Source organism: Mytilus trossulus, chromosome 8 (genome assembly GCF_036588685.1).
Source record: "Mytilus trossulus isolate FHL-02 chromosome 8, PNRI_Mtr1.1.1.hap1, whole genome shotgun sequence".
Taxonomy (NCBI): Eukaryota; Metazoa; Mollusca; class Bivalvia; order Mytilida; family Mytilidae; genus Mytilus; species Mytilus trossulus.
In genome coordinates, this window is record NC_086380.1 from 25,647,647 (window position 1) to 25,705,566 (window position 57,920).

General features: G+C 32.1%; 2 protein-coding genes across 5 annotated transcripts; both read right to left on the reverse strand.

The window, feature by feature from the left end:
* Nucleotides 1-21,359: 21,359 nt before the first annotated feature.
* Nucleotides 21,360-29,471, reverse strand: LOC134681776 (glycosyltransferase-like protein gnt13). 2 transcript variants are annotated; one of them, XM_063541423.1, is made up of 4 exons: nt 29,374-29,471; nt 26,758-26,809; nt 24,920-25,031; nt 21,360-22,507 (listed from the first exon to the last, which is right to left on the reverse strand). In XM_063541423.1, exons 3-4 carry the CDS (start codon nt 25,027-25,029, stop codon nt 22,024-22,026), a joined length of 594 nt encoding a protein of 197 aa, XP_063397493.1. In that variant the 5' UTR covers nt 25,030-25,031; nt 26,758-26,809; nt 29,374-29,471; the 3' UTR covers nt 21,360-22,023. The 2 variants fall into 2 exon arrangements, with proteins under 2 accessions (XP_063397493.1, XP_063397492.1); XM_063541422.1 differs by having other exon boundaries at nt 26,751-26,809; nt 29,374-29,469.
* A 5,317-nt stretch (nt 29,472-34,788) lies between these two features.
* LOC134681777 (glycosyltransferase-like protein gnt13) lies at nt 34,789-52,036 on the reverse strand. 3 transcript variants are annotated; one of them, XM_063541425.1, is made up of 4 exons: nt 51,966-52,036; nt 38,369-38,427; nt 36,357-36,468; nt 34,789-35,367 (listed from the first exon to the last, which is right to left on the reverse strand). In XM_063541425.1, exons 2-4 carry the CDS (start codon nt 38,412-38,414, stop codon nt 34,848-34,850), a joined length of 678 nt encoding a protein of 225 aa, XP_063397495.1. In that variant the 5' UTR covers nt 38,415-38,427; nt 51,966-52,036; the 3' UTR covers nt 34,789-34,847. The 3 variants fall into 3 exon arrangements, with proteins under 3 accessions (XP_063397495.1, XP_063397496.1, XP_063397494.1); XM_063541426.1 differs by lacking the exon at nt 51,966-52,036 and adding an exon at nt 39,944-40,082 and having other exon boundaries at nt 38,376-38,427; XM_063541424.1 differs by lacking the exon at nt 51,966-52,036 and adding an exon at nt 39,944-40,077.
* Nucleotides 52,037-57,920: the final 5,884 nt, after the last annotated feature.

Below are 57,920 nucleotides of genomic sequence, written 5' to 3' on the forward strand. Positions count from 1 at the left end.
TTTAAAATATTATTTGTATCAAAATTTGAAAATTGTTTAAGACCATCTCTGGCAAATTTATTTTGTTGCTTGGTTTTGTAATTTTGACTTTCTATTCTTTCAATATCGGATAATCTTTTCTTGATTAAATCCATGTCTCCGTTAGTAATGGACATTGGTGGTGTAGAAAGCATTTCATTTATTCCAGAGTTGATTTGTTTATATGAATAGATAGAAAAGGAGAGTAAAAGTTGGAGAAGCCGAAAAGAACAATTGAATAAAGTTTCGTCCCAACGTTTCAGAAATCTGAAGGACTTTACACCCGGTGTTTGTGGTGTCAATTTAATATTTAACCCGTTTGGTATTTTGTTGTTATAAATATGTGATTTAATGTTTGAAACATGATGTTCAACTTGTATTTTCTGTTTTGTTAAACTTCGTAGTTTGTTAAAATAAGTTCTTTGTTCCATGATCTTAACAGGAAATAGATATGAAAGGATTACACACAAAAATATGTGTAATGCGTGTTGCCTGTGAGAATAATATATAATGTCTAAAAATAGCAACAATCAACATTCAATCTAATTAAGCGTGGATCAGTTTGTGAAAATAAACTGATACAGTTACTGAATTAAAATTATATAAATGTCTAAGAATATAACTAAAACACACTAATTGATACATTAAAAAATTCTATTAGATGTTAAATAGAAATACGCAATATTTCGCTAAACAAATTAGCTTCATCAGGCGTGTGCATCTCTCAAGGTGAAATCGGATGCATGACAGAAAAATATTTTTGTAGCTTAATCTATACAAGATTTGAGGGATGGGTGTAACATATTAATTCGGTCATAAAATATGTTTGTAGCTACAACTACATGAAGTTGGAATAAAAGTTTAACACATTTATAGATGTTCGATTAATTGTATGAATTTTTATAAATTAATTTGTATGATTTCAAGATAACTATGCTTTTGATTTGCTTTGAAATCTTTTTTCGTCTCTCTCATTGAGTCCATCAGGTTCAAGAGTTCGTAACTGGTGCATCCAAAATCTCTCTCTTTTTTGTCTTCCTTGTGTATCCCAATTTTGATTTTTCTCAATGATTTGAAATGTGATGTTTTCAAAATCATGTCCTGCTCTTAAAAGGTGTCTTGTAATTGGGCAGTTCCTTTCTTTTGTATAAAATGACCGATGGTTATTTAGTCGGATGTTAAATGGGGTTTCTGTTTCACCAACATATTGTAATTTGCAAGTTCCACACGTTAGAACATAAATGCAATTTTGCGTTTTGCAATTTGATGTTATAAATATGTTGTAATTTTTCTTTGTGACTGTGCTGATGAACTGGGTTTCTATATTGGCGACTTTGCAGCACTTACAATTGCCCCTTCCGCATTGTTTATAACCTCCGATTGTTGATATCTCCCGTTTAGATACTTTGGATGATACTAGAATATCTTTGAGGTTTTTTGGTCTGCGGTAAGCCATAACGGGAGGTGATGGAAAAATCTCGCTTAAGGAAGGATCATTTTCAATAAGACGCCAGTGTTTGTGGACAATTGATGAAATATTTGTCAGATGAGGATGAAAGCTAACAACAAACGGGATTTTATTTGTTTGGGCCGTCTTTTCTTTGTATTCAAGTAGGTTTGTTCGTTCTTTTTCGTTTGCTTTTCCGAAAGCTTCTGAAATACTTTTGTTCTTATAACCTCTTGATTTGAGTTGCTGTCTGAGTTGCCCTAAACGATGGTTTAACTTTGATTCCGATGAACAAATCCGTTTTAACCTGATGGCTTGGCTGTACGGAATGCTCCGGGAGCAGTGTTTCGGGTGACAACTCTTCGGAGAGAGAAATTGGTGTTTATCAGTTTTTTTGGTGTGAAGGTCTGTTGTCATGACTCCGTTTTCTAAAGTTATGGTGGTGTCGAGAAACGCAATTTTCTCATTTGAAACTTCAGATGTGAACTTGATCGATTGATGAAAGTTGTTACAGAAATCGAGAAATTCTTGCAGGCGTTCTGCAGTTTCGTTCCATTTGATGTCGATGTCATCAATATAACGGAGCCAAGACAAGGGTTTGTATGGTACATTCGAAAGGATGCGTTCTTCGAGACTCCCCATGAAAATGTTGGCAAAAGAAGGTGCCATTTTGGTTCCCATACTGGTACCGTCAACCTGCAAGTAGTGCTGGTCGTTGAATACAAAATTGTTGTTTTCAAGCACTAGTCTCAGCAACTGAACCAGACAGTCTGTTGGGGGATGTTTATCCTTACGATTGTTCCATACCTGTTCACAAGCGACTATTCCTTCATTTTTGGGAATATTTGTGTACAAAGAAGACACATCCATCGATACCAAAATTGTGTTGTTTGGTAAGGGGTTTAATGAATCCATTTTCTTCAAATAATCTGTAGTATCTTGAATGTAAGATGGCATTGTTCTAACATGTGGTCTGAGATGGTAATCCACGAATGCAGATATTTTTTCGGTTGGATGGCCATTTGCAGATACTATCGGTCTTCCCGGAATCCCTTCTTTATGGAGTTTTGGGAGCAAGTAAAATCGACCGGCTGTGCAGGTTTCATCAGGTCGTAGATAGTCGTACGTGTCGTCATCAATATGTTTTTTGCTGTTCATGTCTGAAAGGACCTCATTAATTTGTTTACTTATTTCTTTTGTAGGATCACTTTCTAAATGTTTGTAAAATTTTGTATTTGAAAGCTGACGATTCCCTTCTTCAATGTAGTCGGTTTTGTTGATCACTACAACTGCACTTCCTTTGTCTGCTTGTTTAATAACAATATCATCACGGCTTTTTAAATTATTTATGGCCTGGCTTTCTTGTTCAGAGAGATTCCTTAAACGTTTGCCACTGACTGATGATTTTACTTCAGTTTTAATTGATGATATAAAGGATTCTAAATTGTCGTTCTTACTCCTTGGTGGATTCCATTCGCTTTTCTTTTTAAATCTTGGGATGCACTTGTCCTCTTTATCACTCTCATATTCCGAATCATTCATTCCGGCTTCTTGTAAGGTTTTTTTATGTTGCCTATTAAAATGTTCTTTTAGGCGAAGGCGTCTAGCAAATTGATCCACATCTGTCTCCAGTTGTAGGTTGTTAATGTTTGCTGGTATAGGACAGAAGTTAAGACCTCTACTTAATAATTTTTCTTCGGAGTTGGTTAATTCTGTTGACGATAGATTAACAACTAAATTATTCTCCGCAGGTCGTGTCCGTTTTTTAAAACGTCTTTTTCTTGGTTGTTTTAACTTACTCTCTTTTAAAATATTATTTGTATCAAAATTTGAAAATTGTTTAAGACCATCTCTGGCAAATTTATTTTGTTGCTTGGTTTTGTAATTTTGACTTTCTATTCTTTCAATATCGGATAATCTTTTCTTGATTAAATCCATGTCTCCGTTAGTAATGGACATTGGTGGTGTAGAAAGCATTTCATTTATTCCAGAGTTGATTTGTTTATATGAATAGATAGAAAAGGAGAGTAAAAGTTGGAGAAGCCGAAAAGAACAATTGAATAAAGTTTCGTCCCAACGTTCAAATACAAAATTTTACAAACATTTAGAAAGTGATCCTACAAAAGAAATAAGTAAACAAATTAATGAGGTCCTTTCAGACATGAACAGCAAAAAACATATTGATGACGACACGTACGACTATCTACGACCTGATGAAACCTGCACAGCCGGTCGATTTTACTTGCTCCCAAAACTCCATAAAGAAGGGATTCCGGGAAGACCGATAGTATCTGCAAATGGCCATCCAACCGAAAAAATATCTGCATTCGTGGATTACCATCTCAGACCACATGTTAGAACAATGCCATCTTACATTCAAGATACTACAGATTATTTGAAGAAAATGGATTCATTAAACCCCTTACCAAACAACACAATTTTGGTATCGATGGATGTGTCTTCTTTGTACACAAATATTCCCAAAAATGAAGGAATAGTCGCTTGTGAACAGGTATGGAACAATCGTAAGGATAAACATCCCCCAACAGACTGTCTGGTTCAGTTGCTGAGACTAGTGCTTGAAAACAACAATTTTGTATTCAACGACCAGCACTACTTGCAGGTTGACGGTACCAGTATGGGAACCAAAATGGCACCTTCTTTTGCCAACATTTTCATGGGGAGTCTCGAAGAACGCATCCTTTCGAATGTACCATACAAACCCTTGTCTTGGCTCCGTTATATTGATGACATCGACATCAAATGGAACGAAACTGCAGAACGCCTGCAAGAATTTCTCGATTTCTGTAACAACTTTCATCAATCGATCAAGTTCACATCTGAAGTTTCAAATGAGAAAATTGCGTTTCTCGACACCACCATAACTTTAGAAAACGGAGTCATGACAACAGACCTTCACACCAAAAAAACTGATAAACACCAATTTCTCTCTCCGAAGAGTTGTCACCCGAAACACTGCTCCCGGAGCATTCCGTACAGCCAAGCCATCAGGTTAAAACGGATTTGTTCATCGGAATCAAAGTTAAACCATCGTTTAGGGCAACTCAGACAGCAACTCAAATCAAGAGGTTATAAGAACAAAAGTATTTCAGAAGCTTTCGGAAAAGCAAACGAAAAAGAACGAACAAACCTACTTGAATACAAAGAAAAGACGGCCCAAACAAATAAAATCCCGTTTGTTGTTAGCTTTCATCCTCATCTGACAAATATTTCATCAATTGTCCACAAACACTGGCGTCTTATTGAAAATGATCCTTCCTTAAGCGAGATTTTTCCATCACCTCCCGTTATGGCTTACCGCAGACCAAAAAACCTCAAAGATATTCTAGTATCATCCAAAGTATCTAAACGGGAGATATCAACAATCGGAGGTTATAAACAATGCGGAAGGGGCAATTGTAAGTGCTGCAAAGTCGCCAATATAGAAACCCAGTTCATCAGCACAGTCACAAAGAAAAATTACAACATATTTATAACATCAAATTGCAAAACGCAAAATTGCATTTATGTTCTAACGTGTGGAACTTGCAAATTACAATATGTTGGTGAAACAGAAACCCCATTTAACATCCGACTAAATAACCATCGGTCATTTTATACAAAAGAAAGGAACTGCCCAATTACAAGACACCTTTTAAGAGCAGGACATGATTTTGAAAACATCACATTTCAAATCATTGAGAAAAATCAAAATTGGGATACACAAGGAAGACAAAAAAGAGAGAGATTTTGGATGCACCAGTTACGAACTCTTGAACCTGATGGACTCAATGAGAGAGACGAAAAAAGATTTCAAAGCAAATCAAAAGCATAGTTATCTTGAAATCATACAAATTAATTTATAAAAATTCATACAATTAATCGAACATCTATAAATGTGTTAAACTTTTATTCCAACTTCATGTAGTTGTAGCTACAAACATATTTTATGACCGAATTAATATGTTACACCCATCCCTCAAATCTTGTATAGATTAAGCTACAAAAATATTTTTCTGTCATGCATCCGATTTCACCTTGAGAGATGCACACGCCTGATGAAGCTAATTTGTTTAGCGAAATATTGCGTATTTCTATTTAACATCTAATAGAATTTTTTAATGTATCAATTAGTGTGTTTTAGTTATATTCTTAGACATTTATATAATTTTAATTCAGTAACTGTATCAGTTTATTTTCACAAACTGATCCACGCTTAATTAGATTGAATGTTGATTGTTGCTATTTTTAGACATTATATATATATATATATATATATATATACTGATCCTACAACAAAATGGCAATGTATGAAATTTTCGTATATTTTTTTTTCTCAGAAAAAAAACGAAATCAAGTCATAACTATATTTACTCTGTGATGTTTGATCTCATTAACATGTCAGAGAATTTAGGGGCCAAAATACAAACATTATAAAGTAACAAGTAAGTTTCATATAAATGAAGTATCCAATTGATTTATCTATAGTAATTGTAGTTATAATGGTAATGACAAATAAGTTGTAGACAATAGATAGTGAAACAGATTATAAACAGTAAATGTATTATAGTTCTCTAATAATAATTGTTTTTTAAATAATTAAGGTCATCCAATAACTAAAAAAAGAAGTATGATTATACAAGCAGTTAAGTTTTACTGATGATATTTCATGTTATGTTTAGATTTGCTTAATCGGTAACGAAATCCTTTATTACATATTTCACATCGATATGGTCTACCCGCTTTTCATGCTTTCCTTTCATATGGTCAGAGAGAACATCTTTTCTTTCAAATATACAAGGACATATTGAACACTTGGAAGTTTTTTCAGTAACAGTTTTACAAACTTCCAAGTGCCTCTTGTATGAAGCTTTATATGCGTACTGCAATTAACATTTCTCACACTTGAAAGGCTTATTTACCATATGAGTGTTCATGTGAACAAAGAGAGTGGAACTTATCAACAAACTTTTTTGTTGTAGACATGGCGTTCCCGTCTTTTCTTGTCATTTCAGAGTGAATTAATTCATGTCGTCTGTGACCACTTTTAGTTTTAATATTTTTTCCACAAAAACTGTAAATATATCCCTGCTGAATATTGATGTTGTTTAAAGCTGTAACCATGGTACAGACCACATATAAGTTGTCAAAAATGACCTCAATGAAATGATTCCTCTACTGTCTCAATTTTCACATTTTCTGTCAAATGAAGTAATTATGAAAAGATTATTTTGTTTGTTGCTATAAACATGATAAAGATTAAACATTATGGTAAATATGTTCTTTGGGAATCATTATACTCTAAACAAGTTAAGTTTAGTCCATCGATGTAAATCTCCCTCTCCCCCCCAAAAAATGAAAAAAATAAAATACCCACAAAAGTCCACATTTTCTAACCTAAGAGGATGACCATTTGACGTTCTGTGCGATGGTCAAGGTATTTGATTTGGATTGATCTGGTGTTTTTTTTTACTTCATCTGTTTATTGCTATTCATGCTTTTTTGGTTGCTTTGTGCAAAAAAAAATGATCACTATTATACAGCTTTACCCTAAATTTGTCATGATTGTAGTGTGGCAGGGTTGAAAATGTTAGCAGATGCACATGCATAACCTGTTTTAACATAAGAAATCAAACTGCTTATGAAAACTGAAATGTAAACATAGTAAATATTGCTTTTACCTTTGCTTATCATGCTTGTATCACTCTTTGAAATAGTCTCTCTTTTGATAATAAAATATATCAATAGTTAAAACTTCGACATTGATACATATTATAATTTAAATATTCTAGGTACAGTATATCCCTTTGATTTGCGTTTTCTTAATTTGTTCAGGAGGTACACCTAGGCCTAACTGGAACTGTCAATTAATTCACAAAAGGCTAACCAGTCCAGAACATTTCATGATTTACCCTTTAAAATGTAACAGGATTTTTTTTTCTAGAAGCCCATCCTCAGATTTTGTTTTTGTAATGACAGTAAATATTTTAAAGTTTCACCAATTATAGCAATTCAATCTTTTAGTTGTCAAAACACGCAACTCTTTTTGAGTTACATGTAAACCACGTACAAGTTGGTACTCAATGATCTGAAACTTTTGAAAGGGGAATTCTCTTCATTGTTACTGCTGTTATCATATATATATATAATAGTACTTTACCTCTTCATCACATTATAATATTGTTTTTCTCTTTCAAATGGTTGAAAAGAAATATCTTTAAAAGACAAAAATCTTCTCCCCTGGAACTACTGGGCCAAATCAAACCAAACTTGGCCACAATCATCTGTGGGGTATTTAATTTGAAGATGGCCGCCATGGCTAAAAATAGAACATAGGGGTAAAATGCAGTTTATGGCTTATAAATCAAAAACAAAAACATTTAGAGCAAATCTGACATGATGTAAAATTGTTCATCAGGTCAAGATCTACCTCCCCTGAAATTTTCAGATGAATCGGGCAACCTGTTGTTGGGTTGCTGCCCCTGGATTAGTAATTTTAAGGAAATTTTGCTGTTTTTAGTTATTATCTTGACTATTATTATAGATAGAGATAAACTGGAAACAGCAATATTGTTCAGCAAAGTAAGATTTACAAATAAGTCAACATGACCAAAATGGTCTGTTGACCCATTTAGGACTTATGGCTCTTTAATGTAAATTTTTAACCATTTCTCGTAAATCTTAGTAATCTTTCACAAAAATCTTCTCCTCTGAATCTACTGGGCTAAATTAATCCAAACTTAGCCACAATCATCATTGGGGTATGTAGTTTAAAAAATGTGTCCGGTGACCTGGCCATCCAACCAAGATGGCCGTCATGGCTAAAAATAGAACAAAAGGGTAAAATGCAGTTTTTGGCTTAAAACATAAAAAACAAAGCATTTAGAGTATTTAGAGCAAATCTGAAGTAAGAATGTTTATCAGGTCAAGATTTATCTGATCTGAAATTTTTGGATGAATCCGACAACCCGTTGTTGGGTTGCTGACTCTGAATTGTTAGTTTTAAGGAAATTTTGCTGTGTTTGGTTATTATCTTGAATATTATTATAGATAGAGATAAACTGTTAACAGCAATAATGTTCAGCAAAGTAAGATTTACAAATACGTCAACATGACTGAAATGGTCAATTAACCCCCGAAGGAGTTATTGTCCTTTATAGCCAATTTTTAACAATTTTCATAAAATTTGTAAACTTTTACTAACATTTTCCACTGAAACTACGGGGCAAGTTCATTATAGATAGAGATAATTGTAAGCAGCAAGATAAAGGTTAAGTAAGATGTACAAACATATCACCATCACTAAAACACAATTGTGTCATGAATCCATCCTCTTCCTTTGTTTAATGTTCACAAAGACCAAGGTGAGCGACACAGGATCTTTAGAGCCTCTAGTTGTCTTCATTAGGATCATTATGATCAAGTAGTCTAGATTCTCCTTGACATTTCCTCTCTTACGGGTTAAATAAAAAACCTTACTGTTTCAGTAAAATGACCGATATAGACATTCAGTAATTTTTTTAATAATTCTTTCTTTCTTTAATCAGACAATGCTGAACATTGTTATGACTTTACTAAATGATACATTAGCGGCTGTCGAAATTTGGTTTCATTGTGTATACGGAGCTTCATTTAATTTCTTTATAAAATGTAAACTAATGCCTATTTACCGGTCCAGTAGGTAAAACAATATTTTTTTTTTTAAATTGGACCATTCGCTTAAATTCCTTTCTGGTTGTTTTTATCATGTGTCAATTGTCATTTTCAAATTTTATTTAACAATATATTATATCACCCCTTATGTAAATAACTCCAATTATTGCAGCTGCAACAATTTTGAAAAGTAATACCAAAATTGTTGAAGAAATTCTTTAAAATAACATGAATAATAAAAACTATTATTAGTGTAAGACAACATTTTTAATTTAGATTAGTAGCAATTGCAAACAAATACACACTATTTGCTCAGTGGTCTCTAGTGGAGAGTTGTCGTATTGGCAATTATACTACATCTTCTTTTTTATAATTTGTAGAGTCGTCACTTTTGTGTAATTTTACAGTAAAACTATAAATGTGTTTTCACAATGCAATCCGAAAAAAAACCCACATCATCATGGTCCAATGAGTCATTTGTAAGCGTTTACTTCATTTAAAGGCGTAAATGTCATTTCAATGGAAAGCAACACTAAATAGAAGTGAAAAAGAACAAAAATCAGTAAAAATGTATCAAATAAAAATCACAACAACGGTTCATTTTTTAATTTCTTTTAATAAGTCACCATCAGCACCTAGGTCAAAATTAATATCAACATAAGATAAATATCAACGCTAATGATAACGATAATACTCACTAAACAGCTCTTTGTATATTAATAGACGGTTTTTTAATGACACACACTTTGAACAAGAGTTATTTCTCTTTAATGGTATGGTGTACACATGAAATCAACCAAAATAATTGATCATACTTACCGCTTTATTTCATTAACGGTTACTTTATAAACCATTTGAACATTTTACATTCCACTTCTCAAGACTATAAACTAATTATTATCTCGTGTTTTACTCTTTTCTATGGTATTGAATTGGGCAACGCAAATAAAAATATTCAATAAAAAAAGGTGCGAAAGACACCTAATGCGGGGTTCACACATTGCCGATTATTGCTCCCGTTTGAGATCAGACAGCAATACGACACGAAAAGTAAAAAAGTCGGATTAGTATCCTCAATTATCTGATATGTCCTATCATTGTCTGAACGCAGTCGTCTTAGTTCGTAACAGCTTCCTACGGGTCGGCAAGGGTCCGAATAGTTCGGCAAAGCACCCCGACAGTTAGGTGCGTCCCGTAACATTCGGGGCAACTCAGCCGATTTTGTCTAGTCGGATTACAATCGTGGCTATGTCGTGACAGATTCTGCTGTATCGGATCGATTTCCGAACAATGTCTTGTGTATTCTGGACGGTGTCCTGTGGAACGGGAATGATCTGGAGTAATTTTTCATAGCTGTTTTTCTGCCGATTGATTCCAGATTGCATCCAGATGTTGTCGATTGCGAACCGTTTTTTGCCGCAACCGTTCCGAAACAGTCCCGTTATTAATAAGAAATTCGTCAATGATACCCACGTCAGAGTCCGGACAATTACGAAATACAATACGACTGAGACCAGACAAAGCCGTTTGCAATGCGATAGAACGGACCGTGATAGGATTACGTTCCGACAGTACCTGATCATCCCGAATATGCGACAGTTTTCGAACAGATAACTTCCGTCAGCGTAGGTTCACTGTCTGATCACTGTCTGATATCTGTCGGATTACATTCGGTAGAGTCGGGACGCAGTCGTGGCAGACTCGGTCGAATTTTACCTGGCGAAAAATACAAATCGGATTAGAAGCGGATTGAGAACGGGATTATCGGGACAAATTTGCTTGGAAACGGTTGAATATCGACGCTTCCTGACCACTATCTGACTGTTGTCGTGATCAAATTATTTTTTTACAAATTTTAATTTACGTTTGAATTTCCATCCACGATTCACAGGATCTTGATCAGACTTTTAATAAATTTTAATTGGGAATGGTCCTGTCAAGGACGGTAGTAAAAATCGTGAATGTGTGACCCCAGCTTAAGGTACATTCAAACTCATATATAAAAACTAAACTGACAAAACGCTCTGGCTAAAAAAAAAAGACAAACAGAAAACAATGGTACAAAAGATACAAAATAGAAAACTAAAGACTTAGCAACACAAACCTCACCAGAATCTAAGAATTATCTCAAGCGTTCCAAGATAAGCTGATTCTGCTCCGCATACGGCACCCGTTGTGTTGTTCATCTTATTACAAACCCTGTAAATAATCTAGTTCGGCAGGTCACATTCGTGCAAAGGGAACAGGATTGATGTAACGACACGAGGAACATATCAGCTATCATCTATAAAACGGATAACTAAAATAAGTAATACCTCGATAATATCAATATCAATTAAATAACGTCATATTGAAACCTATGAATATAATCGAGTTTACTATTTTATTCATAATCAAAGAGAACTTGCATTGTGAACTAGAATATTAAACTAAACCAACAGTCACCATATATTGTATTGTCATAGTTAAACATAGTAAAATCTAGTCGATACGAATCTCTTACGAAGTCCTTCTTTCGTTCCCTAGGTCCTAGTTTTATTTTCATGTTTCGTATTTTATACTTTCTTCTTCTTTTTATTCTTTTGGATATGTAATCATCTTCTTCATATGATAATTGAATACTGCGTGCGGTATCACGTTGTATACCTACATACTTATATTGTATTGCAAATGCTGAAGTGTCCCGCTGATCTTTGTCGAAGTTTCTTAGAGAAAAACAATAGTTATTGTTATTTTCTTTATATATTTCAATTAGTCTTTATAATGTGTGTTTTTGAAAACATCCATATATGCAACAATTAGTTGATCATTAAATTGTGAGGAGAATTCACAAAGAAGGCGAGAGCACATGTGCCCAGGTTCTGTGCATGGAATGTAATGTGAAAAAGTATAATAATATAGTCTTCGTCTTCATTAAACGTTTCAATCAATCTGTCTTTCATTTGCGGAAGATAATTGATTGATTCACTATCAATGTGCTCTAAAGATGAACGATCACTTAGCTGTCTTTGATTTTTTCAATCAGGATCAAGTAGTATAGCTTCACCATGAGGTCTTTATCTTGATCGATTCAATAGAAAATAACTTTCTTCAAAGAAATAGCGGAGATCGTCTCTAAATGTTTGGAATTTAGTGAGAACTTTGACCATTCTATGTTTGCCTATGTTACACATGTTTTGTCCATGTTAACGATTTCACTCACTGAAACAAAGCCGATATAAGAAACTGTTTCCAACGATAATTCCGCTCTTTATTTAGTTTTTTTCAAAATACGCAATTCGAGGCATCGAAGCTGGTATGGTAGGTAACACAACGTCTTTGACATGTTTGAATTGCATAAATCGGTAATGTCGACTTTCATTTGAGCATGTAACTGAACTATGAGAAAATATGATTCAAAGTTATGCAAATCAATCTTATATACAGTTTAACACCTATTTTAAATAGATATGACGAATATTTTAAAAAATGATCTGTGTGATTAAAAACTTTTGTTTTTAATAAAAGAATAAGCATTGTTAAAAATCTTTTTCAAATAGATATGATAAATATTTAAGAAAATTTTCTGTTTGGTGACAAACTATGACTATTAATAATAGAATAAGCATTGTTACAAATCTTTTAAAGTAGATAGTTATGTATTCATCATTTAATCCACAATAAATTTTCAAAAGTAATCAGACCACTACCTGTGCTTTAATAAGTTAGAATATGGATCTACACTGCCAATAATTTTCCCACGTTCTTTGGTATATTTGTACCCTTGTACATATCAGTACTGTAAGTAAGGAAAAACTAAACACTTATAAAGTTATACTTTCTATGAAATCAATACTGATTTTTCAATGTTATTTCAAATGTTTGGTTTTGAGCGTTCAAGATGAAGGTAATTCCAGAAAAGCACATCGGACGCAAGAAGACATTATTACACGTGTCGTTTTCATTTTTTCTACATCACTTAGTCGACACCTCTGCTGCTGGACTATCAGTCCCCGATTGTATCATCAGCTCAGTACATCGGTAATTACATGATTTAACAAACTTTATTAAAATTGTCCGTTTATAGATTTTAAAATAATTTAGAAACTAAGGTTCCAACTCCCTCAAGCAAAGTTGGCTCTAGATAATTTTGACATACACATGTAGCTCTTCCACGGTTTCAGTACTTATACATCTTCGGATTTCAAATCTTTTGCTTTGAGCGTTCCTGATTAGGATAAATCCAGAAAAGCGCTACGGAGGCAAGAAATTATAAAACGTGTTGTTTTCATTTTTTTTCAGTATTAATTTTGTCAGTACTGTCTAAGTGTACTGATTTTGTCAGTACTGTTTAGTATTGTTTTCATCAGTACTGTTTCAGTACTGATTTTGTCATCTGTCCTTAGACTGATTTTGTCGCTACTGTTTCAGTATGTTCAGTATGTTTAGAGTGTCGATTTTTTAAGTACTGTTTTTGTACTTATTTTCCATTTCCTGTTTTCAATAAATGATTACTTTTATTTTTTTTATATTTATTAAATTGCACAAATCGTTAACTGATATTTTCATTTTAGTTTATCAGAATTATGAGAAAATATGATTCAAAGATATGCAGTTCAAAACTTACATTTCTTGGAGGTCCACTCTTGCATCTTTTTACACTACATTTATATGGTAATTGACATCATAAGTAGATTGTTTATCCGACCAGTACCTCACTTTCGGTTCAACTTCAACATATACGTCTACAAAATAAATAAACAAAGTCATGAATTTAAGTTTTATTAAAATCTGACACTGATTTGACGATTCTTCAGTACATACATTTTTTAAGAATTAAAAAAAAATATATGGTATGATTGCCAAGGAGACAACTTTCCACAAGATACCAGATGTCTCAGAAATTAACAACTCCATACCGTCACCATGCGGCCTTCAACAATGTGTAAATTCCATACCTCATAGTTAGCTATAAAGGGGCCTAAAATGACAATGCAAAACAAATCTTCAACTTGCTATTGATATATTTGGCCTTGCAATTATTTTGATTCAAGCTTCACTGATGAGTTGTGCATAGAAAAATGGCATGTCTTGTGTAGAAAAATGTATATGCCAGGTACAAAATATATGAAAACAATAATATCCAACAAAATACACACATTATCAAGGGTCAGTGAGTCATTTATGGGAGTTTACTTCATTTAAAGGTGTAAATATAAATTTTAAATGAACACAAAATTGTAAAAAGTTAATCAGTTGAAATACATTAAGCAAAACATCATAACATGTTTTCTTTTCTAATTAACCATAAAAAGAATTATCACAAAGAGCACCTACATCAAAATCAATATCCATATAAGATATGTATTTCCGCTTATGGTAACGATGATTATCACAAAACAGCTCTGTGTATATTAAATAGTTAAATTTTGAACAGGAGTTATCTCTCTTTAATCGTATGGTGTACACACTCAATCAACCAAAATCATTTACCTTTTGACCGCTTTCATTCATTAAAGGTTATTTTTTGACAATCAAACATTTTAAATTTAGTTACTCAACACAATAAATTAATGATGGTCTCTTTTTGGACTATGGATTATGTCATTAAATTTAGCTAGGAAAATATTCCAGAGCGACATTCAAACTCATGAAAAATAAACTGACAATGTCGTGGCTAAAAACAAGTAGGTCACATTTTGGTTAAGGGAACGGGATTTTTTAAAAGACAATAGGACATTGCCGACATCCTCTGTGAAATGGATAAAAAAAACAGTTAAACCTTCATCCTAGCACCTATACCCAAATTACGTGATATTGAAAACCTTTAAATATGATCGATTTTGCTATCTCATTCGACTTTAAAGAGAATTAGCAGAAGATACAATTTCAAACTAAAAAACAGTCACGATATAGTTTATCTTCAAAGTTAAACATATTAAACGTCTTCTCTATTACATACAACAAATAAAGAACCGAACAAAATGAAACATATAATAATAACATAATAAACAATATTAATATGGAGACATGAAACACACAAGAAGTTAAACGACATGGCTCATCGGTTTCTAAAAGTCGAGTTGATCGTAAATGTATTCATGATAGACCTAGGGTTGTTTTAAATTTGGAATAAATATTCACTCTAAAGGTAAGTTATTACTTTAACCTCCATACAATGTGACTAACACTACTGTGAGCATACCCATTAATAAACCATGAAATATACCCATTAAATTAGGTCTATTAATTACGGTTACATTTAATTGGGTAAATTTCCATTAAATTAATCGTCTTGCCATTAAACATATGAATATTAACCCTTAAATAAAGCCACGAAACTTGGAATAATGGCCATCAATTATGAGCCCTTAATATCGTCATAAATACATTAATGGGCATGCACTTACCAGATAATGACCATTAACTTTTACCATGGGAACTAAATATAATGGCCATTAATTTTTGTTTTATAACCGTTAATGGGCATGAATTCTGTTTTCAAAATTTTAATGTGCATTAAATGTAACTGTTATTAATAGCACCATTATTTCTATGGGATTTTTAATGGCCATTCCTGCATTTTAATGGCAATTAAAACGACTTGATGGTCATGATAGTGGGCATTGAAAAATAACCATTAAATTTGGCATGAAAAAGTGATGGTACATCTATAAAAGAATGTAATGGCCATTATTATTTCAATCGATGGATCATTTCTTTATTGGCTGGCTTGTACTTTAATGGTGTGTTTGTATTTTTATGGTCAGTTAACTCTTTACAACTTCAAGCCACAAATTAAACACTTTAATGACTTGCTTGTTACTTCAATGGCTTGATGATTCACACGATTGGCATATGCATATTAAAGCAGATGAACATGAAACCTGCTGGTCCAAATAATTATGATGTCTTGGAAAGCTATTTTAAATTTTTGCTTAGACGCCTTTTTATCGATGTAAGGCGTCAAAGAAAAAAAATAATAGCCTTTCAAGACGTCATAATTATTTGGACTTGAAAAATATATACACCTTACAATCATGAAATTATTAAAAAGGATTTTCTTGAATTTTCATTTTATGTAATTATCATCAGTAAACTTCTCTTCCTGTCTGTAATTAAAATTGCTGTGTCAGAACTTGCAACTAGAAATGCTAAATACATTTTGATTTCATTGTATTTTGCAAACATGTGAACACAAATCATTTTGCATATTTGACAGCTATAAATAAATAGCTGCAGCCATGCTTGTTTATTTAAAATCTAGGTTTTTGAAACTCTTGACTCATTTATATTGGTCATTGCTATCAAACGTTTTGAAGATCAGTAGTTTTCTAAACAAAAAGTCGGATCCGGACAGACCCAAAATTCCGGATTTTTCCTTTTTTTTTAATTTTGTCAATAAAATGCTTAAGGTCGGCGTCAGACACGGAGGTAGGGTCGGGAAACCGGAAACACATAATTAATTTATTTTGGCCTGACTAAAACAAAAAAGTAATCAGAGTTGAATTTTGTAAGTCATAATTGAAAATAAAAATGTTCATGAAACTGTGTTATGAATTAATTTATGATCTTTATGAATTCATTTATTCATTAAAAGTTCAGAAAATGTTCATGAACATGTGTTATGAACAAAATATGAACATTATGAACTGACTAACAGTTCATTAAAGTTCAGAAAATATTCATGAATTGCATTTTATGAACTAATCATGAACTAAATTCATGAACAAACTTAATGAACTCCTTATGAACAGTCATATATTGTTCATGGACATTCATGAACAGTTCACGATGGTTCATCAGTTCAAGAATTTCATCTCGCAGGGGAAATTAGTAGACATTGATTTATAAATCAGGTTGTTTAATGGTCATTAAAAGAAAAACATTAAAATCATGTCAAGTAATGGGCATAACTATATAAGTTATGTATAGTGATGGGTCATTATATAGGTCTTGTACTAATTAATCGCCATTAAAAACAAAAAAAGGTCATAACATTGATTTGATTTAATTTAATGGCTATTAGTTTGATATTATTTATCTCTTTAATGGGCGTCACTTTTTTTTCTACAGAAAATAATGCCCATCATTATCTTAATGCCCATTAATCTCGTGAAGAGAGGACTATTTCAGTCAAATTCATGAAAAAGTAATTGTAATTTCATTGATGCTTGTCATTAATTTTTATTTCAATGGCATATTTTACAAAACTATTATTTTCTGAAAAAAAGTAATGGGTGATTTTAATAGATTCATGAGATTTAATGGTTTGTTAATGGCATTTTAATGATATTGTAATGAAATTATAATGGTTTGGTCTGCAGTAGTGTAATACTTGAGCAGGAAAAGAAAAAACAGTGAAATGGGAATTTTTCAGTTTATAATTAGCACTGTATATAAAAAACTACAGCAATTGCATATTTGTAATTAGAATACTGTCGGTATATAAGATTTTTGTTTTAAATAAAAAGATAGCGTTTGTCATATTGGTAACATGATAGCTTAAAACTTTTAAGCTCCTATAGTAGGTCTCGGCTTTCTGGTTTTTAGAATAACCGTAATTTATAAGTTATAATGTTACGTATTAAATTCGTCTTTATAAGTTTTTATTGATATTTATTTGAATAAAAAGAGTGCGATAACACTCGATATTAGAGAAAAACAGTAATGAAGCTGATAACCGAAGACAATATATAGCAATGTGATTCTGGATGTTGAAGTCTGAATGATGTCACATTGGTTCTAAAGGTTTTTGATTATGAGAGTTGGCAAAAACTTCATATTACCCCATTTGAACAGAGCATTGAGGTCTTGTGTCTCATCTTTAGCAGATATAAATTTGTTTGTCATAATATCGATACAGCCGTAATATTCATTTGAAATCCAGGTAACTAACTTTTATCATTATGCTGGCATATTTTTTTCTCTGCAGCTAATATATTTCGATTAATATTGCAGACAAAAGAAAATAAACAACTTCAATCATTTATTTAGTACAAGGTACATGAATTATGTTGATTTAGAAAAGGTTCTCTTCTCCTTTCTCTATCATCCACCCTGTATCGCACATCCCGTATCGCAAAGCTAAGCCGTATCACATACACCGTATCGTACCACTTTTTAGTTGACTTTAGTAGAATTTAGCTCTCAATTTTATGTATAATTCCGATGTTTGGCTTTAAGCTTTCCAGATTGAGGTAAATCCAGAAAAGCGCTTTGTACACATTGAAATAATTAAACGTGTTGTTTTTCAATTTGTTTAGACTGTTGTTGGAACTCTTCAGTTGTTATCCGCTTGAAATGATAGCAGACGTCAATGTCGGACATGTCAACCATCTTGCTGCTAGAGGGACAAATGTGTCCATATATGTAATTTATGCAAGCACTTGTTCATAACCGCATCGCTTTAAAAATGAAATACCAACGTTCTTAGATTATCGTTTACAACGTCATCAGGGCATGCCATGATATATCAAATGACGTCAAAGTTGGGTATATGAAGTCCAATTGCAGTATTTCCTCGCATGATACGAAATGGAAACGCATGTAATAAGCGACGAAAAGAGGTTTAAGCCACAGTGGAAATGGGAGAAAAACAGAATTTACTTCCACCATATTTGAAATTGTTTCATATCGGACTTCGATGGTTCTGATTGTATTTGTAAGATTTCAAACAAAACTCAAATACTAATCATCTCAGAGTGCGAAAAATGGGGTTTTCAATTCTCATTTACGCTGACATTTTGGCATTAAAAACAATCAGCGCGAGGACAATTTGTCATTCTTAAAAGACAGTAAGGCACTCAAAAAAGGAAGTTCGTTATCAAGACATTTCAGAATAGTCCAAATGCTGATTAATACGTCTTGTATACTGGTAAATTCTATCCACGGCTATATGTATGGATCTTTAATTGAATAACAAAATACATGTAACACATTTAATCTTCTCATTTCAACTATCAATTTAATCCCCCCAAAAAAAACAGTTAACAGATATCAACAGGACTAGATGAACAGTAATTGCTTACAAGAAGCACACATGAAAGTTTAAAAATGAAGTACTGAAAACTGTTAAATACATCAAGTTTTACTTGTTTACATTGTCATTTTGGTGGTCGACCATACACACTGGCACATACTTTTAGGAGCTTGAATGCAAATGTAGTGCTGCTGCATTACTGGGGCCGGTACATTTGTAACAAGAAATTTTATTAAGAGAGGTCGTAAGTATTGAATTAAGGGGAAGATAAGATCATTCTAAGATCACTCAAAGAGTGTAAATCAAAGCTCCCTCAGGTTGTTCGTAGATCGCTTTTATTTCTCCCTTAAGTTGCATCGTAAAAGTTTTCCAGTTACGAGTTCTTAATAATTTTCTGGAGTCTCCGTTTTTGGTTCATCACAAAGAAATAAAAATCACCTTAAATAAATCATAGAAACGTTTAATGAATGATTAAATGCGCATAAAAATCAACTACCCATTTAACCTAAGAACATTTTTCTTCCGGCCCTTTTTTTATGAAAGTCAAATAGAATTAATAAATTGCACCGCTTCAAACATGAAAATATTTTAACTGCTCATAGAACATTATTATTTTAGTAAAAATATGCTTGTCTCAGGACAATCCTTTTGGGGGCCCTATTATTCACCAGGCCAATGGTAGGATTTGAATCGAGTATAAATGACGAGTCTCAAATGACGTAGGCTTATTTTTCTATCCTACCGTTCATTTCGGTCAAATCACTACTAGAATTGTTTACTTTTATAATTTGTAATTTGGATGGAGTTTTGTCTTATTAGCACACATAACACATCTTCTTATATTTTTTCACTTAAAACAATATTTTTTCTTACAAAAAATAAAATCACAAAATTACGAGGAAAATTTAAAACGGAAACTAAGTCCTTAACCAAATGGCAAAATCAAATGATTAAACACATCAAACGAATGGACGACACTTGTCATATTCCTGACTTGTTACAGGCATTTTCAAAGTGTAAAAAATGATGGATTGAACCTGGTTTAAAGAGCTGAACCTCTAAATTGTATGACAGTCTTGTCAATTTCCATGATATTGGTAACGATGCGTTAACAAAAAAGACACAATAGGAAAACATGTTATAAAAAAAGTACAGGTATACAACAACAACTACCAAACCACTAAAAACTTAAGATGATTTTAGATGACTCGGAAGGGTAAGCAAATCCTGCTCCACGTGTGGCGCCCATTGTGTTGCTCATTATATTACAAAGACGGTAAATAATGGTTCAACCAACTCATGATGGCTTCCGTAAAATTAATGAAGTGATGATTTAAACTTCACAATTTGGAACTCTTGGTTTAAAATGGAAAAAGGTCACAAATTTCTCCTTGCTTTATATTTAACACTTCTCCTCTCAACAAGCCAAAATTGTAATGATTTATAAAAAAAAAGAAAAACTACCATCCTCCACATACATGGCCAAGAAAACACTGATATATAATTTCATATTCTGATGAATTAATAATTAGAATAAAAAATTTCTAAGGTTGACGTATAAACTTTTTTAAGCATCTTGTTCCAATAACAACAAGTGCATGTACAGCTAAGAGTATTCGGGACCACTCTTACAAAAATTGTCAAGTGAAGGTACTGCGAATTGTTCTTGGTACACCCCTAATTTGCTAAGTTTGTTTAAAGAACACTTAATAACTGACCAAAATTTAAGAATGATTTTGTGTTATCGGAATTAGTAAAAATGCTTTAAGGAAGACGTAAGAATCGTTCTTAAATCGTGCACTTTTTCAAATCACTAAGGGCAATCAATCATTGTAAGATAGGTCTTATGTATAGTCTTGTTACATTCTCAAATCATTTAGGCGTTCGTAAGACATAGGAATGCTTCTTGTTATCGGCCCCAGGTCTTATAGTTTAGCAAGAAAAGTCGGCCCTAGGTCTGCCTACTGTGTGATGTCAAATCTATATTGGATAGTATACCAAACCTTAACAAATATATTTTTTCGTAAGAAGACTTCAATTTGGAAAATATAAAGTCATCCGTTTTAGTTAATGATAAAATCCGTAGCATATGCTGTATCACCTTCGACCAATATTAGCCTTCCGGACGTCGGCCCTCTGCTGGTATTGGTAACTCAGGGTGTTACGGATTTCACCGTGTATTATTCTCTATGTTTCGCTGTTAATGCATGAGACAAGAAAAACACAACTTATAAAAAAAGATAGGAATTTTAATTTTATTTGTGAAATTCTCTTCAAAAACGCAAAATGAAAACGTCAAATATTCACAATATCAAATGGATTACAATAAAGCATGTTCATTGTAGTCAGCAGTTTTGACATATAAACCACATAATATAAAAAGGTGCAAAGAACTAAAACAAAACAGTTAATCAAATACAAGATTCATTAATCATGTTAATATATCAAAATATTTATACGCATTTTCGAAGAAAATAGAACTTGATATTAAACGTCCTTGAAGATTCATTATTTAACCTGAGAAACAGAAGACAATTGCATTGTATAGGACGATTTGATTAATTAACAAGATTTATTTTCCAATACTGTCTGTCAATTTCTACCAGTATTAAGATAGTGTACGCCAGACGGGTGTTTCGTCCTCAAAAGACTCATCAGTGACGCTCGAATAAAAAAAACTTTAATAGGCAAAATATAGTAAGATTTTGCCTATACAACTATACAATTGTTTTCAAATTTATCCTTAACTTTTTTCTGAAGTGAACAATCTTTTATGCTTTTAAAAACAAATAGACTCAGTAAATCAGCATCTGCAATACCTTTGATCTGGGACCATATTTATAATTTCGAGAAACAACAAACGAAAACGAATGCATAAACCTATTATTTCCTATCAAAGTTTCCGGCAACAACAACCCCAAATACATTTGCGTTATTGTCAAAACTATCCTCGGTTATTAATTTTTCTCCCTCTTTTTCTCTTATATGACCAGCCACTTTCCTTTCCATTGTTTCTGACATGTCCAGCCTTAAGTACATTTGTATTCTTGTGACTATGTTTTTGGTTATTGCAAATATTTGTGTTGCCGTTTGCGGAATTTTTATTTCCTTTGTTGTTACTGCCGATACTCCAGTCACTTTTCTGTTCAGAATGTTCAAAATTTCCTACCCCAATTTCATTTGTTATTTTATTCTTGTTGTCAATATTAGTGTTGTTATCTGCTGTATTTCCATCGCCTGTATAGTTACTTCCTATGCTCCATTTTTTACAGATTTTCAGCCTTCGTTTCCTTCCTAAATTTCTTTCATTTCGAGCATCTATCACATTTGTATGCTTGCTCTTTTTGATGTTTGTATTGCCAATGTTTTGATTGCCATTTGCAGAGTTATGATCGCCGTTATTGCCATTTCCAATGCTCCACCTTTTCCTGTTGAAAAAAAAACAAATTTTTATATTCACAATGCAATGCATAAATTAAGGCAACAGCAATCTACCAATGTTCAAATCTCATTAATCACCTACAAAATAGGCGAGAGATACCAAAGGGATATCCAAACTTATTAGCCAAAAATATACTGACAACGCCAAGGCTAACAAAAAGACCAACAGACAAATTATAGTACACAAAAATACCAACATAGAAAACTAAAGACTGAGCAATTCGAACCCAACCAAACATTTGGAGTGATATCAGGTGTTCTTGAATGATAAGCAGATTCTGCTCCACATATGGCAAATCAAGCAAACAAAATTAAGGTCACACACAAACAAAAACTTAAGGAAACGGATACACTCAAACGGATACAAAGACGGATGCGTCGGTGGGTATAATGTCTTCTATGCGAGCTTTACCAATGATACGAATCTTACTTAGTCAAAATGTAAAAATTAGGAATAAGACACAATCGTTTAAATTGCAGGTAACACTACTTTAAGATATCTAAAGATTTGAAGCACATTTAAGACATTAAAACACATCGCTTGTGCGTTTAGACACTGGCATATTCTATAGGTCAACAAATTCGTGATGTTGACCCATAGAGCTATGAAAAATATATAGAAAATAATTCCTCTTCAATGCTTTCAGTTTCTTGAAAAACCTTTCAAAATGGGGTTCAAAGTCAAGCCCGGTAAAAGGGGCCATAATCAGGAATATGCCACACATAGAGCGGCGATTAAAGGAGTACGTTCGGTAATGCCCATATTTTGCCCCAATTATGAAATTGAACGATATAAGATGAAATATGTGTTATGTTGTCTTAAAGACATGTGAGAAAGTAAAATTGAACTATGCGTGTCAAAGTTTTATTCTAAAGTGTAGATTTCTACATCCACAAATAAGTCAAAATAAAAGATTTTGACAAAATTTGACAATATTAGCCGGATGTCAATCAAATTAAGGACAAGGAAGCATAGAATGCAGGCATCGACAAACTAAATATTTAAGCTAAAAATGTAAAATGTCTTTACAAACATTGTGTTTAAAGATCTTTTATGTCGACCTATGCCCTCTTTGTTTCCTGTCCAATAAACAATGCAAAGTTAACCAATGTTTAATGATTGTTTTTAGAAAATAAAAATGAGTACTCTTTGCGAAGTCATCAGGAGAGCGCAGGAACGTAATTCTTTAGCAAAAAGGCTTGTTTCCTATCTCGTTAATGTATTAGCTATGAATCATTAAAATATTGGTCATTACATCCTATTTGGAATTTTAAGGTAAAATGAGGGCCATTTTAGGGCCTTGTATAACCTACTCCTTTTGATACCTCCCCCCTTCACCTTCATTACATATATTTTTAACATCGATCTGTTCGATCTGTTATGAAACATGTCTCTGGTGAGCTTAGAAACTGAAAGCCTCTTATGATCCATCAACGCATGATGGTAACCGATAAAAGTTCAAACTAATAAAAACGTTCACTTATATTTAATCATTATTGAGACAAATAAGACTTGGGCAGATGGTATAATTCTGCTTCATCATGAAAAGCTGTCCATTAAGAAAACTGAATTGATCTATCTGAAACATTCCACGACTACGAATGCAATATATATATATATATATATATAAATGACACATGACAATCAAATTCATTGTTACATATCTATTTACAAGTAACAAAATAAACAATGAGATATAAATACTTACTGTAAAATTACTATTGACCAAATTCAAGTGTATGCTGTGTAATTGTATAATTCAAATAAAGGTTATAGCTTATATTTTTTCAGTAAGCTTTGAATGTAGTTTTTGGTAGACATGGTAGACGGTTAAATAGTATACCAATTATGATCTGCAATGGTCATTTCGATCAGAAGGCCCAGAAACTATTAATTATTATGTCATTTTCTGTCTTTCAGTTAATTTTTAGACTTATTCACTGCGGAAAATTAAAAGTACTATTTAGACAATTTGAAGCTGTACACTCAATGTTCAGCCCGTTCAGAAATTATTAATTGATTCTACACATTAACAACATACTTTATCGTCTTTTAAAAAAGGTGCCGAACAGTACTTAATTGACTGCAAGCAAAAAGTCCGATCATTACTGAATCTACAGCAGTAGATAAGACTTAATACCAGGTATTGCATTGTTGCTCATACTTGTCAGAGACGTTAAGATCCAAATGATCTTTTATCAATAAAACTCATTAACTAGTGTTTTTTTTGTCTTTTCGTAGTTTGTTTGTTATGGTACATTGATCGTCTATTTTTCGTTCAATTATGAATGAATTTTTATAAAATCTTCAGCAACTTCTGCCTCATTTTAACTAGATATGTACAATTATTTGATTTGAAATACACATTTATCTAGATCATCATAAGCATATATTTTACCTGCGATTACTGATTCGGATATCACTGAATTCATCTCTTGTTTTCATTCCGAAATCATTATGTTTGCCATATATTTCTTCCACATCTACATTTCTCTTTTGAATTGACATTCCTAAAAATTATACAGAAAAACCGTATTGTGGTATTCATCCTTGAAAAACGCTAAAGTTCAAGTTGTTTAGAGTATCTAGGTTTTGCCTTAGAAACATTAAAGCCCCCACTCAGGATCTCCCTTATCATCCTGGTACAAGATGATGACTTTAGGAAATATTGGCAACGTTAATTAGACATTATAATCAAAAAGCGATAGTGTGTGGTTGACAATGAGAAAACAATCAACCAGAAACCAAAGGGCACTGGTAATAGTAACTTATTGTTACCGTAACACTTTAGACCAGAACCTAAATCGAAAAGTTAGTCTTAAATGTTTGGAAAAAAGGAGTTCTTTTCAAAAATGTTTTCTTGACAAAAAACAATCATTGCTGTCATAAAAAAAGTCCACTATTGTAATCATTTGAGGAGGTTATATCTAGATAGCACACGGTTTGATGAAGTACTGGTGAAGAAAATGTCGTAGAAAATAGGCGAATATCAATGCAGGGTTTTATTGTAAAGCGAGATTTTTTTCTAAAGTCCAAATTTTAACATATTTTCATTCTTTTTCAGACTGATTGGTCTATATCCCGGGTGTGACCATCTAAAGGGAAAAGTATGAAGCCACAATCATTAACAGCTAAAAAACGTCCGTTTGTATAGAAATTAAAATGATATTATTCCTTTACCCTTTCAGGGATTAAACTAATTCGTATTTTTTTTTAAAATAATTTTGCCCATTATATGTGGACATAAGACTGCCCATCATATGTGGCCAAAATACAAGAAATGATAACGTCATTTTGAAGCCTACAATTAATTGTACCAATGGACACCGAAGTACTTTTAATTGGCTGAAGTATGATTTCAAATGAAAAAAAAAATCGTTTATTTCCTATAGTACAAAGTTTAATTATTCAATCTAAAAGGTTTACAAACTAACAATTGACATACTATATCTGTAAGCATTTCATCTTTATAGTTGCATTAATCTTTTTCCCAAATCGTGAAACTCAATTGCCTTGTCGATATTTCTATCATGTAACAGAGTATGTAAACTAGTAGTTTTGATTTGTTTTTGTAATATGTATCCAATTCAAGAAGGATACAGATAAATATAAACATGTATTGTTTGTTTCTCAATCCTATTTACCATAAGGTGAATTTATAAGATGCATCTAATTTCATAATAAAATATTGTTTGCACTAAGGACCCAATAAGCAAAAGGAAAAGGTACTAGTATGATAAGAGGTATATGTAGCCTTGATACTGTAACAAAATTTCAAAAACTTTCAATATGATATTAATTTCAATGAAAATGAATAGATGATATACTTTAGTCACATAAGTAGATATATTCTAATTATGATTTCACAATATGACTTCACAATAGTCTGCAAAAACACCTTCTGTAAGTGTTCGAAAAGTACACTGTTTTAACAACAACTGTGATGACGATAATCATTTGCAAACAATTAAGTCTACACAACAACACAATAAAATCGACCAAACGGGAGATATTTGATATTCAAGATCGAAGCTAACTGTGTGATCCACCAAAATATATTTATATTTATATTAAACTATATACTCTTCTTCGCAGTCAGTGACGTAACAAAAGAATACGTTCATGTAAATGAACACATTTTCAACAAATAGTAAAATTACTTTTATTGAATGTTTATATGCAACGTTTTGTTTTACTTTTTTGTATGATATTTAACATAAGTGTCATACCACATACTGTCAGAAGCAAACAGCTAAATATAACTTCATCCCTCATTATCAATTGTTTTCTAAAATAGAAATAGTAATACACAAAATTAAGATAGCATATAACCCTTAATTCACAACAAACATTTTTATTTTTAGTTTCTTGTGTACAATTTGGAAATTAGTATGGCGTTCATTATCACTGAACTAGAATATATTTGATTAGGTGCCAGTTGAAGGACGCCTTCGGGTGCGGGAATTTCTCGCTACATAATATTGAAGACCTAATGATGACCTTCTGCTGTTGTTTTTTTCATGGTCGGCTTGTTGTCTCTTTGACACATTACCTTATTCCATTCTCAATTTTATTTTTATGTGTGTTGATATTAAGGTGGTACCTAACACTACAGGGAGATAACTCTGTAAAATCAGCTGAACGTTTTAATTACGTTGCGTTGTTAAGAGAATATTAAGCTTCTCAATGATCAAAATTAGTGTTTGTCAAACTGCTATATAACCAGTGTATTTTTTTCTGATAAAATGGTTGGTTCAAATGTTTTGAAATTTTAATATTTATGTCAAAGAGGGAAAGGTAATACTTTGTCCAAATTTTATGAAAATTAAGCGAGCCAAATTGATTTTAGTAAAAGTGTTAGGCACCAACTTAAGTTCATAAAAGTGTAATAAAAGAGTATATTTTCAAGTTTGTATCAAAATAGCAGTCTTTGCCAGTGGTTGTTGTTTGTTTATGTAAGACATATTTGTTTTTGTTTATTTTTTTTAGTTTTCCCGATTGAATTGTTCTACATTGTCATTGCGGGACCTTTTATAGCTGACAATGCGGTATGAGCTTCGTTCATTGTTGGTGATCTATAGTTGTTAATTTCTGTATCATTTTGGTCTCTTGGTGACGGTTGTCTCATTGGCAATTATACCACATCATCTTTTTTTTTTAATTTGAACCATTACATCATGAATTATATAAAACAGTACGATTACAAGAATAGTAATATCACTTGACAAAAACGTTTGTATTAAAGTTTACTATCAGGCGATGGGTGTTTTCTAATATATTAAACATATTAAATCATCAGAAATACATTCAACAAATGTTTTACTGAAATAAAAATGAGAATGGAAATGGAAATGGGGAATGTGTCAATGCAAACCGACCATAGAGCAGACAACAGCCGAAGGCCACCAATGGGTCTTTTAAAGTTTGCTTTTAGAAAGAAAAAGAACATATATGTATGCGTTCATTTATATCAATACTGTATTTTTTTTACTGTATGTTTCAATTTCCCCAAATCTATTTTCAATCATTATATTTCAAAATGCAAAATTATATAAGAACAAGGACAATTAAAAATCCCTGACATAATTCAAAAAGGGAAAATCTCAACACATTGAATTTAGGCCTCTCAATGATACAAATATCAGATTTCTCTTTGAAATAATGGATATTCGGGAAACAAATAGCCAGGGAGACAATAACCAAGGGACAACTGCAAGTAATTACATGCTCAGTGAATAATAAATCGAAAATTCAGATTTATCATATACTTAGACTAAATAACATATGAATTTTACCGTATGATAATAGCATAAAATTAAAGTATTTTCCATATTTTTCAAATTGGTGCTTAGCGGGCTGATATGAAAAGTTTATCACATGCTTCGATTGTTATCACATGCCTTTCCATAACGTTATCACATGGCATTCCGGTGATACTCGGCAAATTCCGGAAGATACACCTCAATGCTACGTTTTCAGTGAAAAACATTACAAAGTAGTGTACAAAACAATTATTTGAATACTGGAAAGTATATTGTGTAAAAAAAAAAAATTAAATTAAAAAAAATTAAAAAAAAAAAATGCATTTTTTAAGTTTTTCTGAAACATATTTAAAAAGTTACTTTAAAAAAGTTGACTTTCCAAACAATGTTTATTATGCATATTGTTGAATTATTTTTTTGTCGATTTGTCCATATATTTTCTTTTCTCTGTCTAGGCATATGATAGAAACATTTCATATTGAATGTATCAACTTTTGGTCCCGACGTCCGTGAACTTTTTACTCTTTCAACTTCTTTTCGGGAACCCCATAAAAGGATCAATAATGAATCTCTTATTTTTCTCCTGTTGAAGCATATGATAAAAAGATCATAACATGCCATTTTTCATATCGCATGTATTTTCAGCCCTCGGTCAATATCAGCCCTCGAGCCATGCGGCTCTTGGGCTGATATTGAACCTAGGGCTAATAATACATGCGATATGAAAAATGCCATGTAATAATCTGATATTATCGTAATGAGATCTAAATCCATATGATTTCTCTTACGTCCGATATACAGCTAAATTGAAATAAGGCTAAGTACTTTAAGAGATATTTTCTTAGCACACAGCTTATGGTAGTAGAGTTTGTGTTTCCTCAACCCTGTGCCTCTGTGCTTCTTACTTTGGTTCTTATCTTTTAAATTTGGGAGAAATTTGAAAATAGATAAGTAAACATACTGCTATATGACATGTATGAATTAATAAAAACAACTTATAAACTTACAAAAATAGTGGGAAAGAATAAACTGTATTAGACTTAGGCTACGGAAGTGATGAAAGCATTGTTTTCAAGTAAATTAAACTTACCTTGAATTGTCATTACAGTATACAGCCTAACCAAATGTGTGTCTTTTTATATGCTAAATTTTATTTACTTTTTATTACCAAAACCAATCAGAAATAGGTTTATCACGCTTCAAACTGTGTCGTTGCACACGCCGTGTATATTTAGCAATATTTGATTTATACTAAAAGAACATCAGACTTAGAAGTGGGTGTATTATGTTAAATATCTGAAAACTGTAAATAACAAATCGTTTTTACTCGGTTTGTTTTGAAGTTCAAATAAACAGTTAGTATAATAAAATGTTTGAAGCTGTTGATGTGTGTAAAAATGTGCATTAATGTATACCTGTGGTAAAAGATTATATCACCTCCCTACATAATACAAATATAGCCTTTGCATGTAGTCGATACAAGCATATATTGACCTGAAAGAAGTATATTGACTTATGACAAAGTCCGAGGTTGATATACTTCTTTGGGTCGAAATATCCTGTATTGACCTCATACAAAGGCTATATTTGTTATATTATTAATTTCAGAACATTGTGCATATTTGTATCACAATCGTCATTTGATTTTGTTTGAATTTTATAACTGTCATATTGTCTCCATGACAATAACAACATATTAGTTGTTATTTAATTTAATTTATTTTGTTTGTTTTGACATCTTATGTATTTGAAGATTTTTTTTCGTCGTCAAATAATCGATCACAGATATAATTTGTTTCAAAACGTTTAACGATACCTTGAAATTCATAACATGACGTCACAAAGTAAATAGGTGTTTAGATATTATAAAAATAACCGTGCAATATGCTCTGTGCAATATGATTTTTGCTATCCGCCGTTTTCTCTCTACCTTCGAAAATATAGTTTAACATGTGACCTTCTCTAAACGAATCAAATTTGTTAAAATATACGAATTAATAATATAATTAAATATAATGAAAATTCAATCATTTCTAAAACAAATACGCCTACTCTCTTCTTTATTTAACCTTTGTATTTTTAAGTCAAATAAGAGATGCATAGTAAACTTTATAAAAACTTCTAACAAAATATATCAAATACCGTACTGGTATTTCCTGTTTTTAAAGAAATGTATCCTGTTTTGTTTGATATTGTATACACATTTTGTTGCTATCGTTTGAATCAATAACATCTTAACAAAAACAAAGTTTGTTTGAGTGCATCATTATCATGATAATTTGATTATATATGAATACAAGTAGTGTCATCTAGACGTGCGATTCGTTGTTAATTTTGAAGATACATAAGACTGGGGGGATTTTATTTATAAAACTTAGATATAGTTGAAAACTGTTCTGTTTCCTTTTATTAAGTTTAGATTAAATACTTTATATTGATCTCAATAAAGACGATAGAACATAATAGGTCTGTCAAAGAAAAAAAAAACGGTTTGACGTACGCAATGACGTCTTGTGCCTTTGATGAGTTTTTTTACACAAAGTACTCGAACAAAAACAAGACAATATCTAGTCCAAGAATGTTACCAAAAGAATGATCTAAAACTCATGAATCAGAAAAAGAGCTTCATTCACAGAAGACCATCAATAGTTTAAAAATCATCACTTAAAAAAAGTGAATTTTAACAACATCAACCTCACCTTGAGCCAGGGAATGTATTAAAGGTAAACTATACTAGTTCTGCACACTTTTATATTCCATTGATATGACATTTTTTATATTATTATTTTCAAGTCATAACAGAGTCAGAGTACACGTGATAGTGGTGTGAAAATTGAACATTCAAAAACGGTAAACAAAGTCGTGATGTTAGCAGAACTTGAGCACAGAAGCTATATTGAAAGAAAAAGTAAAAATAACAAAAATAAAACTCCATTAAAATTCAAAACGGGAAGTCCCTTATCAAAATCAAAAGCTCAAACACATCTAACGAATGGAATACAACTGTCATATTCCTGACTTGGTTCAGGCGTTTACTTATGAAAAAAAAATCAGATTTATAGCTAGCGAAGCATCTATCTTGTATGGCAATTGCAAAACAAATCTATTATATTGACAACAACGTGTGAACAAAACAAACAGACATAACAGAACACAAGTCAAAAATAGGGGAACAGAAGCAAGCTTTGTGTAATAATCTTAATCACTATAAAAACTAACAAATAAAAACAAAATGGTATATACAAAAGACACAAGTTAATAGGAAAGAAAAGAATGCAAAAAAAAATATTGCATAATAACACTATGGCGGGATGTAAAGTACAGAGCCACGCCAAACGAATATTACCAAAAAAGGACTTAAATGTAACAATAAAGGTTAATAATTTACTAAGACATTAGAAGAACACAATAAAATTAAATTTAGATGGAAAAAAATAAAATGATATAGAATCTTTACTTTAAGACTATTGTATATCATTTGAGCAGTTGATACGGAATATGTATTAACAATGTATTGGTATCTTCCGATGAAAAGAATTGAAAAGGGAAATCGAAAATGTTTCAAAAAGACAACAGCCCGCCCAAAGAGCAGAAAACAGCCTTAGACCGCCAATGGGTCCTCAACACAGCGAGACGATGTATGCGATGTCGTCACGATATATATGTTGTCAACATCCTGATGTCGGCTATGTCAACAATGTAGACAGGAAAAAGGGGATGATGTAGAAGATGTCAACGATGTCGAATGAAAAACTGGGACGATGAAGACGATGTCGTCACGATGTTGCCAACATCATGATGTCGGCGATGTCAACGATACAGACCGGGAAGGTAGACGATGTAGACAGGAAAAGGGGGACGATGTATACGATGTCGTCACGATGTTGTCAACATCATGATGTCGGCTAAGTCAACGATGTAGACAGGAAAAGGAGGAAATGTAGACAATGATGTCACGATATTGTCAACATCACGATGTCAACGGTGTAGGCAGAAAAGGGGACGATGTATACAATGTCGACACAATGTTGTCAACAACATGATAGACGATGTCAACGATGTAGATAAGAAAAGGGGGATGATACAGATAATGTCGTCACGATGTTGTCAACATCATGATTTCGTCGATGTCTGCGATGTCAACAACGTAGACAAGGAAGGGAACGATGTAGGCGATGTCGTTACGATGTTGTCAATATCACGATGTCGGCGATGTCACAATGTAGATAGGAAAAGGGGAACGATGTAGACGATGTCTGCGCGATGTTGTCAACATCACGATGTTAAAGATGTTGGCAGGAAAAGGGGCGATGTATACGATGTCGTTACGATCTGGTCAACATCACGGGTTCGGTGGTGTCAATGATGTAGACAGTATAGTGGGGATGATGTAGATGGTGTCGTGACGATGTTGTCAACATCATGTTATAGACGATTTCTTCACGATGTTGTCAATATCATGATGTCGGTGATGTCAACGATGTAAACAGGAAAAGGCGGACGATGTATACGATGTTGTGACGATGTTGTGAACATCACAATGTCGGCGATGTCAACGATGTAGACAGGAAAGGGGGTCGTTGTAGAATGTGTCATCATAATGTTGTCAACATCATGGTGTCGGAAATGTCAACGGTGTGAACAGAAAAGGGGGACGATGTAGACGATGTTGTCACAATTTTGTCAATATCACGATGTCGGCGATGTCAAAGATGTACAAAGGAAAGGAGACGATGAAGACAAAGTTGCGAGCAGATATAAAATCATGAGTAAAGTTGACCATATCGCAGATATGGTCACTACATCGTGGTGCACTGGACACATAAAAACAATGAAAATTGATTGCCATTTCACAATAATACAACCATTACAAAACAGATAACTTGATGTTGTGTTGACTTTGATTCAATTATACCTTATGAATGAAATATGGCGAGCTAGAATATAATTCCTTTATAATTGTTTTTCCAGTTGAGATCGTAATGTGTTCAAATTAAGGATGGAGTTACACAGGTTTTTCCCTCATGGGAATTGTATAAGGTACAACTAATTATAGAAATGTATTTTTAAATTAAAAAAAAAACCGAACTAACTTTAATTGTTGGCACCGTTAACGTTTTATACAATAGACATGTATTGTATTGAGGGCTCGGTGGCAGGGTGGTATACGTAGTACTTTTAATAGTTATTTATAACATGTCAACGCAAACAGTATGCAAGTATGTTTCATAGAAATTAGTTTATAATTTGTTATACAATATTTATTTATTTTTATAAGAACATACCTACCAACTTTTCAAAATGCCCATGGAGGTTAATTACTTCAAGGGGGCTTTCAAGTGTATTTTAATGCTGTTTTTTGGCTTCTATATACTATATAGTTAACTGTTTTGATAAAAAAGAAAATATGGACCTAAATTGCTCATTACACATTTCAATTTGGGATCTTTTATGGGTGAAACCCCACCCACAAATAGTGACCGTTGTCAGTTAAAAATGTATGTAAGAACTTGAAATGGAATTGGTTTAAAAAAACCAAGGATTTGTATATTACTTTATGATACGAAATGTAACCACATTTGATTATTGACGACAAGAGGTTTAAGCCGCAGTGTAAAAGGGAGAAAAACAGAATTTACTTCTACCATATTTGAAATTGCTTAATACCGGACTTGGTTATTCTGATTGTATTTGTATGATTTAAAACAAGAATAAAAAAAAACTGATTATCTCACATTTATCCACTCTCATTTACTCTGACACCTTGGCACCGAACAATATTGGCGCGAGGACAATTTGGTATTCGTGAAAGACTTTTCGTTCGGCACTCAAGAGATGATGATTATGACGTCTTGAAAGGCTACTTTAATTTGTTGCTGTGACACCTTCCTATATTTCCATCTTTACTGACTCTTTACGCGATTAAGCATGGTTATGTATCTTTTAAAGTATATATGTATCGCGACATTTATAAGTAATACGTTAGCCTTTGTCAGTCGTAGGAAGGCGTCACAGCAAAAGAAAACAAGCCTTTCAAGACGTCATATATATTTGAACTAATCAGTACCTAGACAAATCGATACGTGATAAAGCTACTTTTTTATATTCCACTGTATACAGTCAAGGCAAATATTTTGTTATAATGATATCAGTTGAAGGGTAAATTATAAATTCGTCATCTGTGTTATTAAGTAGTAATTTGGAAAAGTAGGTGTTAATAGGACATCCTTTAGCAGATATAGCAGATATGGTTCACCTTGCATGAAACAATGTGTATGTTAATGTATACTTGTACATTGTATCCATGGTTATATGCATGGATCTTTAGTTGAATAACAAAATACATGTAACACATTTAATCTACTCAATTCAGCTATCAATTCAGGACTTCGGCCCTCTGCTGGTATTGGTTACTTGAGGTGATACAGAATGTATTACGGATTTCCCCGTTTATTCTTTATATATCGCTGCTAATGAAAGGAGACAAGAAAAACACAACTTAAAAAATAAGAATTTTTATTTGTGAAATTCTCTTAAAGAACACAAAATGAAAACGTCAACTATTTACAAAATCAAATGTCTTACAATAAAGCAAGTAATCAGCAGTTTTGACATATAGACCATATAATATAAAAAGGTGCCACTTTTCTTTCCATTGTTTCCATTGTTTCTGACATTTCCAGCAATGAATACATTTGTATTCTCGTGACTTTGTTTCTGGTTATTACAAATATTTGTGTTGCCATTTGCGGAATTTTTATTTCCTTCGTTGTTACTGCCGATACTCCAGTCACTTTTCTGTTCAGAATGTTCAAAATTTCCTTCCCCAATTTCATTTGTAGTTGTATTCTTGTTGTCAATGTTAGTGTTGTTATCTGCTGTATTTCCCTCGCCTGTATAGTTACTTCCTATGCTCCATTTTTCACAGATTTTCAGCATTCGTTTCCTTCTTAAATTTCTTTCATTTCGAGCATCTATCACATTTGTATGCTTGCTCTTTTTTGTATTTGTATTACCAATGTTATGATTGCCATTTGCAGAGTTGTGATCGCCGTTATTGCCACTTCCAATGCTCCATCTTTTCCTGTTGAAAAAAAACATTATCATCATATGGCAATTTACAAATTAAGGCAACAGCAATATACCAATGATCAATTCTCATTAATCACCTACAAAATAGGCGAGAGATACCAAAGGGACATCCACACTCATTAGCCAAAAATATACTGACAACTGAATTCATCTATTATCTATAAACGAATGCAATATATATATATATATATATATAAATGACACATGATATTCAAATTCATTGTTACATATCTATTTGCAAGTTACAAAATGAAAAATGAGATATAAATACTTACTGTAAAATTACTATTGACAAAATTCCAGTGTATGCTGTGTAATTGTATAATTTAAATACAGGTTATAGCTTATATTTTTTTCTGTAAGCTTTGAATGTTGTTTTTAGTAGACGGTTAAATAGATACCAATTATGATCTGAAATGGTCATTTCGATCAGAAGGCCCAGAAAATATTAATAATTGAGTCATTTTCTGTCTTTCAGTAAATTTTTAGACTTATTCACTCTGGAAAATTAAAAGTACTATTCAGACAATTTGCTTGCAGTCGATTTGAAGCTGTGCACTCATGTTCAGCCTGTTCAGTAATTATTAATTAACTCTACACATTAACAACATATATTATCGTCTTTTGAAAAAGGTGCCGAACAGTACTTAAATGACTGCAAGCAAAACGTCCGAGCATTACTGAATCTACCGCAGTATATAAGTCTGAAAGACTTAATATCAGGTATTGTATTGTTGCACATACTTGTCAGAGACGTTAAGATCCAAATGATCTTTTATCAATAAAACTCATTAACTAGATTTTTTTTTGTCTTTTCGTAGTTTGTTTGTCATGGTACATTGATCGTCTATTTTTCGTTCAATTATGAATGAATTTTTATAGAATTCTTTCAGCAACTTCTGCCTCATTTTAACTAGATATGTACAAGTATTTGAATTTGAAATACACATTTATCTAAATCATCATAAGCATATATTTTACCTGCGATTACTGATTCGGATATCATTGAATTCATATCTTGTTTTCATTCCGGAATCATTATGTTTGACATATATTTCTTCCACTTCTGCATTTCTCTTTTGAATTGTCATTCCTAAAAATTATACAGAAAAACCGTATTGTGGTATTCATTCTACGAAAACGCTAAACAAAGTGCAAGTTGTTTAGAATATTTAGGTTTTGCCTTGAAACATAAAAACCCCCACTCAAGATCCCTCTTTCCTTTCTGGCTTAAGATAATGAATTTAGGAAATATTGGCAACGTTTATTAGACTTCCAAACCGTTTAGTGCTAAATTTTATTCCCTTTGCCGACGCTTTATCATTTTTATTCATACATCTTTGTTTTTTAAAACTCAAATTAACAAATTAAATAATACAAATTGGTCAAAATATCTGTAAAAACACGCTGAATCCCATTTTCATTATATTCAAAAAGCGATATTGTGTAGTTGACAATGAGAAAACAATCATGCAGAAACCAAAGGGCACTGGTAATAGAAACTAATTGTTACCGTACCACCTTCAACACTAAAGACCAGAACCTAAATGGTAAAGTTAGTTTTAAAAGTTAGGAAAAAAGGAATCCTCTTCAAAAATGTTTTCTTGACAAAAAACAAGTATTGCTGTCATAAAAAAGTACACTGTTGTAATCATTTGAGAAGGTTATATTTAGATAGCACACGGTCGGATGAAGAAAATGTCGTAGAAAATAGGCGGATATCAATGCAGGGTTTTTATCGAAAAGCTACATTTTTTTTCTAATGTCCAAATTATAACATTTTTTCATTCTGTTTTAGACTAATTGGTCTATATCCCGGGTGTGACCATCTAAATAAAAAAAAGCATGAAGCCACAATCATTAACAGCTAAAAGACGTCCGTTTTTATAGAAATTAAAATGATATTATTCCTTTACCATTTCAGGGATTAAACTAATTCGTATTTGTTTTGAAATAATGTTGCCCATTATATGTGGACATAAGACTGCCCATCATATGTGGACATAAGACTGCCCATCATATGTGGCCAAAATACACGAAATGATCACGTCATTTGGAAACCTACAATTAATTGTACCAATTGACACTAAAGTTCTTTTAAATGCCTCAAGTTTGACTTAAAATGAAGAAAAAATCGTTTATTTCCTATTGTACAAAGTTTAATTATTCTATCTAAAAGGTTTACAAACTAACAATTTACAAAATATATCTGTAAGCATTTCATCTTTATAGTTGCATTTTTTGTTTTCCCAAATCATGAAACTCAATTGACATTGTCGATATTTCTATCATGTAACAGAGTATGTAAACTAGAAGTTTTGATTTATTTTTGTAATCTGTATCCAATTCAAGAAGGATACATATTAATATAAACACGAATTGCTTGTTTCGGAATCCTATTTACCATAAGGTGAATTTATATGATACAAGATGCATCTAATTTCATAATAAAATATTGTTTGCACTTATGACCCAATAAGCAAAGGGAAGAGGTATGATAAGAGCTATATGTAGCCTTGATGCTGTAACAGTATTTCAAAAACATTCAATATGATATCAATTTCAATGGAAATGAATAGATGATATACTCTAGTCACATAAGTAAATATATCCTAATTATGATTTCACAGTATGACTTCCTAATAGTCTGCAAAAAAAAAACTTCTGTAAGTACACCCTTTTGAACAACAACTGTGAAGACGATAATCATTTGCAAACAATAAAGTCTGCACAATAACACAATATAAGTGACCAAACGGGAGATAATTGAGATTTAAGATCGAAGCTAACTTTATGATCAACCAAAATACATGTCTGTTTATATTAAGCTATATACTCTTCTTCACAGTCAGTGACGTAACAAAAGAATACGTTCATGTATGTCAGATGTAAATGGACACATTTTCAACAAATAGTAAAATTACTTTTATTGAATGTTTATAAACAACGTTTTGTTTTACTTTTTTGTATGATATTTAACATAAGTGTCATACCACATACTGTCAGAAGCAAACAGCTAAATATAACTTCATCCCTCATTATCAATTGTTTTCTAAAATAGAAATATTAATACACAACATTAAGATATCATATATCTCTGAACCACAACAATACATTTTTATCTTTAGTTTCTTGTGTACAATTTGGAAATGTATGTCGTCCATTATCACTGAACTAGTATATATTTGTTTAGGTGCCAGTTGAAGGACGCCTCCGGGTGAAGGAATTTCTCGCTACATAATATTGAAGACCTAATTGTGACCTTCTGCTGTTGTTTTTCCCATGGTCGGCTTGTTGTCTCTTTGCCACATTCCCCATTTCCATTCTTAATTTTATTTTTATGTTTGTTGATATTAAGTTTATAAAAGTGTAATAAAAGACATTTTTTGAGTTTGTATCAAAGTAGCAGTCTTTGTCAGTAGTTGTTGTTTGTTGTTTGTTTTTTGTTAATTTTTTTTTTAGTTTCCCCGTTTGAATCGTTTTACATTGTCATTTCGGGGTCCTTTATAGCTGACTATGCTGTATGGGCTTCGTTCATTGTTGATGATCTATAATTGTTAATTTCTGTGTCATTTTGGTCTCCTGTGGACGGTTGTCTCATTGGCAATTATACCACAGCATCTATTTTTTTTTATATTTGAACCATTACATCATGAATTATATAAAACAGTACGATTACAAGAATAGTAATATCACTTGACGAAAACGTTTTCATTAAAGTTTACCATCATGGGAGGGGTGTTTTCTAATATATTAAACATATTAAGTCATCAGAAATGCATTCTACAAATGTTTTACTGAAATAAAAATGAGAAAATGGAAATGGGGAATGTGTCAAAGCAAAGCGACCATAGATCAGACAACAGGTCACAAATGGGTCTTTTAAAGTTTGCTTTTAGAAAGAAAAAAAAACATATATGTATGCGTTCATTTATATCAATACTGTATTTTTTTTACTGTATGTTTCAATTTCCCCAAATCTATTTTCAATCATTATATTTCAAAATGCAAAATTATATGAGAACAAGGACAATTAAAAATCCCTGACATGATTCAAAGAGGGAAAATCTCAATACATTGAATTTAGGCCTCTTAATGATAAAAATAACAGATTTCTCTTCGACAAAACGGATATTCGGGAAACAAATAGCCAGGGAGACAAAAAACAAGGGTCAACTGCAAGTAATTACATGCTCAGTGAATAATAAATCGAATATTCAGATCTATCGTAATGAGTTCTAAATCCATATAATTTCTTTTACGTCCGATATACAGCTTAATTGAAATCAGGCTTAGGACTTTGAAAGATATTTTTTAGCACACAGCCTTGTGCTTATGGTAGTAGAGTATGTGTCTCCTCAACCCTGTTCCTCTGTGCTTGTTACTTTGGTACTTATTGTTTAAATTGACGGGGGAAATTTGAAAATAGATAATCTACTGCTATATGAATTAATAAAATCAACTTATAAACTTACAAAAATAGTGGGAAAGAATAGATTGTATCAAATTTAGGCTACGGAAGAGATAAACGCATTGTTTTCAACTAAATTAAACAATATAAAACTTACCTTGAATTGTCATTACAGTATACAGCCTTAACAACTGTGTGTCTTTTTATATGCTAAATTTAAGATGTTTAGTATACTTTTTATTACCAAAACCAATCAGAAATAGGTTTATCACGCTTCAAACTGTGTCTTTGCACACGTCGTGTATATTTAACAATACATGATTTATGCTAAAAGAAAATCAGACTTAGAAGTGGGTGTATTATGTTAAATATCTGAAAACTGTAAAATGCAAAATTGTTTTTTCTCGGTTTCTTTTTAAATATAAATAAACAGTTAGTACAATAAATAGTCGAAGTTGTTGATGTGTGTAAAAAAGTGCATTAAAGTATGCCTATGGTAAAAGATTATATCACCTCCATACATTATACAAATATAGCCGTTGTATGTGGTCGATACTAGGATATATTGACCTGAAAGAAGTATATTGACTGAGGACGAAGTCCGAGGTTGATATACTTCTTTGGGTCGATATATCATGTATTGACCTCATACAAAGGCTATATTTGTTATATTATTACTTTCAGACCATTGTGCATATATGTATCAAAATCGTCATTTGATTTTGTTTGGATTTTTATAAATGTCATATTGTCTCCTTGACAATTACAACATATTAGTTGTTATTAAATTTACTTTATTTTGTTTGTTTTGACATCTTATGTATTTGAAGATGATTTGTTTTCGTCAAATAATCGATCACATATATATCATTTGTTTCAAAACGTTTAACGATACCTTGAAATTCATTACATGACGTCACAAAGTAAATCGGTGTTTAGATATTCTAAAAACAACCGTGCAATATGCTCTGTGCAATATGCTTTTTGCTATCCGCCGTTTTCTCTCTATCTTCGAAAATATAGTTTAACATGTGACTATCTCTAAACGAATCAAATTTGTTAAAATATACGAATTAGTAATATAATTAAATACAATGAAAACTTAATCATTTCTAAAACAAATACGCCTACTGTCTTCTTTATTTTACTTTTTTGTATTTTTCAACCCAAATAAGAGATGCATAGTTAACTTTATAAAATCAAAATATATCAAATATTGTACTGGTGTTCTCTTGTTTTTAAAGAAATATATCCTGTTTTATTTGATATTGTATACAAATGTTGTTGCTATCGTTTGCATCAATAATATGTGAAAAAAAGAAGTTTGTTTGAGTGCATCATTATCATGATAATTTGATTATATATGGATACAAGTAGTGTCATCTAGACGTGCAATTCGATGTTAATTTTGAAGATACATAAATAAAGGCAACAGTAGTATACCGCTGTTCAAAACTCATAAATCCATGGACAAAAAACTAAATCGGGGTATCAAACTAAAACCGAGGGAAACGCATTAAATATAAGAGAACAATGACACAACACCGAAACGCAACACAAACAGAAACGGACCAAGCATCAGCCAAAATCCCACGGGAATAACACATATAACATCTAAACCAAACACATGACTTTGGGATTAACAAGTACCGTGCCACGTCTTATCTTAATATCTCAAAAATACGAGAAAACAAACGACACATCATTAAAATGCAACACACACAGAAACGAACAATAATATAACAATGGCCATCTTCCTGACTTGGTACAGGACATTTTTAAAGGGGAATAAAAATGGAAGGTTAAACCTCGTTTTGTGGCATGCCAAACCTCGCACTTTAATGGCCAAGTTAAATATAACATTGAAATGACAACATTATATTACAGGACAACAATACAAATAAATAGGAGAACATATTAGACAAAGAAACACATGACTAATAGATAAAAGAAGATAAAGAATCAGGTTTAAAATTCAATACATCAAAAACGCGCCTCGTCAACACAAGACTCACCAGTGAAGCCCAGATAAAAAGGATCGAAAGTGAAAAAAAGTACAAAGTTGTACAGCACTGAAGATCAAAAGTTGAAAAAGGTTGTGCCAAATACGGCGTAGTTTTTATGCTTGGGATAAGAACATCCATATTATTTAGAACAATTAATGCTATTGTAAACAGTAAATTGTATCTAATGAATATGAAAGAGATATATATATAATGAAACTGAAGTTATAACTAATTACTGAAAACTAAACCCGAATACATAATGCTAAGACAAAACAGAATAGACACACCCGACTCAGTTCAGGCATAAACGCAGTATTAAATCAAAGATTTTAAAATGACGTCACATACGATGGCGAAAAGGCACAAACATTACGCCACATTTGAATTTATGAAATTTAGAAACAGCGTGACGTCACATATAAAAAAAAATGATTTAAAAGTAGAATAGAAGTAGGATTGATTTAAGATTATATTAGAACTAAATACTGATATTACATTTAAACAATGCATATTGCAATACTTATTAATAGCAATTAAGTATAGTATATATATGTCCAGTTTGTTATGAATCCAACTTCAAACGTTAATTATCGTACAAAATTAAATATAATTAATAAAGGCAGTGATTAATTTTTCTTTCCGTAACTCCTAAATATAATAAAAAAAGACGTCAACACATTTGACAAAATCCGATGAGAATTACAAACATAACATTAAACATTTAAACTAAATACATGAGTTTGGGATAGACAAGAACCGTAACACGTCTTATAGTAATGCGAATTCACATCCAGCAAAACAGTCACAATCGGGAATAAGTCACGTTTGGTAATTAAAAGATTAGACGACCTAATGACAAACCAAAATCTACCATGTGGTAAAAATGTCCTTAGCTAGTTTGGTTAAAGACACATAGTATGGATCCATCAATTGGTGATGGTGTCCATAAAATTTACGGAGTGTCAATTTTAATCTGTCCTCCTCCTAACTTTGTTGAAGCAGTTTCTGGGAAGTCCGTATAGTGTGAACAAGCACGTGAATAACGTAGCAATTGTGATATGTAAACACCATAAGACTGGGGGAATTTGTTTTATAAAAGTTCGATATCAGTGGAAACTGTTCCATTTCCTTTTTTTAAGTTCAAATTAAATACTTTATATTGATCTCAATAAAGGCGATAAAACATAATGAGTCTATCATAGAAAAAAACCGAGTTGGCGTAAGCAATTACTTCTGGTGCCTTTGATGATTTTTTTTACACAAAGTACTAGAACAAAAACAAGCCAATATCCAGTCCAAAAATGTTACAATTTACTGAAAGCAAACTCACAGTATTTAACCTTAAGAGATTGTAAATATTGCATATATTTTGTCAATTGAAATTATATGTTGCACACACTCTTTTTTATTTTTTAGAAATTATTTAATAATGACATATTTGGCACAACTTTTTGGAATTTTTGATCCTCAATGCTCTTAAACTTTGTACTTGTTTGGCTTTATCAATATTTTGAATTGAGCGTCACTGGTGAGTCTTATGTAGAAGAAATGCACGTCTGGCGTACTAAATTATAATCCTGGTACCTTTGATAACTAATTATACTTGCGTTCGAATGTACCAAAGGAATGATTTAAAACTCACGAATCGGAAAAAAGAGCGTCATTCGCAGAAGACCACCAGTTGTTTTAAAATCATCACTTAAAAAAAGTGAATTTTAACAACACCAACCTCACCTAGAGCCAGGAAATGTATGAAAGGTGAACTATATAATTCTGCAGATTTTAAAGGGGCACTAGCTACGAGATATATAAAAAATCTAAAATTTGATTTTTTTTCTGTTCAATCAATAATGAAAGTGAAATAGGGCAGCCTAAAAGGTTCAATTTTGTCAAATTACGCTAAGAAACAATTATAATTAGTAATTGACTTGCAAGTGAATGAGTCGACCTCATGAAATCCGTATTCCTGTCAACTTCAATTTAACCCCTAGCTAGAAATTGACAACGCATGCATTGTACGTGTACTGGTTATTTAAAGAAAAAATAATGTCAACAATAAAAGTGAAACTACTGTAAATCATTTGATTACTAATTCGATCCCCATAAAATCATTCTTATACGGTTAACAACAATGAGAAACATCTATTTAAATCTATAAAATCAAATCAAACAGACCTATAAAAATCCAATTGCACGTGTTGGTTTAATCTATTCATATCTTTATTTATGTTTACATCGCTTATATAGTCATGTGAGGTCAAATCAATAGTGAATTAGATGGCGTCTAGACTAAACGAAACGAACCTATATATTATCCTATCCCATGCTCTGTAAACTGTTTATTTTATACTTTTGATAGCTTGGATAAATATTTTACATTGTTAAAAATCAAATATGAGAATTTGAGTCAAATCGGTGACCATGAATTTGACAGCTAGTGCCCCTTTAACATTCCGTTGATATGACATTTTCAAGATTATTATTTTTAAGTCATTACAGAGGCAGAGCTTGAGTACAGAAGCTTTATTGAAAGAAAAAGTAAAAATAACAAAAATAACAAACTCCAATAAGAAATCAAAACGGAAAGTCCCTTATAAAAATCAAAAGCTCAAACACATCTAACGAATGGAAATTTACTCACATATTCTGACTTGGTTCAGGCATTTACTTATGCAGAAAAAAAAACGGATTTATAGCTAGCGAAACCTCTACCTTGTATGGTAGTTGCCAACTTTTTTATTATATTGACAACAACGTGTGAACAAAACAAACAGACATAACAGAAAACAAGTCAAAAATAGGGGAACTGAAGCCAGCTTTGTGTAATAATCTTAATCACTATAAAAACAAACAAATATGTCAACAGATAAAAACAAAATGGCATATAGAAAAAGCACACCAGTAAATAGGAAAGAAAAGAATGCAAAAAAAACCAACATTGCATAATAACACTATGGCGGGATGTACAAGTACAGAGCCACACCAAAAGAATATTACCAAAAAAGGACTTAAATGTAACAATAAAGGTTAATAATTTACTAAGACATTAGAAGAACACAATAAAATTAGATTTAGAAGGAAAAAAATAAAATGATATAGAATCTTTACTTTAAGTCCATTATACATTATTTGAGCAGTTGATACGGAATATATTTTAACAAGGTATTGGTATCTTCCGATGAAAAGAAGGGTTATGGAAAATGTTTCAAAAATACAACAGCCCGCCCAAAGAGCAGAAAACAGCCTAAGACCACCAATGGGTCCTCAACACAGCGAGATAAATTCCGGACCCGGAGGCGGGATTCAGCTGCCTTCTAAACAACAATGTGTACTAGTTCAGTTAAAATTTACGTAACACTATACTCCGAAATGAACTAAAATTAAAAACAGACATGACTAACAAAGGCCAAAAGCTCCTGAATTTGGGACAGGCGCAAAAATGCGTCGGGGTTAAACATGTTTAGTGAAATCGCAACCACTCTTCTCTACCTATAGCCAATGTAGAATAAATAAATGGATAATGTTATAGATTATTGAATAAATTAACAGGGCAAGGAGTCATAAGTAACCTTAAGACATATGATTCTGAAGAAAAGTATTGACTTCTCTAATTGGACGTCAAATATATATTGGGATTTTGTAAAACAAAATAAAAACAAAACTTGATAAAAATCACACGTCTGGAACGCTTTTCAAAAAATTTAACTTCACCAGGCAACACTCAAAGCCCAATATTTGAAAGCCCAGGATGTATAAGATCCGAAACAGCTAAAATGTTATATGACCACAAATACCTAAAAATAATCTTGGTGCAATTTTGCCTGCGGAATTGAAATTCTAGTTTCAAAAGAATGTCTGGTAGTCCACAAGCAGTGGTATCGACCCAGGGAAAAATAAAAGAGCAAACAACTCTATAAAGAGTATTTTTTTAAGTACGTATATGAGGATACAATTTGGAAATTGAAACCAAATTGTTAGTGTTCATATATTTTTTATATACGGTGAATCATCCTCGATTACGCACATTGCTTTTGTTTGTGTATCCTTGACATCTTCTTCACATCCTTATCTATAAATAAATGTTTACTCTTCACCGATTAGTCTCCTATTATCATTATATACACTAACCATTGACAGTGTGGGTGTTAAAAAGCAGACATGATATCAAGTTTATTATTTATAAATATATAAAAGTACTAAATAAGTGCTTCGTTTATCCTTGAAAATTAAACTTTAAACACTTGTTGGGCTTTATGATGTTAAATATGTATTCTGCAAATGCAAATACTTATTTCATTTCTATATATTTGGCAAATGCTATGCCAATGTTGTGTTTTTATTTGTCGTTTCAGACAGTTCATGAATATGTAAATTCAATTTAAATGTTTATTAAGAATGTTTACGTTTTGTAAATTGTTGGGAAAAAAATCAAAATCAAATGCTCTATAATGTGTTGTTTATTGCGGCATGTTCGCAGTTACCTTTTTCGGATATATACTCTTACAAATAGTTATTAAAAACAATATACAGTGTGTCCTAAACAATTACAAGCATACAGTAAAACGTAATAGGCGTCCTATATTTGCATATTTAGTAATATTATGATTTACAATGCAATCCGAACAAAAATTTGAAAAGAGTATAATTATGTAATAAAATGTTATGTCATTGGTAACAATGACGTCGGCAAACTTTTGTTCACAAGTTTTCATTAAAATCTAAACTTACAAAAAAGCATGGTAACAAATTTTAAGTCGGTGATGTATAAAGATACGTGCATTAATGCAATCAAGTGCAGTCTTTTATAAGTAGCTTTACATATTGAATACAATGACAAATTCACCATGAAATGTTTGTCAATATTTTCCTCACAATAAATGTGTACCATAAACGATACATCAACTGTCCTGTTTTATGTGTTACTTTGTTTACATGTTATAATAGGGGGAAATGTTAAAGGAACAGTAGTATACATTTTTTTCCAGGCTCTGGGTTGGCCTTTCATATACTAAAAGCAGGTAAAGAAAGTCAACTTAGGAGCGCTATCATTGGAGGTTAGGGTTACACAGGCTCTCCCTTGACACCATTTGCAAGTATGGTCTTGAGGAAACGATGATAGTCCGTCGGACGGGGACGATAAATGGCTGACCCGTGTTAAGAGAGAGCCACATCTCTTGCACGTTAAAGACACCCTTGTAGATTTCGAAAAAGAGTAGGCTAATGCCGCTACAAGGCAGCACTCGCACCCGCAAAGTGGAAAGGGATTAATATAAGTTGCAAAACTTGTTTCCCAATCCACTATAAATAAATATGTTTAAATTAAACATATTTTCGTATTTGTTTATAAATCAACGTTACTGTAACTGTAGTGAGTATATTTACAATATAAATTTTGAAACACATTGAAATATTTTATATTCGACAGGCTTCAAAATTTTCATAAATTTAATCTAAAATGACGGTAAAATTGAATACCATGAACAAATTCCGTTCGAAGATGGCCATGATAACATTTGATTTCAATTTCTGAAACAGTTTAAACAAGGTAAAATATCACACAAAAATGTTTTGTCCAGGCTTTTATTTAAAAAAATTGTAAATTAGAAAATGTTAGTATTGTCGCCTATTGAATAATAAATACTACAATTTGTCCTTAATAGCTTGTGCTCACTTTTTATGTTCTCAAAAAAATCAGATGTTAAAGTAAGCTTTAATAAGACAACAACCGAACAACACATATTATAATAAGTTTGGGTTAGAATTGATGTCACTTGTTGAAAATCAATAAAGCTTATATTTTTTTTATCAAATTTCCAGACCTTCCAGCAAGTTATTTACCAGAGAAACAAAACTTAATGCGTTGTTCTTTTGATATATAGTTTCAACAGTTAATGATATCGTTGAATCATTTATATACAATACACAATACATAAAGAAGAAGATGTGGTATGCTTGCCAATGATAAAACTGTCCGCAAGAGACCAAAATGACACAGACATTAACAACTATAGGTCACCGTACGGCCTTCAACAAGTTTGCTGAAATCGTATTTAATTAGTTTAGATATAAAAAAAAAAAGGTCGCTGTGACATCTTTAAGGGTTCGGTATCTGGGCGTTTTTCAATAAAAACGTAATTTCCTGTCCCAGACACTTTTAAAAAAAAATGTGTTTGATCTTTACAAGTAATTTTTTATGCAGTCAGTACATTGAATTAGATTTAACATTGTCAAGCAAAGAAACATATTATTTTGAGCGGGATTAATAAGATATTGATACCTGAATCGTTAAAAAAAAAATGTAAAGTCACTAGACCACCTGTTCAACATTCATACACTAAAATATTGTAAAAACGGTAGAAATTAATGTTGTTTTTACTTAATATAAGTTCTTTAATTATTCAAAAGACTTAGTATGTTTAGAGCCAACATATTGGAACACACAGCTTTTCACAATGGATTTGTTTTTTTTTATTTTAGAAGGTGTGTCCCTTACAAAATGTCCACTACGAAACGAAGTCCTTACATTGTGCTAATTAACAGTTTTATAAAATCAATCACTGTCAATGTGTGCAAGATATATAATCTCTAGAGTCTTACAAAAGAAGTGGTGCTTTTTTAACGGCAGTTGAATTGTTGGCCCAAAAAATTGAGCACATCAAATGGACCAGAGTGATACCGTATTTTTGTTAATAGAATTGAGAATGGAAATGGGGAATGTGTCAAAGAGACAACAAATAAAAAAAACAACAGCAGAAGGTCACCAACAGGTCTTCTATTTAGCGAAAAATTCCCGCACCCGGAGGGGTCCTTCAGCTGGCCCCTAAACAAATATATACTAGTTCAGTGATAATGAACGCCATATTAATTTCCAAATTGTACACAAGAAACTAAAATTGAAATAATACAAGACCAACAAAGGCCAGAGGCTCCTGACTTGGGACAGGCGCAACAATGCGGCGGGGTTGAACATGTTTGTGAGATCTCAACCCTCCCCATATACCTCTTACCAATGTAGAAAAGTAAACGCATTAAAATACGCACATTAAAATTCAGTTCAAGAGAAGTCCGAGTCTGATGTCAGAAGATGTAACCAAATAATATAAACAAAATGACAATAATACATAAATAACAACAGGCTACTAGCAGTTAACTGACATGCCAGCTCCAGACTTCAATTAAACTGACTGAAAGATTATGATTTCATCATATGAACATCAGGCACAATCCTTCCTGTTAGGGGTTTAGTATCATATCATCATAACATATATGAGTAGAACATAACCCATGTCATGCCAACAACTGTTTTTAGAATAAATTTAGTTCCGATGCAAAGACCTTATCAGTGACTCAATATTAACGCCAACATATGCAATCTTTAATGACTTGACAACAGTATCGTTATCATATCCCTTCTTTATAAGTCTAGGTTTTGTAAATTTCTGAGGTGAATACTGACACCTTTGTGCTTTATAAAGAATATTTCCTTAAAAAATTGGATGTGAAATACCTGAACGTATAAGAAGTCTGCATGTTGAGCTATATTTACGAATGATGTCTTTATACCGATGGTAAAATTTCGTAAATGTTTTGACTAGTTTGTGATATCGAAAACCCTGGTGTAATAATTTTTCAGTAATACATAAATTTCTCTCGTTAAAATCTAAAACATTGTTACATACACGAGCGAATCGTACAAGTTGAGATATATAAACACCGTAAGATGGTGACAAGGGAACGTCACCATCTAAAAACGGATAATTAACGATAGGAAATGAAATATCATCCCTTTTATCATAAATTTTAGTATTCAGCTTTCCGTTAGTGATATAGATATCAAGATACGAAACAGGTCAAATCTCATTCAGTATCTGATTTTAAAATTATGTAAACAATATCAGTGTACAGCTTATTACGTGTTTTGATGATTATAATCATTTTCTTATTACTATTGCAATACAGGGATTGTGAGGAAAAAATAAAACATGGGAAAATGTCCACTACGAAACGGTCAAATACGAAACAATTGTGGCAGAAAAACGTTTCGTAGTGGACACTACCACAACCACGCATTGGTTTTTACTCCTTTTCCAATTATATTCGTGCAAAAAAGATAACAAGGGTTAATTCCATTTAATGTTCAGTATGTTTTTATCAACATAGAATAGGGTTTAATGTCCCCTCGAAACGTTTTGTCCGCTACCAAACAGTTTTGTCCATTACGAAACTCATCAAAATTTCCACTAAGTAGCATTAATTGTACCATCATATGTAAAAGTACTGTCTAATCTTTATTGATAAAATATGGTTCTTCAATTCAGACAAAATCTTTCTAGTATATAAAGTAAAACAAACTTGAATGTAAATAGGAGACATTACACTGGAATAAGATGTGCGTTTAGAAGTTGTTTCGTATTGGACAAATGTCCCCTACGATAGAGTACATAAATTATTAAAATTATATCGCTTAAAAAACATTTTAGATAGCCCTTTTTATAGTACAAACAGGTATATAATAGAGGTATTCAAAAAAATTCTTGATATACAATTTTAGAGAAGTTGATTTTCCATTATTTTAAAGTCTGAAAGGTACACTTTTATTGAAAAACGCGAATCTATACTTTTCATGACATTTTTTTTTTTGTTAGAATGACACGAAATAAATGATTTTTGTTTTTACCAGATGGAATTATATTACTGATCGAAAGTCATCAAAGAAATGCAACCGAAAAAAGAATTATGAAATTATACAACGATCTTTTTTTAATTTTCAAAACAAAATCTTAGAGATACTTTTCTGCTGGTGAAAACATTTACCATTGATTTTGAAATAACTAAAATGCATTCTATTTTTTTTTTTCGTTCATTGTTTTTACAGAAATAAGGCCGTTAGTTTTCTCATTTCATTTGTTTTACGATTGTGATTTCGGGGCCTTTTACAGCTGACTAGAATGAAATGAATGGCTATTGATTGACAGATTAAATTCATCCATTGACTGAGACAATTTACGTGAACGTTTGTCTGTACATGTAACGACCACTGTTCACGACGTACATACGATAGACATTTAAACTGTGGGGTCACCGAAGGTTTCTAAACGCCTTTAATTTAAAAATAATTCGAAAAATTAATCAGGAATAATCTTTATGTTTTGAATTATATAATTGATATAAATCAAATTATCGTGTTATTTCTGATTAATTTTTCGAATTACTTTATTTAGGTGTTGAGAACCTTTGGTGACCCCATAGTTTAAGAGTCTTTTAAAAGTGCATAGTGAGCAGTTGTCGTTACATACAAACGTTCACCTTAATTGTCCTAGTCAATGGATGAATTTAATGTGTCATTCAATGGCCACAGCCACACTGTTTTGAATTTCATTCTATATTGTCTGGGTTTTACTCATTGTATAAGGCCGTATGATGACCTATAATTGTTAACTTCTATGTCAATTGATCTCTGGTGGAGAGTTGTATAAATGACAATCATACCACATTTTCTTATAGTTACATATATATAAACCCAATTTCTGAAGCCAAATGTAGTCTTAGACACAATGTTTTAGTCAGAAGTGTATTAAAGAATGGATTAAAATGTTTTCTTACATGAAAAGTTTGTGGTAAGAATTAAGTAGTTATTTTTACAAATTCATATGAAGCAGACGTTTATCTAATGACTTAAAGGCCACAATTATCCACGCACAAACACCACCCAACAAACACATAAATTACCCATTTCTTTTCCGCTCACACAATTCAAAGCTATAGATCTCTTCTAATGTATTGGTTTAAAAAGCAAAACAAAAGAAAAAAGTGTCAACAATTATGTATATATTGTTTTCAGACCAAATGCGATCTTTTCGTAAGTTGATATAATGTTTTATGTGATGACTTCTAAAGTATTGGTTTTTGAGTGTACCATTATGTTACCAATTCTGGCAGAATTGTACTGAATCGGTCTCAGTACACCGGAGCTTTTCAAAACATATAAAAAAGATATTAAAGATGCACATTTTGAATGAAACAGATTGTTTAATATCTCAATGAGTTCTAACTGTAACCCGCGCTTTTTTCACTAGCATCACTAGCAACAAATTCATTGAAAAATAGATGATAAGCATTACACTAAAAATTGTATGAAAAATTAATTATACTGGATAGCAATCTGAAAAATACTTCTCTGACTAGTTGCTGTCACGGTAATTGCATGCCCTTCAAAAGATGAACCGAGCCTTGCTACTAACTCGTTAGTTTTTAACTTAATTTTTTTTATGAAACACTTTATGAAATCAGTTTCGAATCGGGTGATATACAACCTTCAGATAAACACCCTAATATCAACACCATAAATAGAAAAAAATTGTTTTCTTTTATTCGTCTTTTAAATTGACGATATCATCATATTAAATTACAATAGTAATGTTATATAATTGTTAAACACGTAATAATTTAAACCTACGCACCTTATTTCAAAACCACATTACTAGCATGACAAACTTTAATTTTGTATGGATATACATCAGATGTAATCTTTTATTATTCCACTTGTGTGATTTGCCCACACTTTTAAGATGCCGTCTGTATGCTATATGCAATTTTAGCACCTACACTGACCTACGTGTACAATAATATGGTCAGATTTGTTTGTTACGAAGTGTACTGGTCCATGCTAAAAAGCCTCTTATTTTTATTTTGACTTTTGTTCTGGCTGAACCAAAATAAAAATCAGCAGAAAACAAGTAAAGAAACGTCAAAGTACTCTAACATAATTCGAATGACGCCATAAAAAGTAGAGCTGTTTATATAATACATATAATCACCATTATTTTTCGAACTCGATTTTGATAGGACTAAAAAGCGTGCAATACTCATTTCGTTAGCAGAATTTTATGACCAACACATGGTATTAATAAAAAAAAGTTATGCAAATTAGGCGCCTGTAATTCAGTGGTTGTTGTTGGTTCACGTCTGTTATAAATTCGGCCGTTAGTTTTCTCTGTTGAACTTTGGTGGATAGTTGTCTCATTGGCAATCATATCTCATCTCCTTATTTGTATATTGATACTTTGAAACACAATAAATCGAATCATTTTCAAAGTGTATGCAATAGACATGATGTCATTCACTTTAAATTACAAAACTTAGGTGACAATGCTGATCGCATCTATCTCATTTTGTGTAAAGGATACTACAAATATGAAAAACACTACATCGTGCCTTGATTTACATTATACATCAATAGTGAGACTTACTTGAGAGCTAAAATATACTCCGAAAGGTTAGCAAAGTTAAACACAGTCGTCTTATTTTTGCTATACTTGCAAGTGGTAGATTTAACTCAGCGTATTTAGTTTAAACATATTTATTTAGAGTGGATTGGGAAACAAGTTTTGCAATATATATTAATCCCTTTCCATCTTGCGGGTGCGAGTGCTGCCTTGTAGCGGCATTAGCCTACTCTTTTTCGAAATGTACGAGGGTGTCTTTAACGTTCAAAAGATATATCTCTCTCTTAACACGGGTCAGCCATTTATCGTCCCTTTCCGACGGACTATCATTGTTTCCTTAAGACCATACTCGCAAATGTTGTCAAGGGAGAGCCGAAAATTAAGTTCCTGAAATTTTCATCCCGAACGGAAATCTAACCAGGAACCTTTGTGTTAGTAGTCCGATGCACTAACCACTACACCACGGCTCTCACGTATTTTAAAAAGGTGTTATACACAAATGAAGCTTCTTACGGGATCTGATTATAGATCGATGATTTCCATTTCTTGCGATTAAGACGGCTAATCCTAGGTAAAAAGTAAAATAACACAAAATATCTAACTCCATTAAAAACAGAAATTCCTTTATCAATTGGAAAATCAAAAGCTCAAAACCATCAAACGAATGGATAACAATTGTCATATACTTGACTTGGTATACGCATTTTCTTATGTAGAAAATAGTGCGACATCAATTGTCCATTCTAACATGACGTCCTCAAACGCTTTGAGTACAAACACGTGGTAAAATATGAATATATTGCATTGTCAATTTTGGCTGTTCCGATCGTACTCCCACGTCATATGTTTTTTTTAAGAATGAAGTACCCGACGTCATAGATGACGTAATAAGTTTAGCATTTTACGGGAAAATACACGCTTCTGATACCGAAAATCATCACAACAAGGAAACGTAATCAATGGATGCTAAAATGTGGTATAAGTCAATTCTTTTATAGATCCATATGAGTAATTTATCATTAAAATTCGTCGAAATCTATCTAATTACGTTATTACGTTATTGTAAATAGGTTGAGCATGTCACTTATTCTGTTTGTTCCGTTATGTTACGCCAAACAAAAGTGCGTTAATTTATGGCTCCATCTAGAGCCCATCGATCCAAAAGAATTGCCGTATTAGTCTTATTAGAATCAAAATAATTCATGGGGGCTTGAATATATCTAGATTTTACAACGGGTTGTCCCTTTATGCAGATATTTAACCCCTCGCTTTCGCTCAGGGTCTAATATTTGTCATAAAGGGCCAACCCATGGTAAAATTACGATATATTCAAGCCCCCATCTTTTTCTTAATTAAGATAAATATGTATACGGTATATCAGTCTACAATATATATCTAGTGGTTATATGAAAAGTCAAGTACATTTTAAATCTATAAATTTGAATGAAAATTATAAAAAAACATTCATGTTTTCAAATCAACATTCTTATGTTATTAATATTGCATATATATAGGACTCTGAACCGCGATGGTAATCAGAACCGGAATATTCACGCTGATGGTTTGACGTTGAATTGCTTTTTGAAGTGCTATCAGACTATGGTGGCATTGTAACGCTGAAATGCGACGGACTACATAAACTATATATCAATGCTTTCCATGTAGATGCAGAAACGTCAATTTGTTTGATTGAAATAGTTGTGTATGCCTCATTTCTGTTTTCTGGTCTCTGCGTCCGTTTGTCTTTCCGCTCGTTCTTCTATTCTTCCGTTCGACCGTTAGTTCCGCTTCGAGTTTAAGTTTTGGGTAAAGTTGTTGGTCGAGGTAGTATTTGATGAAGTTGAAGTCTAAGCAACTAAAACTTTGTATACATGTTCCTAATGATATGATCCTTCTAATTTAAATATCAAATTAGAGTTTTTATCCCATTTTCACGGTTCACTTAACATAGAAAACGATAATATGGATGGGACATCCCTTTACTTGGGACAAATTCTTGTTTTTTTCTGGTTTTTAAGTTAATAAGAGACTTATAAACTTTTAACCTACGGGAAACGAAGAATGATTGGTGGAGAGGGAATGTTCAGATTTTACAGCGATTTCTTTTCAAATCAACAAAATGTTCATCGATCCGAATACGGACTCTCCGTATTATAATATTACATTAAAGTGCAACTCATTAGAGAAACCAAATAATGATCATATGTTAACGCAGAAATATGTTAACATGCAGAAAACCAGAGAGGACGATCTCTGATGTAGTATGTAACTGAATACGGCGACAATAAAGTATGCAAATTTATCAACTTACAATTGAAACAATCTACTTCTCATAGGCCTCATAATGGAACATCTGTACATTTGTAACTAGCCATCATGCGTAATAAAGTCCATCGCATCACATGAGCGAATGGACGATCACACCTCAGCGTGGCCATCGCACTTCAGGGTGGCTTTCGTACTTCAGCGTGGCTTTCGGACTTCAGCGTGGCTTTCGGACTTCAGCAATGACCATTGCATTTTAACATCCCCGTGCGTCGTATTTTCGAGTCCTACATATATACGAACTCTTGCAATAAATTTCACAAAGTTTGGCCAAAGAATGATTCGTAATATATGTTACTTCGATTTTTTTTGGGAGAAGAAAACATGATAAACAAAGGAATATAGCACAAAAAATCAACTTATTTATTGACGGACGTTCAACATTTAGTTTCACATTTGTTGATAATTAGAGCTGAAAAGAACTTTAATAATAAAAGTATGAAACTGCATATGCAATCTGTTTCTTGTTGTGATAAGAATGCAATGTTTTGTAATTTATCAAAAGAGTTGTACATTAGGCCTCTATGGTTAAGAACTATTTCGGATTTTGTTTAATTCTAAGGGAAGATATATTTTTTATGGTGATAACATCCACTAAATTGATATTAACGAATATGTTTCTATTTTAAAACATCAGGCTTAAGACATGTTTTGAAACTATCTACTCAAGTGGAGATATGAATCAGATGTGGACGCGAAACATTGTTAATGTTCTGTTGGAGAACACACAATCCCTCTCCTCGTGAAATAGTATAAAACATTTGATTTCTTTATCATTCAAACACAAAAGGATTCCTCATTTTAAACTTACACATAATAAATAACTAAACATTAAAGCAGTCCCGGGCATATATAGTATATATCTCCCTATTGATAAGATATTAAAGATCATGATTTTCTTGCTGTTCAACACATCGTTAGACATCACTACTTGCAGTCTTTTTTATGTCGTATATTCATGTTTACTCTGTTCTTCAAACTCACTCCCGCAAGCCTGTATATCTGATGTACAGTAGTTGTCGTTTGTTTATGTAATATATACGTGTTTCTCGTTTCTCGTTTTGTTAATATAGATTAGACCGTTGGTTTTCCCGTTTGAATGGTTTTAAACTTGTAATTTTGGGGCCCTTTATAGCTTGTTGTTCGGTGTGAGCCAAGGCTCCGTGTTGAAGGCCGTACTTTAACCTATAATGGTTTACTTTTTAAATTGTTATTTGGATGGAGAGTTGTCTCATTGGCACTCATACCACATCTTCCTATATCTATATAGTTTCCACATCTGATTCATATCACACTTAAAATTTAATACGAGATATTTCCATCGTTGGGTATGTGCAGTGCAAAGGAGTGGTGAGAAGTAATAAGAATAACATGTATTAATTTAATGTTTTATCGAGTTTGATTACAATTGTATCCGAAGGCATAAGACCATTTCATAATTTCTAAATTTATGTTAGCAAAATACATAAATCAACAGGGATAAAAACCGCTTAGCGTTGATTCTTCAATGACGCGATGCAATTCGACTGCCCGACAATGGAAATTTTCTGCTTCAAATTATAACTTTGGAGTAAAAATCTTTATTCCAGAAATTAGTCACTGCAAAGGACTCTATTAGAAAATAATACTAACATAACAGTTTTTTTAATTTTCAACTATTAATTATTGTAAAGCGGTTACACATCAAATGTTACTTGTTTCCCCTTTATTTATTTTAAATACCCATTTAGACCAATTAAACCAATTATGCACAATTTAAAATCGAAAAACCTTAAATTATTTTCCAAGTACAGTTGAAATCAATACTTTATAAATACAACAGTAGTAGATACCTCTTTTTAATAGCCAGAATTCGATTAAGAAAAGTCAAATCCCGGTAATAATCTAAAACCGAAGGAACACATCAACTGGACGAGAAAAACAACGAAAAACAGAAACACTGAACTACAACAAAATTTAGAATATAAACTAACGAACAACATTTTGCATTCACTAAGTATATCAACAGAATTAGATTACATATTATCTACTCAAGCCTTTTTTGTAATGCATCATACATCATTTTTATTCCTGAATTTCCAAACATAGAACGCCAACCCCCACTTCATTCTGATCCCAGATCTATATTTGACTTTTGTCCATTGTGTTGTCCCCTTATCATGTAAACAACTGTTAAACTTCTTGGGTTGTGAATACGTGCACAAATTGTTGGTCAATTGAAATACTTTTATTATAGAAATAAAGTGTTGGGTCAGACCGCTCAACCTAAATTCAAAGTGAACGCCTTTGCATTATTATATTCATATTTTTATATTTAAAGGAAAGTGGAGCATTTATTTCATGTTTTCTTTTGTATTTATAAGAAAATGACAGTCATCAGCATGTCTGTTTTTTTTAAAAACCACAGTGTTTCGGCTAGGTACATGCATACTATTGGTAATTTGAGATAAATCGACGAGGAGGAAGTATTTATCTAAATAAAAGCTATGCTAATGTAGTCAAAAGTAAATCAACACAGCAAACTACATCATATTATCAAGGTTGGGTGACAAGACCAAAACCAAATTATGTACTTTAA

Coding starts and splice junctions, on each gene's coding strand:
- LOC134681776 (XM_063541422.1), bottom strand. CDS start 26,796: ATGAGGGATGAAGTTATATTTAGCTGTTTGCTTCTGACAGTATGTG. Junction 25,032..26,750: donor TTTGCTTCTGACAGTATGTG/GTATGACACTTA, acceptor TATAATTTTTAG/GAATGTCAATTCAAAAGAGA. Junction 22,508..24,919: donor ATCCGAATCAGTAATCGCAG/GTAAAATATATG, acceptor TTTTTTCAACAG/GAAAAGGTGGAGCATTGGAA.
- LOC134681777 (XM_063541425.1), bottom strand. CDS start 38,414: ATGAGGGATGAAGTTATATTTAGCTGTTTGCTTCTGACAGTATGTG. Junction 36,469..38,368: donor TTTGCTTCTGACAGTATGTG/GTATGACACTTA, acceptor TATAATTTTTAG/GAATGACAATTCAAAAGAGA. Junction 35,368..36,356: donor ATCCGAATCAGTAATCGCAG/GTAAAATATATG, acceptor TTTTTTCAACAG/GAAAAGATGGAGCATTGGAA.